Raw genomic sequence first — 72089 nt, 5'->3', positions numbered from 1 at the left:
TTTCTTCCATCTTCATGTAATCTTCCTTAGTTCCTACCTTAATTTCAAATGCATAAAAGAAGCTGCAAAACTGTTATTTTCCACAGTATCTGAGATCTTGTTCCCCAACAATGGCATCAGTTTGGCTCAGATAAACTCATTAAAATTCTCTACACGTTTGGACACTTTTAATGTTGACAGGTAGAAATTAAAGGACAATAAGCAGTAATGCAAAGCCATGTGGAAAAAATAGAAATCTCCAGTAAAAGTAACTACATGAGTAAATGTAAAAGCTAGCATTATTGTATTTTTGATTTCTAACTCCACTTTTTATATCCTACATGATTAAAAGACAACCATTATAAATCTACGTCAATGGGTGCATGCACAATGTAAAAGATGTTATTTGTGACAATAACAACTCAAAGGGGAAATGGAGTTGTATACGAGCAGAATTTAGTATGCTATTAAAATTAAATTGGATTCAATTCAAACTAGATTGCTATAAATTGAGGAAGCTAATTGTAATCCCATGGTAACCATTTAAAAAAACTAGAAATTATCACCCCTGGCCAGTTGGCTCAGTGGTAGAGCATCGGCCTGGCGTGCAGGAGTCCCGGGTTCGATTCCCGGCCAGGGCACACAGGAGAAGCGCCCATCTGCTTCTCCACCCCTCCCCCTCTCCTTCCTCTCTGTCTCTCTCTTCCCCTCCCACAGCCGAGGCTCCATTGGAGCAAAGATGGCCCGGGCGCTGGGGATGGCTCCTTGGCCTCTGCCCCAGGCGCTAGAGTGGCTCTGGTCGCGACAGAGTGATGCCCCGGAGGGGCAGAACATCGCCCCCTGGTGGGCAGAGCGTCTCCCCCTGGTGGGCGTGCCAGGTGGATCCCAGTCAGGCGCATGTGGGAGTCTGTCTGACCGTCTCTCCCGTTTCCAGCTTCAGAAAAATACAAAAATAAATAAATAAATAAATAAATAAATAAACTAGAAATTATACACAAAAGGAAATGAGAAGGGAATTAAATAGTACTTCAGAAAAATTAATTACAAAAGAAGGCAATAATAAAGAAAATGAGGGATAAAGGTATAAAGACATACAGAAAACAGCAAAGGGAAGAAGTAAGCCCTTCCTTATCAATAGTTACTTTAAATGTAAATGGATTAAACTGTCCAACAAAAGGCAGAGATCAGTAGGATGGATTTTTTCTTTTTTTGTATTTTTCTGAAGTTGGAAACGGGAAGGCAGTCAGACAGACTCCCGCATGCGCCCGACCGGGATCCACCCAGCATGCCCACCAGGGGGCGATGCTCTGCCTATCTGGGGAGTTGCTCTGTTGCAACCAGAACCATTCTAGTGCCTGAGGCAGAGGCCATAGAGCCATCCTCAGCGTCCGGGCCAACCTCGCTCCAATGGAGCCTTGGCTGCGGGAGGGGAAGAGAGAGACAGAGAGGAAGGAGATGGGGAGGGGTGGAGAAGCAGATGGGCACCTCTCCTGTGTGCCCTGGCTGGGAATCGAACTCAGGACTCCTGCAGGCCACGCTGACGCTCTACCACTGAGCCAACCGGCCAGGGCCAGTAGGATGGATTAAAAAATGATTCAACTATAGCCTGACCTGTGGTGGCACAGTGGATAAAGCGTCGACCTGGAAATGCTGAGGTCGCCGGTTCGAAACCCTGGGCTTGCCTAGCCAAGGCACATATGGGAGTTGATGCTTCCAGCTCCTCCCCGCTTCTCTCTCTCTCTGTCTCTCCTCTTTCTCTCTCTGTCTCTCCCTCTCCACTCTAAAATGAATAAATAAAAAATAAAAAAAATGATTCAACTATATGTTGTCTACAAAAGAGTAATTTTAGGTCTAAGGACATGCATGAGTTGAAAGTTAAAGAATGTAAGAAGATATTTCATGCAAATTGTAATTAAAAGAGAAGTGGGGTGACTATACTCAGATCATAAAAAAACAGACTATAAGTTAAAAACCATTAGAAGGACACAAAGAAGGACATTATATATTAGTAAAATGGTCAATTCTTCAATAATTTATAACAAGCCTGACTAATGGTGGCACAGTGGATAGAGCATCAACTTGGGATGCTGGGAGCCCAGGTTTGAAACCCCAAGGTTGCTGGCTTGAGCGTGGACTCATCTAGCTTGAGTGCAGGCTCACTAGCTTGAACTCAGGGTGGCCAGCTTGAGCATGGGATCATAGACATGATCCCATGGTTGCTGGCTTGAGCCCAAAGGCCACTGGTTTCATCCTAAGGTTCCTGGCTTGAACAAGGGGTCACTGGCTCAGCTGGATGCTCTCCCTACCCTGTCAAGGCACATGTAAGAAGCAATCAATGAACAACTAAAGTGATGCAACTACGAGTTAATGCTTCTCATCTCTGTCCCTTCCTGACTGTCTTTATCTCTGTCTCTTTCTCACTCTAAAACAGTGTTTCCCAACCTTTTTTGTGCCATGCCCCACCTTAATCTTTCTAAAATTTTTATGTCCCCCCCTATGTAACATACATAATTTTTAACATTAAAAAATTGATTTGTTCACTTAATAAACATAAATGATAGGTTCTAGGAAGAAATCACTATGAAATTGTTAACAAAACACAGTAAATAAAATTTCAAAACATATAATGAAAAACAGAAATTTAAATTCCAAATAATTTTAATACAGATTTTTCTATATTAATTTATTATTTTAATTTAGTGTGATCCTTGCGCTTGATGTTTGCTGCACAGAGATTTTATATTAGGTTCCAATTTGGTTAGCTTTAGTCTCAAGTCTCCACGTTGTGTTATATCCAGCTGATTTCTTTTTTTTTACCAGTAAATCATTTACAGCACTAAATCCACATTCAGCTAAAAATGAAGATGGAAACGGTAGCAATAGTTTTCTTGCACATTTGGTTGAATTTCGGTATTTGATTTCTGTTTCCTCACAAAGCCATGCCATCGCTCCTTTGATATTAAATAAAGCTTTAACTGACTCATCATAATGCAATTCTGCAAGTTCTTCTTGATACTGCATATTTGATATATCAGACAAATCCACTAACATTGGCTGCATCATCCATATTGGGAAATCAATTTGTTTTAAATCAGAAAATCTTTCTTTTAAATCAGCCGATAGAATATTCAAATGATTGACAATAACAAGTAAAGCGGTATCAGTTACTTCACATTTTTGGAGCCAATGAAACTGTTTAAAGTTTTTGTTGTTAATATGTTTCTGACATAACTCAATATTGGTAATGAAACCAAATACCTTTGCTTTTGCATCGACAAGAGTTTTATTTGTTCCTTGAAGTTGCTTATTTAATATATTTAGTTTTTCAAAGATATCGGCTAAATAACTCACAAATGCTTTACCATCTATTGTTAACAGATACTTCATTTCAGGTTTGTCGCTTAAAAAATCACTAAGAGTATCGAACAGTTCCATAAATCTTTTCAAACAGTTTCCTTTAGATAGCCATCTTACTTCAGTATGAAGTAAAAGTCTCACATGGTCTTCATTTTGTTCTTCACAAAATAGCTTGAAAAGACACTCACATTTGGCACTAGCTTTAATAGCATTAACACACTTTATTACTGTATGTAATACTTCATTCAGAACAGGCGAGATGTTTTTAGCTACCAAGTTTTCCCTATGAATAACACAATGCACAAGAATCATTTCTGGATTCGCATCTTTCATCAATTTTAAGCAGCCATTTTTCTTGCCCATCATATTGGGAGCACCATCTGCAGCACAAGATGTTATATTTTTCATTGGTATATCATTGACATCTAAGTAGTTTTTTAGCTTATTATATATATCTTTGGAGGTAGTGGTGCTTTCTAATCTTTTACAGAACAACATTTCTTCAGCAAAATGCCCTTTATCAATATATCTTATGTAAGTTATCAATACTGCCTCACTGTCTCTCAAAGTTGATTCATCCATTTGCAAGGAGAATTTTCTTGTTTTCAGCTTTTCAATAAGTTGTTTTTCAATATCCTCACTCATTTCGTCTATTCTTCTGCTAACAGTATTGTCACTGAGTGGCATAGCTTTTACATCTTTGTCATCTTTTTCAAGAACCGTTTTAAGAAATGCTGATATTGACGGTTTTATTAAATTCTCTCCTATAGTGTGATTTTCTCCAGTTTTAGTGATAAATAAAGAAATTTGATAACTAGCCTCAAGAACACGATTATTAGTTGAAGTATGAGCAGTAAATAGAGACTTTAATGTTGTTCTTTTTTCAAAATTTTTCTTTAAAGTTTTAAAGTAACTCAAATCTGAATTAATATGAGCACTATGTTTCGCCTTCAAATGCGCCTCAAGATGACCTTGTTTCATTGATTCATTGGTCAAGCATTGCTGGCATAAAAGACAAAAAGGAATCCGCTCATCGTGAACAGCGGGTATGAACCCAAATTTTAAATATTCCTCCGAATATTGATGAGTTTTTTTCTTGCTTGCACCACTCATTTTACTATGGGCTATAAGAAATAAAAATAAGATCAATTAAAAACTAATATTAAAATATGTGTTAAAATATATTCAATGTGACATAGAATCAACGTATTCTAAAAATTCATATTTATTTAAATGTATATAACATATTTACTACACTACCACCGCAAATCAAAAGGTATCTATATTTTTTCCACTTGACAAAATTTTCTGGAAAGTTATGCTTCTAAAATTAAAATTGTCGTGCATGCACTATTATAGCCCCAATAATATTTATAAAATATTAGTGCTTTCTAGCCCCGATGCAAGAAGTACTTAATAAAGAGTTTAATATTGATAAAAATAAAATCAAATGCTTACCAATTATATCTATACAATATATATATGTATATTTATTAAATCAACGAGCTTTTACAACAGTTTTGACTGACACATATTTCAAATTAACACCAACTGAATGATGTGAAACACTACAGAAGTTGCGATGGGCCAATTAGGTGAGAATAACTGCATTGTTTAGCGAGTTTTTAAAATGTCCGGGGTTCCCCGCGGCAGATGGCACGCTCCGCGGTGAACCCAGGATGAAGTTTACTTGACGACGCCAATCACCCAGTTGATATTTTGGTCTCGTCAAACGAAATTATACTTAATAATTATTTACCGCAATTATTTAAGAATTGCATTTTTTGTTAAATTTGGCACCGATATCTAGCATTGCATTTAAATGACCCGGGGCGAAAGAGTTAAAGTCCTGTCAAGTCCATTTTCAAATTGCCCCCTTTAACTATCGAATTGCCCCCCTGTGGGGTGTGGGCCCCACGTTGGGAAACACCGCTCTAAAATAAAATAAAAAAAGAGCGTTGGCCCGGAGTGTGGAAGTCCCGGGTTTGATTCCTGGTCAGGGCACACAGGAAAAGCACCCATCTGCTTCTCCACCCTTCCTCCTCTCCTTCCTTGCTATCTCTCTTTCCCCTCCCACAGCCAAGGCTCCATTGGAGCAAAGTTGGCCCGCGCACTAAGGACAGCTCCGTGGCCTCCGCCTCAGGCACTAGAATGGCTCCAGCCACAACAAAGCAACACCCCAGATGGGCAGAGCATCGCCCCCTGGTGGGCATATTGGGTGGATCCTGGTTGAGCACATGCAGGAATCTGTCTGACTGCCTCCCTGCTTCTAACTTTGGAAAAATACAAAAAAAAAAAAAAAGAAAAATAAATAAAAATAAAACAAAGAATTTATAATAATTATAAACACACACACACCAAATGACAGTACCTCAAAATACATGAAGCAAACAGTAACAGAATAAAAGGGAGAAATACAGTTTTACAATAATAATTGGAGACTTCAATACCTCACTATGAATAATGAGTAGAAGATCTATTTTTTAAATTATTATAATTCAGTGAGAGGAGGGGAGGCAGAGACAGATTCCTTCATATACCCTGACTAGGATCCACCAGGTAAGCCCACTAGGGGGTGATTCTCTGCTCAACAGAGTTCTTCTTAGCACCTGAGGTGGAGGCCATGGCGCCATCCTCAGCTTCTGGGGCCAACTCACTCCAATTGAGCCATGGCTGCAGGAGGGGAAGAGAGAGAAGCGAGAGACAGAAAAGATGGAGAAGCAGATGGGCACTTCTCCTGTATGCCCTGACGGGAATCAAACCTGGGACATCCACATGCCATGCTGACACTCTACCACAGAGCCAACTAGCTAAGGTCAATGAGTAGAACATCTAAACAGAATATCAATAGGAAATAGACTAATAATAATAGTAATACAAAAGCGCTATAAAACAACTGGACCTAAATACATACATAGGACATTCTGCCAACAACAGCAGAGAACACATTCTATGCAGGGGCACATGAAACATTCTCCAGGATAGACCAGATATAAGGTCACAGAAAAATCTCAGTAAATTAAAAAAGATTGAAAGTATTGGCCCTGGCTGGTTAGCTCAGTTGCTTAAGTGCATCAACCCGAAAAAACAAGATTATGGGTTCGATCCCTGGTCAGGGCACACCTGGGAAGCAACCAAAGAATGCATGACTGAGTGGAACAACAAATGGGTGCTTCCCTTCCCCTTTACCCCTCTTTCCTTTCCTAGAGAGAGAGAAAAAAAAAATCAATAAAAATTAAGCCTAAATTTCTCTCTAAAAAAAAAAAAAAAAAAAAAAATCAATAAAAATTAAGCCCTGGCATCCGGAAGCACAGAGGTTGCCAGTTTGATTCCCCAGTCAGGGCACATACAGGAGCAGCTCGATGTTCCTGTCTCTCTCTCTCTCTTGTTGCCTCTCTCTCTCAAAGAAATAAAAAAAAATCAAAAGCATTCAAAGTATACTTTCTAAATGCAATGGAAAAAACAAACAAACCAGAAATCAATAACAAAAGGAAAACTAAAAAAATTTTTAAATGTGTGGAAATTAAACAACATACTCTTAAACAATCAATGGGTCAAATCACAAGGGAAATTATGAAATATTTAGAGACAAATGAAGATGAAAATACAATATACCAAAACTTATGAGTTGCATGAAAGTGGTACTAAGGAATAATCTATGCCTACATTAAAGAAAAAGAAAAATCTCAAATCAACAACCTAAACTTACAACTTAAGAAACTAGAAAAATATAGAAAATTAAATCCAAAGCAAGAAGAATGAAGTAATAAATATTAGAACAGTGATAAGCAAAAGAAGGAACAGAATTATCTATTCTATTCCTAGAGATTATCAGTGAAATCAATAGTTGGTTCTTTAAAAAGATTAACAAAATGGACACACTTTTAGGTAGAATTCCTAAGAAAAAAAGTGAGAAGACATAAATAAAGCCAAAGGGGAAGGGAATTGGGAGACTGAGTGAAGGAGGTGAAGAGATTAGGAAGTACAAACTAGGAGTGACAATACTGTCACAGAGATGTAAAGTACAGCATAGAGTCAATAACATAGTAGTAACTATGTATGATGCCAGGTGGGTACTGGAAATATCAGGGGATCACTTTGTATAGTATATGACTGTAACCTCTATGCTGTACACCTGAAACTAATACAAATTAATGGTGAAAGTAAAAAAACAAAATAAAATCAGAAATGGAACTGGACATACTGACCTTTCATAATAGAAAAGATTATAAGAGAATACTGTGAACAACTTTATGTCAACAAATAAAATAACATAGGTGAAATGGACAAACTCTTAGAAACATACATATTACCAAAACTGATTCAATAGTAGATAGAAAATCTCAACAGATCATTAACAAATAAAAAATTTGGGGCCTGACCTGTGGTGGCGCAGTGGATAAAGCGTCGACCTGGAAATGCTGAGGTCGCCGGTTCGAAACCCTGGGCTTGCCTGGTCATGGCACATATGGGAGTTGATGCTTCCAGCTCCTCCCCACCTTCTCTCTCTGTCTCTCTCTCCTCTCTCTCTCCCTTTCTGTCTCTCTCTCTCCCTTTCTCTCTCCTCTCTAAAATGAATAAAAAAAAATTAAAAAAAATTTGATCAGTAATAAAAAGTGTTTTTAATAAAGAGAAGTCCAGGACAAAGTGGCTTCACAGATGAATTCTATGAAACACTAAAGAAGAATACCAATTCTTTTCAAACTCTTCAAGAAAATAGAAGAGGATACATTTTTTTTTTTATTCAGATGGCTGTGGGAGGGAAATAGAGAAAGAGAGAGAGAGAGAGAGAGAGAGAGAGACAGAGAAGGGGGAGGGGTGAATAATAGAGGGTGCTTCTCCTGTGTGCCTTGACTGGGAATCAAACCTTTGACGTCCAGATGCCGGGCCAATGCTCTACCACTGAGCCAACCGGCCGGGACCAGGATTGACTTTTTTCACAGCATAATTCCCTGGAGATTCATCCAAGTTGTTGGATGTATCCATAATTTATTCCTTTTGGTTGCTGAGTAGTATCCCATGGTACAGATGTATCACTGCTTGCTTAACCATTTACTCATTGAATAATAGTTGAATTGTTTCCAATTTTGTTGTTATTATAAATAAAATTGTTAATAACATTTGTGTCCAGATTTTATATAAACATGGCTTCAGTTCTCTTGGATAAGTGCACAAGATTGCAATTCTCCAGTCATACAGTTGTTACATGTTTAGTTTTATAAGAAAATGACAAATGGTCTTCCAGAATGACTACACCGTTTTACACCCCACCATCAGTGTATGAGTGATTCCGTTTCTTTGCATCCTCCACAGCATTTGGTGTCACTGTTTGTTAGTCATTCAGATATATGTGTAGTGGTATCTCATGGTCATTTTATTTTGCAATTCCCTAATGGTTAATGATGTTGAACAGCTTTACATGTGCATTATTTGTTACCTGTCTTACCTCCTGGGTGAAGTGTCTGTTTGTGTCTTCTGCCTCTTTTCTAACTGATTTTTGTCTTTCACTGTTGAGTTCTGAGAACACTTTATATATTGTAGATACTAGTCCTTTGTCAGATTTGTTGTTTGCAGATACTTCCTCTAAGACTATAGCTGTCTCTTCATTCTCTTAACAAAATCTTTCTTAGAGCAAATGTTATTAATTTTAATGGAGCCCAATTAATCAAATTATTTCTAGTATAGATCATGCTTTTGGTGTCAAGTCTAAAATTTTTTTGCTTAGTGCTAGGCACTGAAATTTTCTCCTACTTTTTTTTCTTAAAGTTTTATAGACTGATGTCTGTGATCCATTTTGAGTTAATTTTTGTGTAAGGTGTGAGGTTTAGGTTGAGTTTCCTTTTTTTTAACCAATTGCTTCAAAAATAATTCTTTAAAAGGTTACAATTTCTGCATTGAATTGCTTTTTCATTTTGTAAAAAAAAAAATCAGCTGAGCACATTGGTCTGGGTCTATTTCTAGATTTTCTACTGTTTCATTGAGCTATGTATCTATCCCTCTGCCAACACTACACAGTTTTGATTAATGGTTATTTGTTTTTAAAGCTCTGTACTAATTCTTAAGTGCTATAAAAACTGATAACCACTGCCAGAGCCAGAAAAGGGGCTTCAAGAGACTGACTAGTCCAATTATCTCTTGTAATCCAGAGAGGTTCAGTGAAAAGCATTTGTACTTAGAGTCAAAAGACCTGGGTCTTGGTCTCATGTCTCATGGCATCAGCATGTGGCTGGATGGCCTGCCTCAGCCTCAGCCTCAGCCTCAGTTTTCTTATCTATGGAAAGTGGACGCTAATATTTGTTTCACTTACCCTTCCAGTATAAAAACAAATATAAAGTCTTTTGTTTAGACTAAAACCAGGATTCAAATATAAAGGTTATTATTTGAGGGATAAAGAAAATGAGATCCTAAGAAATTAGGGTCCTTCTTACCTGAGGTCACCTTCTGTTTGATTTGGTGGCATCAACAGAAAGTTTCACACATTCTTTGACAAAACTTACAGAACCCACATTCTTTCAGACACTAGGGAAAGTCCCTGGGTCACAAACACAAAAAGATCTGGTCCCTGTCCTTATGATTCTTCCTTCATAGTGGGGACATGTTCAATTTTTTTCAAAGGTTAAGTGAATTCAAATTAAATTTATATTGAGGGATCCTTCAGAATTCCAGGATCTTCCTAGGTGGATGGATCCACAGAGCAATAAATCTGACATCTCTGTAAGTCACCAGCTACATTCCCAGATTTGCACAAGGCTGCACACTGATCTTGGTAGAGCCAAAAGGAAAGGGGGAGAGTTTTCCTGGACAGACCTAAAAACACTCCAAGATTCATATGCTTGAAACCACTTTCCAGCTATTCCCATTCCCATTCCAGCACTTATTTTCCATTCGTTTATTACAACAACAAAAAAATTATCCCATGGGGGAAAAAAAACACCCCATGGAGTTAATTCAGAGTCCTGTATAGTGAATCAAAAAATTCATTTTGTTTACATTAAGTGGGCCAAACATGTTGAAAGAGGGCAATTCCAAGGGTCAGCCTGCCTCTTCTGTGTGCTCCCAGGTCTCACTTTACAAACTGATTTCAGCCCAGGTCTTTCTGCAGTGAGCTGCATAGAGAGTAGCTTTAACAGTCAGAGAAAGACTAGATGTGCAGCATTCCCCTAGAGAGCCTGCAATGAAGAAAATCTCACTTGGAGAACACAGGCTGTTATTATCGAATCATTTAAAATACTATTATATGCTATTTGGTGCATTTACAATGCAAGGTATGAGAGTAACACAAAACACACAATAGCAAAACACTCTCCAGCCCAACAAAATCAGAATCTAGTTCCTAGACTGAGGAGATGCTCTCAAGTAATTGCCAAGTACTAGTTTGGTCATTGGTGAAGATCTGCTGCCCCCACGTGGCTGAAGCCTTTCTTTTTTTTCTTTTTTCTTTTTTTTTTTTTTGTATTTTTCTGAAGCTGGAAATGGGGAGGAAGTCTGACAGATTCCCGCATGTGCCCAACCGGGATCCACCCGGCACACCCACCAGGGGGCGATGCTCTGCCCATCCGGGGCGTCGCTCTGTTGCGACCAGAGCCATTCTAGCGCCTGAGGCAGAGGCCATAGAACCATCCTCAGCGCCCAGGCCATCCTTGCTCCAATGGAGCCTTGGCTGCGGGAGGGGAAGAGAGAGACAGAGAGGAAGGAGAGGAGGAAGGGTGGAGAAGCAGATGGGTGCTTCTCCTGTGTGCCCTGGCTGGAATCAAACCCGGGACTTCTGAACGCCAGGCCGATGCTCTACCACTGAGCCAACCGGCCAGGGCCTGAAGCCTTTCTTTAACAGAGCCACAGGTACTCAGACATTCTTACCTATTATGGTGATTTTTAGAATGATGGAGTAGATAAATAGATCAAGATGGGTGGATTCATTTATTTGTTTATGCAGTTAATAAACAGAGAATTTAAAATATTTTCCCAGGCACGTCACAAGTGCTGTTAGGAAGTGACATTTAAGATCTGAAATCTGAAAACTGCTATGGTCAAAACTACTCTGTGCATTGGTCCCAAGAAAATAGTAGAAGTGCAAACAGTGGCAAGTGACCTCTGATGATAAAGGCAGGAATTCCCAAACATGCTTATTCCCTCAGAGAGACAAATATGTCTCATAGCTTATTAATTCAAACCCACGGGGAGAAAGAATATGAAGCAGGTAAATGTGAATTTTAGATTTACAGTGAAAGAAATACAGGAAAGTTTGAGACTGAGAAAGAGAGTAGGCAGAATTCTTTGATTCACTGAAAAAAAGTGAGACAGACTAAAACAACAAGTCCCCATATTTAATATGACTTATCCTCAAAGATGACACCCAATATTAGTAAGTCCCTATACTACTGATGGGTATGTATATTGGTGCGATCCACTTTACACAGCAATTCCACAATTAGCAACTGGCTGTCCAGAACTCTGTGCAGAGGTGTAGAGAGGAAAGGAGAGATGAAGTGACCTGGGCTTAAATAACAGAGTCACAGACACTTGGAGTTGAGGACTTCATTCTTAAGACTTAAAATTGTGCTGGAAGTTGCCTCTGTAGCTATCTTATTATTCTTAGGTGTTTTTAGAATTCTGTAAGCTATGTAAAATCCCCAACCCTTTCATTTCAATTGAACTCAAACATGCATTTATTGAGCATGGTGAATGCAAGACTTTGGCTAGGTTGGGGAAAGCAGTATGTGGAGATAACTTAGATCTGGTTTCTGGATCTTAAACACCTTGGTGTACAAAAGCTTGACTTGTAAAAACATAAAATTTGGTCATTCAGTGAAATAGTGGCTATAACACAGCATTATGGAAATATGGAGTAGGGAAGATACACAATATATTCTAAGTAGAGGGATTAGGGAAGGGTGGATTCCTAGCAGATGTGGGATTAGGGCCTTGAAACACAACAGGATTTTGGTAGGCCTGGGAGATCAGGGGGCATTAGAACTCTTTTCCTTTGGGTTAGAAGATTATGAGATGTTAATTATTTAGCAAGACTTTTCTGAGCCCTGACAAGGTACTGTGTGGAACAGAGAAGCATAAGAACCGCTACAAAGTAGACAAAATACATCTCTGAGAAAAAGTTATATTGAACGATGCTGTGTGATTAGGTATCACAAACTACAGAATTCAGAAGTTAAGGGAAGTGCAGACTAAACATGTTTCTGTTTTGGGTGGTGAATTACCCACTGGGAAAATATTTCAGTAGTAGAAAGTATGAGATCTAAGGCACATATTATTTCTATTACTGCTCCCCTTTTCCAAATTTCTAGGCTTTGTAAAAAGTTATTGATTTTATTTTTAATTAAATTGTACAATGCATAATATACAAAATAATCTTGTTTGGGAAGGTTTAAGGGAGAAGGAAAATATTTACAGTATAAATGGGAATTCTCCCTTCAAAATTTCTCATTCTCCCCAATCTCACTTCTCTTCCCAGCAGCAAACCTGCTATCTGCTTGCTGTGTTTCCTCCCAGAATGTCATGTAAATATATAACTGTGTTGTGATTTTACATAAATAGATATGTGGGTTTTTTTTTAACTCAATACCATATTTTGGTGATTTTTCTATGTTAGTACATAGGTCATAGACTACATAGAGTTAAAACTCATTCTTCTGAGATAGAATTCCACAGTAAGGCTATTTCATCACTTCCATTTTGAGGGTCTAGAACATGAGAGCCACTGAGGTCTTACCTGATTTATAGAAACAAGCAGACAAGCAAAAAACCCCCACAACTTTGGGCTTAACAAACAGACATTTTATTTGAACCTCTCACTTGCAGCCCCTCAGTCAATTCCAGACTTGAGCCCAGTGACAAATCCTGAGTCTTCTAAATTAAAGGAAAACTGAAAATCTTGAGGAGTAGTTAATAATAACACCACAAGTATGTATGCGACTCTTAACTCCTAGCCTGCATGGACAAGAAGAAAATTCCAGTGCTCTGAGATTACTGAACCTTGGCTATGAATGACACTAACTCCTAGAGATCCAGTGAACCGCTGCAGTTCACTGGCTAGAGTGGGACTCTATGTAGCGGTGTGGTGATCAAAGAAACTCTAACCTGAGTCTACCTTACAGTAAGTTTAGTGGGACTCTAAACCATTCCTATGGTTATTTTCCCAAGTCTTGAGTGTATAGTCAAAAGAGATATGCTCAGGCAATATCTTCACATTGGTTTCCTGGCCTTTAGAACAAATGTAATTATCATAGAAAAGACTAAACAGGAATCCACAGAGCTTTATCCTTCCCCAAATCAAAAGAGCAAAACAGAAGTTATAGCAATCCTTTACCCAATGACTACAGTAAGTGTCACTAACAAAGATTTGAAAGATTTATTTAACCTGCCGGCTTGGTTGGGGAGTAAGAATGGATAGATCCTGAACAATGACGGGATTATAAACGCAATCAAGTAATGCATCCAACTGCCAGTGCTTGTCCAGGTGTGGTCTCTCCCAGGAACACATCAACCGAAGCCTGGCATGAAGCCATTGCCTGGGCACATGCTCCCCCATCTATTTAACAGTTAAAACATAGCAGAAGCAATTTGCTTCCACTGGAAGCACCTGTCGAACACCATCATGCCCTAGTGTTGGTGTACCTCTAAGGCTCTGGGCCACTGTTTGGTAAGCAGAGACCGTGATCATCACACCGGATATCACAGTGGTCCACCAGGCTGATGAACTACTCCATTATTAAGTGGAAGAGAGAGAAAGAAAAAGAGTGTCATTTATTCATCTGTTTGTGCTCAGCTACCTTTCTACCTTTCTATACTCTTCTTGGTTATCATAGAGGACCAAAAGCCTATCAGACACTTTCTCAGAATCTCTTGTCAGGTAGCTTCCACTTAGGTTCTGACAATGAAAGATAGAGGATGGAAAAAGGCATGTATGAGGGTTTTTTCCCTCTCTTATTTCTGGCTTACTTCTGGACAGCAGTAGCTGTGGACAAGAGCGGGCCCCTGAGTTCCTGTGTAGTTCCAGATATGACCGTAGCAGCAGACACTCTGGAAGTCACAGAACAAGTGATTCTGGACTCTGGTTGTGGAGGGGGCAACAAAAGAAGCAGGTGTCTTTAGGTCTCAGGGGTCCTGCAATGTCATGGTGGTGGTAGTGCCAATGAATGGCAGCATCATCAGAAACAGGTACGCCAGCTGGCTCATCTGTACAATAAGCATGGGCTCTGACCATTTATTCATTATTTGTTGCTGTGTAGCACATTACTCTCAAACTAAATGGCTTAAAAGAACAAGCATTTGTGATCTTACAGCTTTTGGTCAGGAATCTGAGCCTGGCTTACCTGGATATCTCTGGCTCATGGTCTCTCAGAAGGCTGCTATCAAGATGTCACCTGGGCAGTGGTCATCTCCTTGCCTTCCCGGGAGGATTCTATTCCAGGTTCACTCACACAGCTGTTGTCAAGCTTCAGATCCCCGCTGCCCTTTGACTGGAGACATTGGTTTCTCAGCAGGCGGACCCCTTGACAGGGCAGCTGGCTTCCCTCACAATGAATGAGCAAGAGATGGAGAGAGGGTGCCCAATATGGAAGCCGCAGTGCTTTGTGTTCTAATCTCTGATGTGATATTTTATCATTTTATTGTATTCTGTTCATTAGAATCAAGTTACTACATAGGTCCAGCCCACACAGACTATTTACTGAGTACTTACTATGTGCCAGGTCCACACACTCTGTTCCTTCTGTTGTAAACCACAGGCTTGTCTGAGTTCAGAGGTGCTCTCTCAGTATTTCTGAGCTCCCCTTGAGGCTGAGGAACATTAGAAGCTCCCCTGCTCTGAGCTGTTGATCTGATCTATCCACTTAACCAAGTCACCCATAGCTGCACAATTGCTACGTCCCTTATTGGATGTGCAGTGTATCTGAGAAACTTGAAGTTACCCCTGAATTCTGTTTGGAAAGTGAGACACAGAAGTTTCTGCAACACCCCCAAACCTGTCAGGGGTTCTGTATGCAAACTGCAACCCCTCTTTCTACTCCCAGAAACTTAACCTGTATCAGGGAAACAGACCTTACATCAGGGGTCCCCAAACTACGGCCCGCGGGCCACATGCGGCCCCCTGAGTCCATTTATCCGGCCTCCACCGCACTTCCAGAAGGGGCACCTCTTTCATTGGTGGTCAGTGAGAGGATGACTCCAGTACTCCAGGAGCACAGGATGCACAGCATCTGCATCCTGTGCTCCTGGAGTACTGTATATGGCGGCACCGCAAAGCGCGGCGTCGCTTATGTACAGTACTACTTCTGGTGACTACTTCTGGTGATACGGGATGTACGCGTCACAGCTCCGGAAGCGTGTCATATCACTTGTTATGGCTAGCAGTGACAAATATGGAACCGACATTGACCATCTCACTAGCCAAAAGCAGGCCCATAATTCCCATTAAAATACTAGTCAGTTTGTTGATTTAAATTTACTTGTTCTTTATTTTAAATATTGTATTTGTTCCTGTTTTGTTTTTTTACTTTAAAATAAGATATGTGCAGTGTGCATAGGGATTTGTTCATAGTTTTTTTATAGTCTGGCCCTCCAACGGTCTGAGGAACAGTGAACTGGCCCCCTGTGTAAAAAGTTTGGGGACCCCTGCCTTACATCAACCCAAATCTGTGTCTAACCTGTGGTTTATGCTCTCTGGTCCTCCAGATTCCTTGACTTTTGACAATCAAAGCCAAGCATGTCCACTAAAACACAAACAAAACAAAAAAAACTTTTCACCTAAGCAGTGCTCTTACAAAAGTAATTTAACTCTTAACTCCACTATGAATTTTTTAAAGAGAGAAAGAGAGAGAGAGAGAGAGAGAGAGAGAGAAGGCAGGAGGGAGGGAGGGAGGGAGGGAAAAAGAAAAATCCAGCTCCTTTTTTTTTTTTTTTTTACAGAGACAGAGAGAGAGAGTGAGGGATAGACAGGGACAGACAGACAGGAACGGAGAGATGAGAAGCATCAATCATTAGTTTTTCGTTGCGCATTGCGACACCTTAGTTGTTCATTGATTGCTTTCTCATATGTGCCTTGACCGTGGGCCTTCAGCAGACTGAATAACCCCTTGCTCGAGCCAGCGACCTTGGGTCCAAGCTGGCGAGCTTTTTGCTCAAGCCAGATGAGCCCGCGCTCAAACTGGCAACCTCGGGGTCTCGAACCTGGGTCTTCCGCATCCCAGTCTGAAGCTCTATCCACTGCGCCACCGCCTGGTCAGGCCAGCTCCTTTTTTAATACCTCTGCTCAAGAGTCTAGCTGTCTTCCCCTGAGGCAAGTGCATTAAGATGATCACTGATATCTCAGTGGTGGAATGAAAGGTAAGGAACAAGAAAGCTGGAGTGTAGGGCCTCAGTTAATATCTCAGATATAATCCACTACAATGTGTGTCTTAGGACATATTCCCCCTTAATTATATTATACTTATATAATTTATATCAGTATTTATAGCATGTTAAGGCTTCTGCTACATGTTGCAGGCTGCTTTCCAAATTGTTGTAACTGTTTGATTACAGAAATCTGCTATATTTGGATTAAACCCTGGTAAAGCACATTAAAGACTCCTGCACCTGCCCTGGCCAGTTGGCTCAGCGGTAGAGCGTCAGCCTGGCATGTGGGGGACCCGGGTTCGATTCCCGGCCAGGGCACATAGGAGAAGCACCCATTTGCTTCTCCACCCCCACCCCCTCCTTCCTCTCTGTCTGTCTCTCTCTTCCCCTCCCGCAGCCAAGGCTTCATTGGAGCAAAGATGGCCCGGGCGCTGGGGATGGCTCCTTGGCCTCTGCCCCAGGCGCTAGAGTGGCTCTGGTCTCGGCAGAGCAACCCCCCTGCAGGGGCAGAGCATCGCCCCCTGGTGGGCAGAGCGTCGCCCCTGGTGGGCGTGCCGGGTGGATCCCGGTCGGGCGCATGCGGGAGTCTGTCTGACTGTCTCTCCCCGTTTCCAGCTTCAGAAAAATACAAAAATAAATAAATAAATAAATAAAAATAATAAAAGGACTCCTGCACTAACCTTGAAAAGGTTGTCTATACTAACTCTCGACATTTCCTCACCTCTTAACTCATTCCTCAACCCACTGTGGTTGGGCTTCTGATGAAACCTCTCCGCTAAAACTGTCAAGGCTCCTGTTGCTAAATCTAAGTCCTTCTCTCATCTGACTTCTCAGAAGCGTTTGACAGTTTTGTACTCCTCTTCCATGAAGCTTCTGTGCTCTCCTGAGTTCCACTTCCATCTTTCAGTCTCCTTTGCAGGGCCATGCTCCGCTCTCTGGCCTACGCAGGGCTCTGTTTTAGGTCCAAGGACCTTCTCACACTAAAAACGCTGCTCAGGTAATCTCATACATCCCCACTTCTAGCTGCCGGTGCCTCCTAAACCTCCGTCTCAGCTCTTTCCAGGGTCCTATATCCATCTGCTACTGTACAGGCCACCCCAGTAGGTCACAGACCATCTTAATAAAACAATGTTGAAATGAAACTTATCCTCTTCCACCCCCATTTCACACCACATGAAAAGGTAACTAAGCCAGAACTGACACCATCTTCTCCCTCATTCCTAACATTTAACTTCCAAGTCTTCTGGATTGTAGCTCTAAGTGTCTATTAGACATGTCCCGTGCCCGCTGCCACCACAAGCCCAGACCCCTGTGAATCCGTGCCTGTGTTATTGGAACACTCTCTTCATTTGACGCCCTGCCTCGAGCCAGGCTTCCCTCCAACCCATTCTCTATGCTAGGAGAGTGAGCTTTCTGGAATGCAAATCTAATCACACAGTCCCCAGGTCATCTGCAGTATGTCCCCATGCTTCAGAGTAAAACCCAAGCCCCTTGCTTCCTGAGGCAGTAATTAGAGGTGTATGTGAATTTTAGACAATTAGTATGTAGTAAAATAGATTCTGTGTGATGCACAACTCTATGAATTTTAGGACATGTTTAGTTAGATTTCGTGGCACCCCAACTATCCATCACCCCCAAAAAACTCCTTCGTGCTCTTTCTTATAGTCAGGCCTTTTCCCATCCCTGAGAATCACCGACCTATCTACCATAGCTATAGGGTTTTCTTTAAAAATAAAAACGGGAATGTAATTTTTTGAAAAAGTAAAACAAAACCCAAGCCCCTAAAAGTGGCTTTCATGCCTCTGCCTAACTCTCCTCCCTCACTTCCAACAACTACCCCCTACCTCGCTCAATCAGAATGAACTATTTTAAGTTTTGGGGTGAACTCCACGTTTTCTTCTAACTAGGCCACCTCCTCCCAACTCTTCTGGAGAGGGGCTCACAGAGTGGGCCGCGCAGTGCCTAGTACTTCATTATAACACTTGCAGGCTGTTGTAACGGCCAGGTTGTCTCTTCTCTCAGAGAATTTCTTCTGCTCAGCGACGTGCTTTGCCCTATTACATACCCAGCTTTCCTGGAGGGGCGGAGCACGGCCACCTGCACTCCTCCAAAACTCCTGCACTCGCTGGGCGTCGGGCCTTTGGGGGACCGCGCTGGGCGCTAAGTTTCTAAGGCAGATAGAGCATGCGCACCAGGGCGGGGCCGGCTGCGGTCACCCCGCCCCACGCGCGTGCAGAGGAGGGGCGGGCCTCGGCCGCTCGCGCTCCCCTCCCCCACCCTTATCTGCACTTGCGCACTCGGGACAACCGTTGCGGGGCGCCCAGGGCCTTGAGGTAGGAGTGTCGGCAGCCGACGCCCTCCCTTTCTGGTCCTGAAGTACCCGGCCTGCTGGCCTCAGGACGTTCCCGTCGCATGGCGGAGTGCTGCGGCCGATTCCCATGAAGTCCTTAGTCTTAGTTGCGCTGTTGCTATGGAGTTCGTTTGTGCTGGCGCATCCGAGTGAGTGACCCGGCCTGATCCCGGGCCGCCGAAGTTCTGGCTCTTCTTTGTCCTGGTTCTGTACTCCTCCCATCTGTCCAGGGTCCTGGCCTCGGATGCCGGGGTGTGTCCCTCTTCTGGCGACCTCCTGCCCGCTGCAGGGCTGACCTGGCAACACGGTGATCCAGGCAGTGAGTCCCAGGCTTGACCGGGATGCGCGGACTGGGCATGTGGGGCTCGCGGGTGAAACCTGTTACCCCGCTGGAGATGGTCCTTGATGATACCCCAGCCCTTGTCCTCGGGAGAGAGAGTCACTGCACGTGTGATAAAGACGGGGAGGGCAAGCTACAGCCCGCGGGCCCACGTGGCCTGTTTTTGTACGGCTGGCTGGCCAAGAATGGTTCTTATATTTTTAAGTGTGATCTTTAGTGACTTGTGAAAAAGTATGAAATTCCAACTTCATTGTTCATAAAGGAAGTTTTATAGGAACACAGCCACACTCATTCCTTTATGTATTGCCCATGGCTGCTTTCCCTTGTTACAACAGCAGAGTTAAAGAGCTGCCACAGTGACAGTATGGCATGCGAAACCTAAAATATAAGGTCTAGCGGAAAGTTCTGTCCATTTTTGGAATAAAACAAAATACAAATTTTTCTTACTGTCAATAAACTTTATTAAATAGTATAATTGCCATTATTAATGATTTCTTGCCAGCGTGAGGGCAATTTGTACATCCCATTTTTTAAAAATGTTTTATCTGCCTGACCAGGCGGTGGCGCAGTGGATAGAGCGACGGACTGGGATGCGGAGGACCCAGGTTCGAGACCCTGAGGTCGCCACCTTGAGTGCGGGCTCATCTGGTTTGAGCAAAGCTCACCAGCTTGGACCCAAGGTTGCTGGTTCGAGCAAGGGGTTACTCGGTTTGCTGAAGGCCCCGGTCAAGGCACATATGAGAAAGCAATCAATGAACACTAAGGTGTTGCAAGAAAAACTAATGATTGATGCTTCTCGTCTCTCTCCATTCCTGTCTGTCCCTATCTATTTCTCTCTCTGACTCTCTTTGACTCTCTCTGTCTCTGTAAAAATAAATAAATAAAAATAAAAAAATAAAAATAAAATAAAATAAATAAAAATGTTTTATCTTTTGATGCGAAAAATTGAACCAGTGCTTGTTTGATATCTTCTTCATTTTTGAATTTTTTGCCCTTCAAAAAATTTTGTAAGGACTAAAACAAGTGATAGTCGGAGGGTGCTAAGTCCGGAGAATATGGTGGATGCGACAGACATGCTTCTGTAGCATTTCTTCCTTGTTGAAATTCGTAAAAATTACAGTGGCGCAAATGAACTTTATCAGTAGCCATGGGTACACTGTCACTTCACACATAAGACTAACGTGAATCAACTTTGTTTTGGTTAATTTGCTACGTCAGTATGTATACATTGTGATAAAAATAGAGAGGCATACATGCACCAAATAAACATGTGCTTACGTGTTGAAACTTGTGATAGAAACGGACAGAACTTTCCGCTAGTCTTTATATTTAGTGTCTGGCCCTTTATAGAAAAAGTTTAACCCCTGTGGTAAACATGGAGAACACGTGGATTGTGAGCCACAGAGGTCCAGGACACTCATGACCCACTGTGCACTCCCACAGGATATCCTTGGGAATACAGCTTAAAAACCTTTGTTAAGTCCAATTGTAACTTACAACCTATCCCTCCTTAATATTGAAAACTAATAAGGTCAAATTCAGGGACGCTAAGACTACAATATTAGCACCTTGAGGATTTAAATAGTTAAGTCCAGTGTCTGATACCTGATAATTCAGATATGACTTGTGGCTTATCCATCTAGTGTCTAGTCTAACTGTAGTTCATTATAGCATTTTGTAATGTTAGGGTTTGATTTAACCAAATAAATAAAATTTAATAGGTAGGTGTAAAGTACTAAAGTGCATGAGTTATTTCAGAATTGTTAAAAGGTTTTAGTTAAGAATTATATTTTGCCTGACCTGTGGCGATGCAGTGGATAAGCATAGACCTGGAACACTGAGGTCTCTGGTTCGAAACCCTGCACTTGTCTGGTTAAGGCACATATGGGAGTTGATGCTTCCTGCTCCTCCTCCTCTCTCTCTCTCCCTCCTCTCTAAAAAAATGAATAAATTTAAAAAAAAATTTTAAATTATATTTTAAAAATGAAAATATAACACGACCTAAATCAGGAATAGTAGAGGCAAAAGCTTTGGATAAAGTGTCTTAGATAACTTAAGTTAGCCCATTAAATACTAGGATTTATTATAGTTTGTTGTTTTAAACAGAAAAAGAAAAAAAATTTTAATGTTCTTTACTGCAAAAGAATGGATCATACTGAAGATGATACTATCTTTTCTTGATGTCTGGTGGTCATTATTACTAATACTAGTTATTGCATTTTTATAGTTGTAGATCAGTAGCTCACAACTGACTAACATATATGGAGAGTTTGGTTTAGGTGACATTGATAACTGTCATACAGTATACTCTGGGACTGCTGAATAGCAATCCCTGCATAGTCACTTAACTCCAAGGGGCCTTCTACCAAACTTAATAATTTCATGGCTTGTTCTTTTTCTTTGAAACCTCTTTCCTAAACTTTTTTAAGTCTTGTGGGGAATGAAAGAATACGTCTCAAAAAGGAATGATATTGTGTTGAAAAAATATATAAGACATAAGGGGCCTGGAGTATTGGCTCAGTGGTAGAGCATCAGCCGGTCATGTGGATGTCCTGGTTCAATTCCCCGTCAGCACACACAGAAGAAGCAACCATCTGCTTCTTTACACACACCCCCACTCCCTTCTCTCTCTCTGTCTCTTTCTTCTCCTCCCACAGTCATGGCTCGGTTGGAGCAAGTTAGCCCCCGGAGCCAAGGCTTGCTACATGGTCTCGCCTCAGTTGCTAAAATATGATAGGTCAGTTGGGAAGCAATGGAGCAACAGCTCCAGCTGAGCAGAGCACCTCCCTGTTGGGGGCTTACCAGGTGGATTCTGGTTTGGCGCATGTGGGAGTTTGTCTCTCTGCCTCCCTGCTTCTCACTTAAGGAAAAGGACATAAGGAAAATATGTACAGGTCATAGGCCATACAAGATATATTATAAAATGTAATTTACCTCTTTTCCATAGAAGTAGATGGAGGAATATGTAGGCAATGTTAACATGGCTAATTCATCTGTCTCTGTGTCTCTCATTCTCTTTCTCTAAGTAATTTCATTTTTTTTTTGAAATAAGTATACAAAAAGAAACCAGAATTATTGTATTTAATTTAAATGGGTTATTTTTTCTTTATTTTATATGGACACTATTCCAACCATTTTTGTGTGTGAGAAAATCATAGAAAAAAATAAAGGCTTCTCATGCCAAAGAAAAGGCATATGAGTTTTTATAATGAAAAATGCAACTTTAACAATTTTTTTTCTAGAATCTAAGAGATTTTAGGTTATTTTATACAAAAATCCTTGGTGTTAAGTAATTACATATTTTGACAATCTCAGTTGTCTTGTAACTGCTGATTCCTTTATAATAGGCCCAACCCACCTTTAGCTAGTACCTGTTGAATCTAAACTCAGTGTGACATGATTGACACTTGGGTGTAGAGCAGCCTGCATTCTTTTACATGTACACACATCCTAGTGGTGCTTGATAAATGCCTCTGTACTATATATGTAAGTTTATATATATTCAATTAATTTACTTGAATCTGTCGTTTTCATTGTTTGCTATAGTTTCTAATTTTCAAAAATCATTCCTTTTTAATGTTTGCAATGTATAACTTGCTTTTTTAAAATGAGAATTATTTTTGCTTTTTAAAAAATGTATAACTTTTAAAGTATTGTTAACATAATTGCTATATATTTAAGTACTACTAACTACTATTATAATAAATTATATAATTTGCCTTATATAGTTTGAAGTCACTAAATATTTGTGGGCCCAAAGGTATAAAATAAGAAGACTGTGAGGCTTCCAGTTAAGGAGTAGGTAATTGTGGTGCTCTCAACCTCCCATGACCACATCAAAATTACAACTAAATTACAGAACAACGTCATTGAGAATGACCTGAAATCTAGCTGAGCATAAGTCCTATAACTATGGATGTACAGAAGAAGGTACATTGAGTGGTAGGAGGGGCTGAGACACAGAAAGTTCTGGTCCCATACCCACTTGTGACAGTTAAAAATTGGGAGAAATATCTCAGTTGTGAATGTATCCCCTGAGGAGCGAGAGGTCCCAGCCGCATACTGGGCTCCCCAGCACAGGGTGCCAGGGCTGGGAGAATAAATCCCCATGACTTTTGGCTGTGAAAACCAGCAAGATTGTAGCTGAGTGAGATGGAGGGCTTCTGGAGTCCAAGGCATTGCTCTTAAAGGGCCGATATATAGACTCACTTGGACTCACTTGCTCTGGGCTCCACCAGCATTGGGGCACCAGCTCAAAAGGTGCCAGGGTCATACAGAGAGAAACTGCACTATTTGGCTTTAGTGTGGGAGCTGGAATGGCAGCTTTCTCTCAGAGGTACTGGCAGAGGCCGTTGTTCCTTCACTGAGCCCCCCCACCCCTGCAGGCTCAGGCAGGAACTACATCTGAGTCTGCATCAACCTTGCTAACACTGTTCCTCATGCCCTGGTGATTCCCTAAGACTCTACCTCCTTCCAGTGTTTTTTTCCATACAAAGGGTCTGTCTTGGCTGATGCTGCCAACTTTCCTAAAATCCCTGGAAGGTCCACATACCTCAAAAAAGCAGCATCTGGCCTTGTCATGCACTGTACTTCTTTCTAAGTGTCCCAGGCCAGGCACTAGTGACACCTAGCCTCGTTTCAGCTTGGCCTCAAGAAGAACCTCCAAGAAGAGTACAAGTAACAGTCACCTGCAGAATGCTTTGTAGCTCATGCCCAAGTAGTATTAGGGTTATGACTGGCCCTTGGGCATCCCTAGAGCCAGCACACTGGGTGGACAACTTCAGACCATGCCAGATAGAGTACCACCCAATTACCTCCACGAGGGACACAGTTAAGGGTAGATTTGTCAGGCAGTAGAGTGCCAACAAAGTGAGTCCTGTTGGCTTCTGCACAGCAGCTCCTCTGCTGTAGCTGCAGCTAGTCCTTGAAACTGTTGACCTGGGGGTAAATCCCTCTCGTTGATGTGCCAGCTACAACGAGAGTCTCAGCTACAACAGGAGGGTGCACACAGCCCACACAGGGCACACCTGGAGTGCCCAGTTCAAGCGGTCAGGAGGCTGTGAAACTGGGCCCTACAGGACATCTACTACACAAGGCCATTCTACCAAGTCTGGGAGACATAGCAGCTCTACATAATACACAGAAACAAATACAGAGAGGCATTCAAAATGGGGAGACAAAGAATCATCTCCCAAATGAAATAGGAGAAATCACAAGAAAAAGAACTAAATGAAATGGAGGCAAGCAATCTACCAGTTTCAGAGTTCAAAATAAGGATTATGAGGATGCTCAAGAAACTTAAGGAAGAAAGGATAAACTCATTGAAAACTTCAATAAAGACATTGTAAGCATTAAAAAAAGGGGCATAGAAATCATAAAAGGAACCAGTCAGAAATGAAGAATACAGTATCTGAAATGAAGAATACACTTGTAGGAATCAACAGATTAGACCCGTGGTAGTCAACCTGGTCCCTGCCGCCCATTAGTGGGCATTCCAGCTTTTATGGTGGGCAATAGCAGAGCAACCAAAGTATAAATAAAAGGATAGATTTAACTTCAGTAAGTTATTTTATAAAGATTTATTCTGCCAAACTTAGTGAAAATTCGACATAAAGTACTTGGTAAGTAATTATCATATGCTTTAACTTGCTGTAACTCTGCTTTATAAATTTTATAAAGTAAGGTTACTTCCCTACTTTATAAATTATCATTACTGTGGAACCAGTGGGTGGTTAGAAAATTTTACTACTAACAGAGATACAAAAGTGGGCAGTAGGTATAAAAAGGTTGACTACCCCTGGATTAGATGAAGCAGGGGACTGAATTAGCAATTTGGAAGACAAGATAGCAGAAAACACCCAATCAGAGCAGAAAGAAATGAATTTAGTTTAATGGACCTCTGGAACAATACCAAGTGTAACAACATCCACATTATCAGGGTACCTGAAGGAAAAGAGAGCAAGGGATTGAGAACCTATTTGAAGAAATAACATTTGAAAATTTTCTTAACCTGGTGAAGGAAAGAGGCACACAAGTCCAGAAAGCAGAGAAAGTCCCAAACAAGATGAACCCAAGGAGGTCCACACCAAGACACATCATAATTAAAATTCAAAAAGTTAAAGACAGATTCTTAAAACCAGCAAGAGAAAAAACAGTTCCCTTTAAGGGAGCTGAGACTTCACAGGCCAGAAGAGATTGGCATAAAGTATTCAAAGTGGTAAAAAGTACAGACCTACAACCAACACTACTCAACCCAGCAAGGCTATTGGTTAAAATTAAAGGAGAAACAAAGAGCTTCCCAGACCAGAAAAAGATAAAGGAGTTCATCATCAACAAATCAATATAATATGAAATGTTAAACGGACTTCTTTAAAAAGAAAGGAAAGCCTGACCAGGTGGTGGCACAGTGGATAGAGCGTTGGACTAAGATGCAGAGGACCCAGGTTCGAGACCCCGAGGTCCCAGCTTGAGTGCGGGCTCATCTGGTTTGAGCAAAAAGCCCACCAGCTTGAACCCAAGGTTGCTGGCTCCAGCAAGGGGTTACTCGGTCTGCTGAAGGCCCGCGGTCAAGGCACATATGAGAAAGCAATCAATGAACAACTAAGGTGTTGCAACGCGCAATGAAAAACTAATGATTGATGCTTCTCATCTCTCTCCGTTCCTGTCTGTCTGTCCCTGTCTATCCCTCTCTCTCTCTGAAAAAAAAAAAAAAGGGAAAAAAAGAGGTACATTGATGTAGATAATAAAATAGCAATAAATATTACCTATCAATAATCACTTTAACTATAAATGGATTAAATGTTCCAATCAAGAGAAGGTAGCTAAATGGATAAGAAAACAAGACCCATATATATGCTGTCTATAAAAGACCCACTTGAGATAAAAGACACACACAAAGTTAAAGAATGGAAAAAGATATTTCATGCAAACAGAAGTAACAAAAAAACGCTGGAATGGCAATACTTAGACAAAATAAGCTTTAAAACAAAGGCTATAACAGAAGACAAAAAATGACATTGTAATGATAAAGGCATTAATCCAACAAGAGGATATATAACCCTTTTAAACATCTGTGCACCTAACATTGTAGCACCTAAATATATAAAGCAAATATTGATGAACATAAAAGGAGAAATAGAACTACAGTCATAATAGAGGATTTTAACACCCCATTGACACCAATGGATAGATCTTCCAGCCAGCCAGAAAATCAAAAAGGAAACAGCAGTCTTAGACCAGATAGATTTACTTGGTATTTTTAGAGCATTTTACCCAAAGCAGTAGAATATATATTCTTTTCAAATGCACATGGAACATTTTTTAGGATAATCTCATATATTAGATGACAAAAGAAATCTCATTAAGAAGATTGAAATCATATCAAGCATCTTCTCTGACCACAATGGTATGAAACTAGAAATCAATAGGAAAAAACACTGAAAAACACACAAACACATGGAGGCTAAATAACATGTTACTGACAAATGAATGGGTTAACAGTGACGTTAAAGAAGAAATCAAGATACCTTGATAAAATGAAAATAAAAACACAACAATCCAAAACCTATGGGACACAGTGAAAGCAGTCCTAAGAGGGAAATTTATAGCAATACAGGATTACCTCAAGAAACAAGAAAAATATCAAATGAACAATCTAACCTTACACTTAAAGGAACAAGAAAAAGAACAAACAAATCTCAAAGTGTGTAGAAGGAAGGTGAGAGCAGAAATAAATGAAATACTGTAAAAAAATATATGAAAGATCAATGAAACCAAGAGCTGACTCTTTGAAAAGGTAGACAATAGTAACCCTTCCTATTAATAAGCTTTAACCAGAATCATAAAGAAAAAGAGAGAAATTAATAAACCTTTAACCAGACTCAAGAAAAAGAAAGAACTCAAATAAAATCAGAAATGAAAGAGAAGTAACAACTGGCATCACAGGGGAAAAAAAGGAATGAAATACTGTTACATGCTACAATACAGATAACCTTAAAACCATGTTAAGTGAAAGAAGTCAATAACAAAAGAACACATTTTGTGTGATTTCATTTATATGTAATGTGTAGAATAGGCAAATCCATAGAGAAAGTAGATTAGTGGTTGCCTAGGCTGGGGAATAGGGGCAGTTGGGAAGGGATTTATTGTGGGGTGCTGAAACAGTTTTAAACTTAGATTGTGATGACAGTTGCAAAACTGTGAATTAAAAACCATTGAACTGCCTACTTCAAATATGTATTAGGTAAATTTGAAGGTATATTAACATTGCTTAAGATGGTAATTTACTTAAAATTATGTTAATGCAATGTTAGAGATTGATAAAATCCAATAAAATAAAATTAATAGAACTTAAACAAATTCAGTAACTTATGTGATTTAAAGTAGGCCATTTAGCAAGAGCCAGTTAGAAGACATGCGAGGGCTTCCTGAAAATTGGAATTCCTTAATTACAATGTTTATGATGTTCTTTTAGATAAACTTCTGACTTAGAAATTTTGAAAAATACAGTTAAAGCTATATCTTTAATTATTATAAAAACTTCCTTCTTTGCCTAAAATAACTTGTATTTCCCAGATTTTTACCTTAATAATTATTAAACAGTGACGTCAGAGAAATGGCGCAGTGAGGAGTGCTCCCTATACCTCTACCTGAAACTTCAACAAATTCAACAACTAGAGACAGAAAAATAATCTCAGGAGCATCTGAAATACATACATCAAACAAAGGTATGATTGGGCGAAAAGGTGGCTGAATATATAATCCACTCTGAAAGAAATAAGACAGAGAACGAAGTATTCTGCTTTCCTCACTGACCTGAGGAAGGGCTGCTTTCACTTGGAACTGAGAGAAAGTGAGGGCTGGGGGCGTGGAAAAAGCTGGGGTAGGGCAGAGATGTTCAAGCTGAGAGTGCCCGTGGCTCAGCCCACGTGGAGCTAATGCCAGTGGCAGACCCCAGCAGAGGTGGGCAAGCAGTTTCCTTGTTTCTTCCCGGTATCCTGGTAAGTGAGCACAGGCAGTGTGCGAGTGGATGCACCTGGAGCTTCAGGCATGGGTGTCCGCATTCCCGGATGGAGGGGCTGGATCAGAGACTGTCAGTAGTGACCCTCTGTGTGGGCTGTGACCAGAGTTTCTGAATAATCCCGGCTTCCCATACAACAGCGTGCAGGAAGTGCATGAAAGCCGGCTTCCCTACACCCGGACCTGTTTGGGCCAGCACCTCTGACAGCCATACAGGCTAACAAAGCACACTCCTGGGGAAGAGAACTGCAGAAGTGGTGTGGGAGAAGGGCGCGCAGGTGGCTTGCAGACAGCCTCTGGAGAGCAGACTGAGGCACACTACACATGCCCGGAGGCTCATAGAAAGACACCTAAAAGGCAATCAGCTCCCAGCCTTGCCTGATTACACTGGTGGCTCTGGATGGCAAAGCCTTACCCAGAGGGGATAAAGGGGGTATTTGGCAGCTCTTAGAGCCTCTTGCTTTCCAGGCAGTGGCTGGGGCAACTTCACAGCTGGGTCCCAGTCTGCTGGTTCAGGAAGAAGAGATTCGGGGAGAGGCTCTGGGAAAACGGACTCTCCCATTGCCGGAGCCTGCAAACGCTAACAAGCCCCGCCTACTAATGGACTGAGGCCTAGTTTATGTCATCACCATAGCAATACAACAGCAAATCTCTGCCTAAGAGTGCCACAGGGGCAGAACCTGGGGTACAGCGCCACTGGCAAAAAAGAGAAGAAAAAGGAAGATAACTTCTCTAAACCCAGTCTATAACTTTTTCCATTTTTTTTCTTATATTTTTTATCCTTTTTTTTTTCCCTTCCACCTTGGTCATGTTATCCTCTTTCCATTTTATTATTTTCTTTTCATTTTGAACGTTATTACCCATAGGTGTTATCTTTTCTCTTTCACTTTTTCTCATTCAAATCCCACCCACAAATTATTTTATTCTAGATTCAGATTTTTTTCTTTGTGGCATTTTGTGTGCTTTTTACTTTGCTCTTTATCTCTTTAGCATTTCCCCTAACTCTAGCTCTCCATTCTATAGTTTTTGTGCCACTTAATACAATAGAATTTTCATTTTTCACTGTATTTTTTTTCTTTTCTTACACTATTTCTCTCACTCGAACATCATTTACAAACAAATTATTTTATTCTTGATCCAAAATTTTCCTTGTGGCATTTTGTGGGTTCTTGACTCGTTTTTTACCTTTGTCAGTCCCCCCCCCCAACCTAGGCCCTCCATTCTACGTATTTTTGTTCCACTTAGCACAATAGAATTTTAAGTATTTCAATGTATTTTCTCAAAAAAAATTTTTTTATCAACTCTTATTAGTGTTATTAACAATACCACTCAAATACCATTAAAAAAAAAGAAATCGAGTATCATGGATACAAAAGACAGGGATGTAGCTCAGATGAGGAAAAATCTATAGGAAAAAATATTCAATAGCTTAGAAACCTTGGAGTTAAATGACAGAGAATTTAAAATTGAAGTCTTAAGAATACTTAGGGATATACAAGAAAGCACAGAAAGGCTAGTTAGGGAGCTTAAAAAACAATTCAATGAACAGAAAGAATACTTCACCAAGGAAATTGAAAACGAATCAAACAGAGATGAAAAACTCAATACATGAACTGAAAAATGAGGTAACAAGCTTAGCCAATAGAACAGGCCAGATAGAAGAAAGAATTAGTGACATAGAAGATAGGCAAGTAGAGGTACTACAGAGAGGGGAGGGACTCACAAATTAAAAAAATTGAGATAGCCCTACAAGAACTGTCTGACTCCATCAGAAAGAGCAACATAAGAATGGGTATATCAGAAGAAGAGAGAGAAAATGGAATGGAGAACATATTCAAATAATAGATGAGAACTTCCCAAGCCCGTGCAAAGAACTAAAACCTCGAATTCAAGAAGCAAACAGAACTCTGAGTTATCTTAACCCTAACAACCCTACTCCAAGGCACATCATAATGAAATTGGCACAAACCAATGACAAAGGAAAAATTCTCAAGGCAGCCAGGGAAAATACAACATCTAAAGGAAGGCCCATTAGATTATCAACAGATCTCTCAGCAGAAACTCTACAAGCTATTATAGAAAGAGTGGACCCCAATATTTAAAGTTCTAAAAGAGAGAAACTTCCAGCCAAGAATACTATACCCACCAAAGCTATCCTTCAAATATGAAGGATAAATAAAACATCACAGATACAGAAAAAATGAGGGAATTTATCACCAGAAAACCCCCACTTCAGGAAATACTAAAGGGGGTTTTCTGACCAGACACAAAGAACAAAACAAAAATACAAGTAAAAGCTCCATCAAGATCGCAATAAAAACAAGATTTATCTGTGACAAACGAACAAAAAAGGGGAGAGGACAAAGATTAACAGTAGCAAAGGAGGATGGAGTGCAGAAGCACTCATGAGATAATGTACTACAATGAACATATGTATGCTTTCCATTACTTAATGGTAACCACCCCTGAAAAAACCAACACAGAAGTACATGGCTTGAAAAAAGAAGTAACAGAGAAAAGAAGTATGGATTACAACCAAACAAAAACAAATGATAGAAAAATAAAAAAGAACCAAACAAGAACAAAACTATCAGAAAGCAATATATAAAATGGCAATAGGAAACATACATATACTATGGAATACTACTCAGCCATAAGAAATGATGACATCAGATCATTTACAACAACATGGATGGACCTTGATAACATTATACTGAGTGAAGTAAATCAGAAAAAACTAATAACTATATGATTCTATACATAGGTGGGACATAAAAATGATGAGACTCAGGGACATAAAAAAGAGTGTGGTGGTTACCTGGGTGGGGAGAGGAAGGAAGTGGGTGGGGGGAGAGGAGGGCCACAAAGAAAACCAGATAAAAAGTGACGGAAGACTAACTTTGGGTGATGGGTATGCAACATAATCAAATGTCAAAATAACCTGGAGATATTTTCTCTGAACCTATGTACCCTGATTGATTAATGTCACCCCATTAAAATTAAAAAAAACAAAAACAAAACATAACCAGGTAATTTTCACAAAATTTGTAATAATAAGAATTCTGATCTCAAGCCTGTTATGTATAAGATCAGCAAGAAAAAAACTCTAGTTGACTAGTAAAATCCAATTACAAACTTTCTAAAAAACTAGTTTTAGTTTTGTAGATCTAATTGTGCCCCTATATACATAAAATATGTTCTATTTTGACAGTTTGAAAGTAAAGTATTTTTAAATAAAAAATTATTAAACGATTAATACCCCCCCCAAAAAACACAAACAAAAACAGTCTTTAGACCAGCAGATTTATTTTAAACATAACATGGAATTTTGTTTTCCTCTTCAGCACTCTTTCATACAGTTTTTTAAACCTGTTCCTTAAGATAAATGACTGGAGGCCAATTAATTTACACACTTGCCAGCTTGTGGCTCATTCATTCAATCATTCATTTAACAAGTGGTTTTTGCTTGTTTCCCAGGGCTCTAGACACTGGTTAGTTAGGCAGGGGATTCAAGGAACAAGGCAGACATTGTTACAGCTCTCCAACAGCTGACAATATGCAGCAGTTAACAATCATTAAACAAATATATGTAGTTAAAATTATCCTAAATTCTATAAAGATCAATGTGCTAGAGAGAGACTAGTGAAGAATCTCAAGATCATAAAAGAAGTAAGGAATTCTAGATTTTATTGTTTAAAAAAATTTTGCCTTCTTGACTGACAAAATAAAAATTGTTTTTAACTTGTGTTTCTCTTGCAAACAGTGAATTTTAAGCAAGTTTTCATGCTTATTGGCATTTGTTACTCAATACCCTCTTGTTCCTCCTTTAACTGGCCATTCTATGAGAAGGAAATACATTTTCTGAATGTGTTACTTGTTGATTAAAATTTTATATTTTATTGCTCATTTTAAAATAATGATTTTATTACTTTCCTAATAAACTCAAAACTAATTAATTTGCCCTGTGTAAAGTGAATTTCTTTTTTTGTAAGTCATTCACTATCAGTTCCTACCCATACTTGGGGTAAGAAAACATACTAAATTTGCATCAGTTACTATTTCCAAATATACCTTCATATATGAAAGGATGCACTTTGGTCTGGTCCAGTTGTCAGTAGAACAAATTTTTGTATATTTTAACAAATTTATTCATTATATTTTAATATTTACATATATTTTAAGGGGTTGTATTCTTCCCAATTTTATCATGATACACTTACTACTTTGTTGGCATCCTGTGTCATTTTTATGACAAATTGTGTGGTTATTATTGTGTACCTGCTTTGAAGCAAGACAACATGTATTTGAATCCCATTCTTACCACTTACAAGTTGAATATAATCTTAGGCAAATTACTTGTCCTTTCTAAGTATCCTCTTTTTCCTCTTTATAAAAGCACATTCAAAGCCCTTAGTATAGTATCTGGCACATGGTGATTGCTAAGTCAGAGGAGTTGTGGTCTTTTCAATCACTGTTTTCTAATTTCCCCTTAAGATTTCATGCCACTTTGTTCTTAGTTGTTTTACCATTTTGTTTACTTTCCTATTATCTGTCATGTGACTAATTCTCCCTGTTCTATTTCAAGAAGAGAAATGCAGACCGCCTCAAGCTCAGCTATAACTTCCATATCTATGATTCCTACTAATCAAGCCTGCTTAGCGAGTAGCCATCCTGCTGACTAGAGGCACTGGAAAACAGCATTGTGGGTTTTCAAGGCTGAATTCTCACTTCAGCAATGTTCTGAGACTTTGATATGTTTGGTTGGATCACTAACTGGTAAAAATAGAAAAGATGTTATAAAATATACCGGTGTGGACTATAAGTATTCAAAGTTTAATAACACAACTTCTAGCAGAGTAGTCTGGTCTTTGTAAGAATTTGAAGTCTATTCATCCTTCTAGAACCTCCTAAAAATTAAAGCAGGTTTTCACAGTGCGCAGGGCCATCTGTAAGGATAATTGAGGCTTGACTATCTTTTACTACCTTGCCTGCAAACATTTTTATAAAGACTGAGTTCACTTGCAGGAACAGTTCTGATTAGCAGAACTGAGAAGGCCAATATGAAACATACAGATATTTTAGGGGGACAAAAGTAGGAGGTTGAAGTGGGTGGGGGAGAGGATGGATTCAACAACAGAACAATGTGGAGACAAAGGGTACAAGAAGGAGAAAAAGCAAGGTAGAAAACAGAGTGTCTGTTGATTGGCAGTCATGAACAAGTGTTTTAGTGTTGCCTGAGTCACAGTATAAAGGGATAATGAGTATTTTGGGGTTTTTTTTAGAAATCAACTAGCAGTAAGTTTCTCCTTTTCCTGTCCTTTGACAATGTAATTCATCTAATAGTTACCTGGGAATCCTATTTACTACTATTAGAAAAGTTAAACGATTAAAAATTGAATGCTTAACAGACTATAATCTAATGGAAATGTCTTCTTAAAAGCATTGAAGCATTTGTTGCTTGTAGATTTTAGATTTGAGTATGAATAATTGCTCAGAATCAATTGTTTTCAAAATTGATTAAAAATACATTTTATTATGGAAAAATTTCAATATATATACAAGTAGAAAGAAAGGTATAATAAATCTCTGTATATCTTTAACCAGCTTCAACTATTATTAACCCATAATTAATCTTGTTTTATTGATAGCTCTACCTATATTCTTTTTCCCCTCCCCACCCAACTTTTCAGGCTTGGATTATTTAGACAGAAATTCCAGATGGCATGTAATTTTATCAGTAAATATTTCAACATGTAGAACTAAAATATAAGTACTTAAAAACACAACAATGTGGATTTTGTACCTAAAAAGATAATCACTCCTTAATATTATAAAGTATCTGGTCAGTATTCAACTTTTCCTGATTTTCTCTCTCTTCCAGTTTGATTGAATTGGGATTCAAATAAGATTCGTACATGTAATTTGTTGATATGTCTGTTAATTCTCTTTTAACTGGTAGTTTTCATTTCTATTTTCCCTTTACTTTGCAATGTAATTGTTGAAGAAATTGAATCATATGCCCTGTAGTTTCCTACAGTCTAAATTTTGCTAATTACATACCCATCATGTACTTTATATTTTCTTTGCTGTCCCATGTATTTTCTGTATATTGTTAATTAGATCTAGAGAGACCTCTTAGATTTAAATTTGACCTTTTTTTTTTTTTTCTATTTTTATTTATTTATTCATTTTAGAGAGGAGACGGAGAGACAGAGAGAGAGGGGAGAGACAGAGAGAGAGAAGGGGGAAGGAGCTGGAAGCATCAACTCCCATATGTGCCTTGACAAGGCAAGCCCAGGGTTTCGAACCGGCGACCTCAGCATTTCCAGGTCGACGCTTTATCCACTGCGCCACCACAGGTCAGGCAATTTGACCTTTTTTGAAAACTACATTGAAGGTGTTGTGTTCTTTCATGGGGATGCATGTCTAATTTTGTATCTCTCTGTGATATAATTAATCATTGATATTGATAATATCAATATTAGAAGAGGACCTCAGACCATACCCCACCTTCCTCTATCCTAAGGTCACTCTAGAGAGACAGTGGGGAATCTCATTCCCAGTGGGACTTTGGAAAAGGGGAAATATATCAGTCAGCTAGATAGTTTTTAAGGAATTACTATATAGTTAGGGGATCTCAGGGCTCCTAACACTTCTTTTAGGGGAGTCAACCAACGACACAGATTAGAGACACTGATAATCACAGCAGAAAGCCCCAGTCTTCTCCATGGCTTTGGAAACAGCCATACCCCTCAGTGGCCAGTGTGGACCTTGTAACATCTAGTCCACCCATGTCCCCTCAGCTACCAACCAACTCTGTCCTCCAGGTACTCGGCGTTGGAGTCAGGGGCCTCCTTGTTGTCCCGGTCGTAACCATCGAGATATGTAAGTTGTGGGAGGAGCGTAAACACGTTTTCTCGGTAGTCGTTCAGGTTGGTTACCTCACAATCGAAAAGGTCTAACCACTTGAGGTTTTCTAACATTTTCTGCAAGCAGAAAAATAAAGTCAATGGTGAGCCACTTCTGGGAGGTAGGCAAGGAGAGGAAGGGACAGGAGGGGAGGGAGGAAGCACGTGGGGATGAAGTGAGACAGTGTGACGCGCTCTGGCCACAGCTGGTCAAGAAACTGATCTGGTCCTCTCAGCCACTATGCCTGTCCTGGCATCACCCCCGGGGGACGGGCCTCAGTGACTTCACCTGGAAAATGAAGGGTTGGACTTTATCTTTAAAAATCTCTTCCAGGTCCTGGCTGGATGGCTCAGTGGTAGAGCGTTGGCCTGGCATGCAGGAGTCCCAGGTTTGATTCCTGGCCAGGGCACACAGGAGAAGCGTCCATCTGCTTCTCCACCCCTCCCCCTCTCCTTCCTCTCTGTCTGTCTCTTCCCCTCCCGCAGCCAAGGCTCCATTGGAGCAAAGTTGGCCCGGGCACTGAGGATGGCTCTATGGCCTCTGCATCAGGTGCTACAATGGCTCTGGTTGCAACAGAGCAATGCCCCAGATGGGCAGAGCATCGCCCCCTGGTGGGCATGCCGGGTGGATCCCGGTAAGGCGCATGCGGGAGTCTGTCTGACTGCCTCCCCGTTTCCAACTTCAGAAAAATACAAAAAAAAAAAAAAAAAAACTCTTCTAATTCCAACACTTTTATTCTGCAACTACAGCTTGAAATGAAGGTGGGACTCTCTCTTGGTGCATAAGACAAGAGCTGCCTGCCCCTGTGGCTAAGGGGCCAGAGGCAAACTAAAGAGGCAACATGAGCCAACAGACTAACTCCCTCTGTGAATAATAATGATGATGATGATGGCAGTCAACACAGCACTTTGTATTAACTCAACTTGTCTGCAGAACCCCATAAGATAGAAATAATTATTTGTTCGTATTACAGGCGAGGAAGTAGAGCGCGGAGGACTGGGGTTTGATCAGGCAGCCCAGCTTCAGACCTGTGCTTACTCCTGCAACCCTGCCTGTCACCAAGGACAAGAGAAAAACTAACGGAGCATCCAGATCTCGTCCGTGGTACTTAACACATCTGCTTTGTCACCATTTTATCTTAGACAGCTCTGGCCCATATTATTCCTGTTTGCTGTCTGAGGCCCAGGAAGTGAGGAGAAGCTGAGGCCCAGGAAGTGAAAGGGCCACACAGCTAGTAAGAAACAGAGCTGCACATGACATGTCTTCAAGGCACAGGTACAAGAACACTGTGTCCCAGGCTGAGTCCCTGTTCCAACGGGGCCAGGCCTAACTGGCAACTAAAGCCACTGTCCCTCAGGGACAATGTCAGTAACTAGGTTGTTCTCTCAAGAGCTTGTGATAGAGACCTGGTCATTCTCAGCAGAAGGTCAAGAGCAGGGAGGGAATCTGGGCTGTGGTTGGGGTGGGTGTGCTACTACCCCTAACTAAAGCAGGTCCCCAACCTTCAGAGGAGAGTTTAACACATCAGTCACACTGAGAACCAGGGAAGAGGAACCTACAAAAATGTGTGATCTGGGTGGGAGGAGCAGGGGGTGTGTATCTGTCCGCCTATATCTGGTTTCTAATGTGACCAATTCAATCTGCTCTCTGATGGGACTGACTCAGTGTTTTATGCGCTCAGCCCCTCCCCTCCCAAACATACAAACGGACTGTCACATACAGACCATTGTTTGTAACAAAGTTACAACTTTTCTTTTTTGTTGTTGTTGTATTTTTCTGAAGTTGGAAACAGGGAAGCACCCGACCAGGATCCACCTGGCACGCCCATCAGGGGGCGATGCTCTGCCCATCGGGGGCGTTGCTCCGTTGCAACGAGAGCCATTCTAGCGCCTGAGGCAGAGGCCATGGAGCCATCCTCAGCGCCTGGGCCAACTTTGCTCCAATGGAGCCTTGGCTGCAGGAGGGGAAGAGAGAGACAGAAAGAAAGGAGAGGGGGAGGGGTGGAGAAGCAGATGGGCGCTTCTCCTGTGTGCCCTGGCCAGGAATTGAACACGGGACTCCTGCACGCCAGGCCGATGCTCTACCACTGAGCCAACTAGCCAGGGCCCGAAGTTACAACTTTAAGGTCTATCAATATAGTTCTGCTTTCTCCTGAAGACTGGCGGAAGGCCTGAAAAGAAGTTCTAAGGGAGCAAGTCTAGTGGTTGCCCCCATGCCACAGACACGGAAAGAATGGCAGCTTCCTGTTCTCTCACCTGGCTCGTCCAGCAGCCCTCAGGTGTCCATGGAGGGCAAAGAATGCCTTCTGGACAACAAACCTACAAATGCAAACTGAGGAATGCCCCAACCTCTACCCTTAAACCCAAGAAAGTGGCAAACTTTGCAAAGATTCTCAGGGCCTTTCCCTGAGTCTAAGATGCGTGGCCTGTGAAGTGATTCTTAGGTGTGTTATTTACAATAAGTGTGTTTATTTCATGTGGTAGTATTTCTATCTTTCAAAAAAACTTACTAAATCAGTGAGTGATACAGATTTCAGCTATACTTCTAAAAATCAAGCGAATACAGTCAATACAGGAGAAATGGTTACTCTGCCCATGACCCGTGTGGTCTGGGGTATATTCAACTCCAGGAGGACAGCAGACCACAGTTCTCTGACATCAGGGGCTTGTGCTGGGGCCAGTCCACCTCCCACCTTCCAGAGGCATCAGCCTCAGGCCTGTGACCCAAGGAGAAAACAGGTTGGCCACCTCCAGGGTCAGCTTAATTCCTGGATGGATCCTCGCTCCACAGAGACAAGGAACCTGAACCCGGAAGAAACAAGAGTTCCAGTTTCCGGAGCGAGGCAGACCCTGCACGAGGAAAAGCACTGGGCCAGAAATTGAGACCAGAGTCCAACCCCTCTCTTCACCCTGACTGCCGGTCTGGCTGAGTGACCGTGGCCATGTTACTTCTCTAGGTCTCCGTTTCTCTGGATGAAGCAGTATCAGTTGCTCAAACTCTATCCCACAGTACACAGTGAGAGTTAAATGAAGTCAAAAAAGTAAAATAAGTGGAAAAAAATATACAAACTAAAATGTAGTATTCCCTGACATCAACCCCTCCCACCTCCCATCTCCCACCCTGTGGACCGAGGGAAGGACCCAAGTGACTCACCAGTGGCTCTATTGTGCTGAGGTCTTCAATTTTGTTGCCACTTAAATTTAGATGCGTGAGGTTCGGACACTTTTCTGCCAATACTTCCAGGCCCCCTGAGATTCTGTTATCGCTTAGTTCAAGCTAAACAAGGCAGGGAGAGAACAAGCAGAAACAGCTTTTAAACGAAGGCGCTAGGCTCAGAGAGCCTCCAGTTCTCCATAGACGGCGGGGGGCGGGAAAGTGGTCTCGGAAAATCTTCGGGCACGTTGGGGCGGGCGTCTGGTTCCACTTTTAATTACGCTCCTCCAACATGAAGTGATGACCCTTCCTCCCCCCCACCCACCCACACCCCTTCCTCCTGTGCTCTGTTCACCTTGTTTGTCTCACACACACCCCTTTCTCCTGTACTCTATTTACCTGCTTAAGTTTGTTTAACTTTGGTAAGTTTGCGACTGAGGTGAGGCCTACGCTGATTGTACTTAAGAACTCCAGTTCTTCAAATTCATCTGTGAGGCCTTCAATTTTGCCTTCATTAGACCGACAGTTGTCCAGGACAAGCTCTTTCACCTGGAAAGGGAAGGACTGTGTGAACGGAGGCAAGGAGAGGGGCTGAGGCAAGGGAAGGGTGGCCGGCCTCCCTTGGAGGACAGGGAGAGAAACCCTGGAGCGGTCCATCACACACCAAAAACAACACTTGTGCAGCATCGCACTGCACGTGCCCACCCTGGTCTTTCTGCCTGGGGTGTCAGACTGAGGGGAGCAGAGCGGCAGAACCAGGGGCCACTCCAGACAGGAGGCATGGCTGAACTGCAGACCACGAACTCAGTAAGCCCAGCTGCCACTGGCAAGGTTGGTGGTCTCATTCCAGACCTACCATGAAATGCCACAGCCTCTGGATTCTAGGATTCTAGTTCTCATGTTGTCGGGGACCTGAGCCTCACCCCACTGCCATCATGGCCCCAGCCTGACCCCATCCGGAGGCTAACCTCCCTACTTCCATCCTCAGTCCATGTGCTCCCTTCGCCTCCCCGTGTCTGTGACCTTCCTGCTGGCACACCCCCTTGCTTACTTGTACATTGCTCTTGTCACCAGTCAGACCTGCAGACACTTGAGTCTCTGCTCAAATGCCACCTCCTCAAGAGGCCTTCCTGGATCAGCCACCCCCTTTACCACAGTTTTATTTGTCTTCATGGGACCTTACCACACCAGCAGTTATACCTTTGCTTGGCTTACTGACTGTCATTCTCAATGAAATTTTAGCCCCACGTGGGCATTACAGAGGATGTGCTCATTTAGTTCAATGCTAGCTATATGTACAACGAAGAAACAGAACGAGGCACACAGCAGGCATTCAATCAATACAGGCATACCTCAGAGATACTGCACGTGCGGTTTCAGACCCCCCTCAATAAAGCAGGTATCACAATAAAGTGAGTCACACAACTTTTTTGGTTTCTCAGTCTTATAAATGTTGTATTTCCACTACGCTCTAATCTATTGATTGTGCAATACCACTATGCCTTAAAAAGAAGCATATACCTTAACTAAAATATTCTCTATTGCTAAAAAATGCTAAGAGCCTACAGGAAAAATGGTACCAATAGACTTGCTCGACATAGGGTTGCCGCAAACCTTCAATTTGTGAAGAAGGCAGTATCCGTGGAGTGCAATAAAGCGCGCTGTGCCTTATGTGAGAAGAATGGCCCCTCCACACACAGTATTTTCTAGCTGCAGAAATCACCCTGATAACTCAGATTAACATCAGACACCAGCAGGCCATGCCGCTCACCATCAGGGACACCTGTGGCTGTAATAAGCCTCCTGGGGCTGGCAAGGTACTTGCCCATACAGGTCTGGTTTCTGGCTCAGCGGGCACCTTCTAGACCAGATCTAGACCTTGTGGAGTCTAGTCTACAGCCACTGGTCAAACTTGAAGGTGCACTTTCAATCCCACATACGACCCTCCTCTGTGGTGGTGCCCAACAATGACCACACTGGCCATCTGGGCTGGAGAAAGATTTCCGAGCATCTATCTAGAGGCCAGCTGCCTGCCCTGAACCAAGTACCCTTTCGCTTTTAAGAGACCAGCATCCCATTTTACCTCCCAGGCCTGCTCCTTTACCTCCACCCCAAACAGGAGCCCTGGACACTCCCACAAACTCAGACCAAACCTAAACGCACAGACACACCAGATCTCTTAAGACACATAAGGACGTGTCTGCAACAGAACCACACACCGGATGGGCAGGGGGGAGGAGGGCGGTAAGAGAAGCAGACCCAATCATGATGGCAGCAAGCCAGTCTCTGCAGCTAGGCCTCTTGAAGCATACCAGAGACAGCTGGGGAGCTCCGCCCACTCTTCCCAGGCCACACCCAGGGTGCACCCAAAACTCCAGGAAAAAGGGGAGATGTACAGGAGTGGAAGAAATGCCCTGGGTGAATGTGACGGTCAGTTCCTAGCCCTCCATATGGAACAGGCACCTGTGCCAGAACAGACAGATCCTTTGCACAGGCAGCCAGGCTGGAGGCTGGGGAACAGATTATGTCACCACAAAGCCTTCAAATGCACCCAGCTGCAGGGGAGCTGTGCTGAGCTCCGCAAGCCCTCCCCACTGCCCTCCAGAGGGGGAATGAAGAGACACTGACCAACCCAACGGGGAGTGAAGCCACAGTGCGCACCCCAGTGAGGCGCTACCAGAATTAGCTGACAGAATGCTGCGGCATGACCTACAAGTACTAGGATCGCAACATCTTTACATCACCTGGGAAGGACCCGATTTACTCCCCTTCTTTACTTCCTGGAGGAGACCTCTCAGGGGCTGTTTGAATGAAAGACAAAAGCCCTGGGAGGGGCAGAATGAGTTCTGCAGCCAGGCAGGAGGGGCTACTGGCACACAGGGGCTGCTCCAGAAATGGCCAGCCAGGCAGAGAACCCCTACCCCTACCCCGTGATGGGCAAGGGAGACCGTGGGGCAGGGGAAGTCCACAGCTATGCTGATGTTGCTCTAGCCCCTCCAAATATGAGGGCTGGGGTCCCTCCTGCCCCCTCCTACCTGCTTTAGCAGCTCCAAGTGAGGCCTCCCTTCTGGGGCAGGTAAAGACAAGTTCTCCCAAGAACTGCTCCCACCACAAACAAGCTCAGACACCTAGTCAGGGCCTCCTTCAGACAGGTTGGCTCCCCTGTCCAAACAGCTTGTTCAAGTATGGGCTGGTTTCAATCTACTAACCTTCAGGGGCTGTCCACAATACACACCTGGCACAAACCCCGTTTCTTTCCGTCCTAACAACACCCCCTGGAAGCAGCATTAGTCAGTCACCATTTTACAGATGATGCAACTGAGGATCAAAGAGGGCACTGCCAGGTATCTCCAAGCAGTGGAGCTCTGTACACCTGGGCACAGCCCACTACACCAAACCGTTTGGCCCCGAAGTCCCCTCCTCCTTACAAAAAGCCCACCAGCCTGCCTCTTGATCCTCTGGAAATCAAGAATAGACCGAGTCCATCCAGGCTTGCTCAATAAATCCCACTCAGCACTCCAACAGCAGCCTCAAGACATACAGGTAAATGAAAAGTTCCAAGTGTGATCAGCAGGAATGTGCACATGTGTGAATTGTGTGAATGGGGGTACAAGGGGGGCAGGCCATGGACCAGATCCCTGCCCCACAGTAGGTGAAGTTCTGCACCCTTCTTTCCTATTTCCTGTTTTCCTTGCTCTATTTTCCTCTCCTTTTACCTCCACTTAGTTTGCTTCTTCCTACCTGCCTCAGTGTGGTGGCTCCCAGCTGTGCTTCAGAACCCAGTTCAGAGCCTTCTAAAAATACAGACTGGGCACCACCCATGGAGAGGATTCCTCAGTAGGGTAGAGCCTGGGAATTTCTTAAAATGCTCCCCTGGTAGTCCTGACACACAGCTGGGGTTGTAATCTGCCTCCCTAACCACACACCTTTCCTCCTGTCAGTGTGCCGAGTTCTCCAGCATCCTAACAAGCCCACCACCGAAACCCACACCACCTTTCTGTGACCCACTCCCCCCAGCCCAGGACACAGGAACTGGATTCAACAGATTCAACCTGCTACACAGATACTCAAATAGCATTCACATCACTTCCTACATCACTCTGGATGCTGGGCACACAGGCCCTGACAGTGAACGTGGGCTCCCTCAGCCCTCCCTCCAGTCACATCATCTGGGCCTGCTGATGAGGCCAGTAGCTAAGGTGAAGGTATTTACATAATGTGGATAAGTCTCTCCCTGGGATGCATGCCCCCAAGAGTAATCCATTTAATTTCACAGGATCTTGCCTCAACCCTACTAGCCCCTTTTTCTCTCTTCATCCTCCCCCCACCCCATGACAAGGCAGGAGGCAGCTGAGTCCAGCAATCCAGTCCTTGTAGACATGTGTGACTGCCGGGTCCCAGCACCACTTTGCTAAGGTGCCTCACACAAACACTGCAGGCCTCTCTCCTCCAGCATCACTCTGGCCCTCCATCCCTGCTCCTAAAGCCTGAAGCTGATCCTGCCTCTGATTTACTCCCAGCCAGGGGATAAGTAGGAGAGAGCCTCCTCCCCCCACTGACCAGCTTAATCCTTTCACCTCAGACACTTCTGGGCCTCTCCAGACACCTGCAGAAACAGCCCAGGGACTGGCCTTTGCTGGACCCTAGGGATGACCTGAGGGAGCTTCGGCAGGGGTGGGGGTGAAGCTGTCTGTGCACACGGCCTAACCACGCAGCACAGAGCTGACACGCAGAGATGGCCACTTGATTTGCTGGGGATCTCAGGCAAAACACTGGATTTCCCCCATTTATCAAAGAAGGGTTAAGAATGCACTCCACTCATACCCATCACACACCAGGGCTGGGAAGAGCTTAAAAGGAGAGTGCTTGGTAAGGCACCGGCATTTTCTGTACAGCATGAACTTTCAGGACTGAATTAAAAACTGACTAGAGCAGTGATCTCCTAAGTGGATCACCCAAGACAATCCACTGGGATGCAGAAAGAAAATACTAGAATTTACAACTTGTCCTTAATTTTAATGTTGTTTTATAATATACACACATTTATATGTAGTGTATGTAAATAGTCCATAACCAAATGGTAAACATACTGGGGCTCAGGTTCCAATTTTTTACTACTACGGATGTAAAAACTGGAAGAAGTTGAAGACCACTGGGCAGAAGCTCACACCCACGCAGGGCGAGCTGAGGGCACCAAGCCACTAGCCATTTCAGAAGCTTTGTTTCGGTGGCTCCGTGCTTGGCTTACCAGACAGAGAAGGTGATGAAAATGACAAGAACACCCAAGAACTGTGGTTTCTTCATCCAACCAGCACTTCCAGAATGCCCACCATGAGCCAAGTACAGTGCTGACCTCTGAGGATACTCTGTGCTAAGCAGAAACAGGTCCTTTAAATCAGGCAGCTTACCAGCTAAGCAGGGGGAGAAATGCTAATTAAAACACATTCAGGAATGTGTAATTACAAACTGAAGCACTTTGAAGGAGATTTCTGTAAGAGTTTTCTAACAAAAGAACCAGACCTAGAGCTGAGGAGGGGTGGAAGATGGAGTCTGGAAAGATGATTAGATGCTAAGTAGGTGATGGCAGCAGTTAAAGCAGGGAATAGATCTGAAGGACTAAAAGGCAGTGAGGCCAGCACAGTGGGAGGGGGGCAGGGGAAAAGAGGACAGGAAGAGGCCGGCAGTGGCCAGTCCATGCAGGGGCTTGCTGGTTCTACCGAGGGCTCTGGACTTTATCCCAAGAACGATGCTGTATTTTAAATATGGGGGACACAAGTTCATCTGTGTTTTGGTGAGAACATTCTGGTTGAAGTTTGAAATATAGCTTGCAGGGGGCTGTGATGCAGGGAACTTAGTTGGCAAGCAGCAGAGAATATTTTGAGTCAACAGAATTAGTGATAGATAGAAGATGTGTGCACATGTTGGGAGGGGAATGAAGGAGGCAACAGAGGTCATGGGTTCCCTTTGAACATGTTGAATGCGGGGTGCTTTGAGGATACTCAGGAGGAGACATAAGGTGGGTCCTGAGCTTAGCCAAAAGGTCAGGGCCAGAGAAGTAGGCCACAGCTGCTGATGAGGGAGGACAAAACTTCATGGGAGGGAACAAGAGGAAGGCCCAAAGCCTAGGATGAACTGAGTCCAGTGCTTTGTGGCTGCATAGAGGAGGGCAAAAGGCCACTGGAAACTGCAGAGCAGCCAGAACTACAGGAGAAAGACCACAGAAAGGGAGCGGCAAGGGGGAACAGATCTCCCGAAGGTCAGGGTGTGAATACTGCTGCTGAGTCACACAAGCGAGGACAATGGCGGCTATAGGGATTTTGGGGAGCTGTTTAGGAAGCAAACCAGACTAAAGAGGGTTGATGTAGACTGCAAGTGGCAAAAAGCCTTTGTAAATTCGAGGCTTAGCAAAAGGCCAAGTTCTCCCCCTCCACCTCCATATTGGCTATGATGCTGAGTATTTGCACCCACTTCACTTGCTTGCTTACGTTGCTATTGATAGAAGCAATTTACATGCCCTTCTTCTTGTTTGTTCAGATGTTGGTTGATTTCGCTTATGCATGATGGGGAGATTCCTGTTTATGCCTTGGGAGAGTTCTTGTTTTTGCCTCAGATGTATAACTTTCTATCAAGGCCTTCCTTGATTTGCATATGGCTATATAATAAAGCAAACTGGGGCTATGGGGCACTCGGATATTGCCATCAGCATTGAAGAGGCCTCCCGATCCCATCCTTTTATCTTAATGAGTCTGTTTTCTTAATTCTGCACCATTCTCACTCAAGACCCAGAATTACGAGCTGCGCTGGTCCGCGGCAGGGTGAGGTGTGAGAGAAGTGAGGAATGGAGACAATGGTCACAGACAATTCAATAAGCTGCATGTAAAAGGGGAAGAGACAGGCAGGCGCCACAACGAGATAGAAGAATCAGGGGAGGTTTTCTATTTGCTTTAAGATGGGAGAAACATCCCAAACTGGAGAAGCATCCCTAGGAGAAGAGTGGCTAGGTGCCCAGAAGGAAGGAGACAAGAGGGCAGGCAGGGACGAGACCCAAAGGACAGCTGAGCTGGGCACAGACTTGGGTCTAGGAATTTCTTTGGAAACCAGGAGGTTTCAATTTTCTGTGAGGGAGGAGGTTGTGTAATTTTCTCTGGCTGGGAGGGAAAAGGTCTGAGAGGGTAAGTGGGCTGTTTGAGAAGAGTCTGAAATAGTTGCTGGGGACAGTGACAAAAGGAGTTGCCCAGGAGAGGGGCAAGTCATGACATTATCCTCAGCAGAAACAACTTAGCAATCCAACGCTGCACCATGATGTTTAGATGGTACAGTAATACTCACATCTTTAAGTAACACATTCGCTATTGAACTGCTTGTGGGGAAAAATAACTTCTGGCAAGTTTGAAATTATGGCTCCTAACCTCTTTTCCCATTAAAAAAAATGGTACTTTTTTAATATATAGAGTGTGTGTCTTGATAATGTAAAGTTTATTTTTAAGTGAATGCCAACTGTGGTGTTCTAACGGAGCAAACCATAACAATGTGATGTTTACTGAGCACTTACTGTAAGGTATTTTTCCCCACCGAGAAGGAAGCAAGAGGCCAGAGCCACAAAGTGTGGAATAGCAAAAGGTTTTATTGAGTAAGAGCGCGCATCCCGCTCGGCAAGGTTCCCTGGACCCGAGGTAAGATGGAGGCCAGGGAAGTTGCACGGATTAAACCGTGTGGGAGATATTTAAAGGGGTCCCTCTAGGGAAGTCGAGCTAACATGACGTGGTGAAATCCCACTGGCTGGTAGACGGTCGCTTTTTTCCAAAGGGTTCCTGTGAAGCCTCCTTTGGTGCGCTTGGTTGTGGGCGGTCCTAGCCAAAGTTTGTGGGTCTCAGTTCCCCACGTGACCATCCCCCATTATCCACCGACCTTACACTTACTGTGTGCCAGACTGCGTGGTAGGTACTATCACATCATCATTGTACAAAGACTTTAAGGAAGGCGCTAGGAAGTGAAGGGGCTTGCCCAAATGCCACAGCTGGAAGGGGATAGGGGACAAGATGAATACCCAGGGGGTCTGATCTGAGTGGGAGCAGCAACCAAATACACTCACCTCTTTCTACAAACCTTTCTCCTTCACACTGGAAATAAATATGGGAGCCCCCAGGCAACCTGCATAGTGTGCAGGACACCCAGGAACAGAGAGCAGTGGGTGATAAGAGCAGAGAGAAAGGGTGGAGGGACATACTAGGCTTAGGGCCACTGAACACAACCACGAACCCCAGAATGCATCCACCCAGGGTAGAAATGGAGGATAATGATTTCCTAATGCAATGAAAAAGTTTGGGTTGGGAAGAACCCGAAGGAAAGAGAGCAACTTGAGAAAATGGGACTCAGAGATTAAGCTAGCTTCAAAGCACACATATCACTACTGACCCTCGGGGGACAGATTTTTACAATGCTACATGGCATCCCCTCATTCCCCCAAATCAGACCACAAAATACCTGAGTGTGAAGGAACCTTCTTAATAGTCATCTTTTAAATGTCTTTCAAACACTAACGAGTAATGAAATCCATTTATGGGGCAAAGTCAGCACGTTTTTTTTAATGAATAGAAAACTGTTTAACAGGTAACAGCTCACTATCAGTTTCTCAAATAACACATACGTATGTACATACCTACACACTGGGTAGTGGTGTGAAACATACACTGCTCACAAAAATTAGGGGATACTGGATCGCTTCTTACTCATTTTGAAATATCCCCTAATTTTTGTGAGCAGTATATTTCTTAGTGGTTGAAAGCCACTGATCTAATTCAACACTCCCATCTTAGCGTGAAGAAAACAGAGGCCCAAAGTAGCTGAACAACGTGCCCAAGTTAGTAAACAGCAAAATGAGAACAGCACTCAAGTCTCTAATAGTTCTCTGGTAATTTCTTCACCAAACTGAAACCTCCAAATGCAAATACCTCTGGGAAAGACAGCCCTGACTATAATCCACATCAGAGTAAAGGATAGTGGAAAAAGTAAGCTGATCTTTAAGATCTGCTGCCTGGAGCAGGTCTAGGTAAGGAGAAGACAGAGTGCACCAGGGCAGATGTCCAGAGCGGGGACACTGCCTTATGGATGTTTGCTGCCATGCCCCCCCCCCCATTTTGTCCTCTCCACCCCCTGCTCTGGCTAGTTCTGTAGTCTCCTAGTGAGCATCCATCAGTCCCTATCCCCACTGCCTTCCTGCCACAAGTAGAGAAACGTGGACCTGACTCTGAATCTTAATACATTGAAATACAATTTTACGACAAATGATAAATACCCAACAATGCTGTTTTCATTAAAGAGATGGAGTCTGGCAGGGATGGAGAATTGTGAAGGCATCTGTTGTTCAGAACTTCTCATTTAATAAAATTTATCAAAAGAGATGCGCAAAGCACCCGTGGCCCTGGGCCACCTGCTCAGACATGGCAGCAGCCTCCTTGTATAGAACTAGTAGTCCTGATATTTGTAAATACCAAGTCTGTAAACAAGGTAAAATGTAGGCCCTGTCCTGTGCCTCATGGTCCATACCCTGAAACCCCTATGTTTTCTTTTCACTCAAGTATATTTTGTTATAGCTCCGCCTCTTTACTAAGAATTCAGGTCAAACAACTGGGACAAGTTCATTCTACCAAGACTCATCACCACTCAGCATCAAGTTCTCAGCTTCTTTCTTAAGTGACTACACCAAAGTAGAGAGGACAGGCAGAGTGGAAAGGAGACATCTGACTGATGAGAATCTTACACACTACCCATAAAGGATCACCAACAGCCCTAAATCTTCTCTTTCAATGTGGTATGATTACTTTGGACTGAAGCTCTGGGATGACCAGCCCTCAAGCTCAATCAGGTGACTGGGTTACAAATAAGAAGGGTGTGTAAGTCTAGAGCAAGTCACCTTGAGGCTGGTGGTGCAGCAGCAGCTAAGACAGGAAACTGAATCTGTGGTTTGCTATCCTTAAAGTACAGGCCACAGTTATGTGGACTGGGACGTATTCCCTTGGACTTAGCATCTCCTCCGCCAGGCCTGACCAAGTCATATCCATTCCTTCTGTTATTAGTTCAGGCACAAGAGGCTAGAGGTAGAAAGAAGGGCTCTGATTTCAAAGCCACTTTACTGCTGGTGCATCCCCCAGGAAACACGCATGGTGGAAGAGCAGCAGGCCCAAACAAGAGATTCCAGGATTATCTGTGGTTCTCAATGATCTGTGCTCTGAGGGTCTGATGTCGGCCACTGGGTACACAGCTGCTGTACTTTACACAGGCCTCAAAGCTCAGTTGCAGTTCAAAGCTCCTTCCCTCTAGCCCTGAGAAGACATCTAAAATTTAAGAGTAACCATTTAACTACAAGATATGCAGAAATCCTTGAAAATATTCTGTGTATGCAAGAAAAAGAATTTTAGCTGGTTACACAGAGCCTCTGGCTAGAAGGGGTATTCAATTTTAAGTGGGTAACAAAGACTATTTCTCTTCTAATGCAAGTTCTTGGATTGAGACTTTTTTCCACTAGGTATCAACTAGTTAAAGGGCAGACGTAGATGGAGTTGGAAAGCTCCCTAAAGCTCCAGCCAAATGAATGGTTTGTCACATGCTTAATTTATTAAAAAACCCAGATTCCAGGGTCCTTCCCCCTAATCTACTAAACCAGAAATTACCACACTTTTTCTGTTAAGGACCAAATAGTAAACTTTACCTAGAGGCAAAACTGATAGTACTACACAGGCACTTTAGTAATGAGGAAAAACTAATTTCCACAATTCTTTTACTGTTAAATTTAAACTATATATTGAGTATAATTTCGTAATAAAGGTTGAATGTAAGTAGAATTCTTTTGGAGGGAGGAGAAAACATTTTACTTAATTGGAATTCAAAGTTAAGTGTCCCATATCATCAAACTGAGTGCAATGTTTATATGTACAATTATTCTTAGCTCATGGGTGGTATAAAACAGGTACCCCAGGTGATTGTGGTGATGGGTCATGTTTCGGACACAATGGAGTATATAATTTTCAAAGTCCTTACTGTCTAACTAAAGGGCCTCTGTTTTTACAGTGAGAGGAGAACCCAAGGTTGCTGCATAACTGCTGTCCGACTGTTCAACCCTCTCTCCCATTCTCAATCATTCACTCTCACAATCAGGGAGGACAGGATGTCACAATGCTTGGCTTACCCTGAAGGAGTTGTTGGGAGGACTGGACTGAGGCGATCTGTGAGGTGCTATTGGTACACTAGTCCTAGACACTAAAAACATGCCAATTCTGTTCAGGTTCTTTTTTGGCTAGAAATGGAGACCAGTAAAAGTGAAAAAACACATTACATACAAGATCCCGTACAAACCACTGCCTATCAGTGGCTCCTTCTTATCTTCTCATTACTCTAAACACATCCCCCAACATCTAAAAAAGACCAGATTCGTTTCAGCCTAACCAGAGGAGACATGCTAAACCAAATCAGGAAGAGTATAGCTTTCTCTTAAAATTGATAATACTCAGACCTTCTGGTCCTGACCAATATCCTCAGCATCTTCAACCAAGAGGCTCTCAATATCTTCAATGACAGGAAACACACTTGCTCATAAGGTGAATGAGTTTTACTACCAGAGAAACAAACTTTCCCTAAGGTATTTTACAAAAAAAAAAGTGCTTCAGAAAAGGCAGCTGAGTACAGGCTGAGTATGAGTACAAACTGGCTGTGACATAAGGATAAGAGCATATATCTCATTGTGCTGTTGTGAGGACTATATCAATTAATAGGCATAATCCACTAAGAACTGAGCCAGGCACATCATGGGTACAAGGTAAGCTTTAGCTCTTATTAGCTACTAGCATTATTCTAATCAGAAGAGGATCTCATAGTTGTGCCTCCTGGCAACCCAGTATCTCTCAGAGAATGACACTATCATAGACTGGGCACCTGAGGGCCAGATCAAGCCAATTTTGTCACTCATTCACTAAATAGGATTATTATTTCTGTTTTAAGGAAGGTAGGTTAGGTTGACCTGCCTGAGGTCACAGGGCAGAATCACTTACCTTTCTGTGGCAGGGGGAATTCAAACTCAGTTTTGTGTCGTTCCAGAACTGAGATTCACTGTGGATTGAGTCCGCAGACTCAAAACTACCATCAGCAGCTGTAATTCAGTAGCAAAACATAACTGACCATGACTATCCTGAGCTCACGTTCAATTTTCTGCCTGTGGATTCCTGGTTGGCTTGTATACACTGCAGCAATTAGTATCAGGCTACTTGAACGCATTTAGGCAGTCAAGTCTGATACATGAATTTACCAGGAATTCCAATTGTCCTTTTGATGTTCTGGTTTTCTGTCAGACCTCACCCTTACTCACTGGACTATCGCCCCTGAGACAGAGGAATTCCAAGAAGCTGGCAAGCCACCCCAAGGAGGAGCATTCCAGACATACCAGGACTTTTAATTCAACACCCACTTGCTCGAGACTCTTCTTTACCCTTTCAATTCATCCCCTAGCTTGTACTGGTGTTCTTCTCCCTGGAGAAGTGCCCGGCAGGGTTCCTTTCTTCCTTTCAGTAAAGCCTGTTACTCTGGTCTTTTCGGACTCCCATGGATTCCAACATAGTCAGGCTGGAAAACATCATGTGATGTATTCCAAAGGTGAAAGTTGAACCTGGCTCACTAGGCAGCCTTTGCCGGGTACTGCCATGAAAGCCAGTACCTATACAGACATTACTCTAACCAGTGAGGTGTTTAATCACCATCCCATCAGCTTTAAAATGTCCCAGATAGACGCCACCTATAGCAGTGGTCCCCAACCCCCGGGCCGCAGACCGGTACCGGTCCGTGGGCCATTTGGTACTGGTCTGCAGAGAAAGAATAAATAACTTACATTATTTCCGTTTTATTTATATTTAAGTCTGAATGATATTATATTTTTAAAAAATGACCAGATTCCCTCTGTTAAATCCATCTAACACTCAACTGAACACTTGTCTAGGTCACGTGATACATTTATCTGTCCCACCCTAAAGGCCGTCCGTGAAAATATTTTCTGACATTAAACTGGTCCGTGGCCCATAAAAGGTTGGGGACCACTGACCTACAGGACGCCTTGTCTGACTCAGCAGTCAACAGCCAGAGAAAGGCAGTCGGCAGAAAGACATCCCTTACTTTCTTGAAAGCAAACCCTAGTCCCTTTTCATTTTTGTTTACGGTTATATTTACTACTGTAGATGCCTTCCCCTAGGAAAAAAATAAAAAGAGGGCAGAAGAGCAGGGGTGGGCGGTGCTGCCCAGCAGCCTGCAGGGCACTGCAACACCCACCTGAAACACGGAACAAGACCTACCTTCCCTGGAGAGCCCAGCCCTGAGGGCGTTTCCCCAACAACTCGACAACTTGTCCCTCCCGGGTAAGCGGCTGCTGTCCTTGGCTTCAGTCAAGGCCATTAGTTACCTGCACATCCAAAAGAGAAACCTCCGGTTCTATTTCTTCCCCCCACCCTCCTATCATCAGTTCCGAGGAGGGAAAAATACACCAGGACGATCAGTTCGTCCTTAGGGCCCCATTTAACTACCTCTAAACCGCCTGCAGGAGGAAAGGCAAAGTACAGAAGGGGGGTGGAGCGCCATAGGGGGTAGGGCGGGGGCATATGAATGAATCGTGCCCTCCCAGTGCAACTGCGATCCCCACTCTCCAGCAAAAGTCTCAGGCCGGTGGCACGGGGAGAGAACACCCACCGTGGCCCAGAGCACATCTGAGGTCCCGGGGCCAGCTCCCCCAGCGGCCTTCCCGTCCAGGACCGTCCGGGTAATGGCGCAAGGCTCTGCTCCTCCTTCAGTGATGTAAAGCCAGCAGCCAGGGCCAGGGCCACCATCACAGCAGCATGGCCCATGCAGGTTCGCATTGGATTCGGACAGTCGGTAAAGAAACCACGGAGCCAAGAACTGATGGGCTGTCATCTTTAATTCTAGCTTGCACCCAGCGGGCAAGTAAAAAACACACACTGGGCTCCAAAACCCACTCACATTCAGTGCTCACAAAGCTATTGACTTATCCGAGTTTCCTAGAATCAAAGGTTTCTAGCTCACCAGACTTATTCACCTCTGTTCCTCATCTCCTTCCTTCTCCAGCGTCAAACTGCACAAACTGGCCTCTCACTCAATACTCCGCCATCTTGGCTGCTTCTCCTGGCCACATGGCCTCTTTCTGCTCTCCTCTAATGATAATCTCAGGAACCAAGAGAGCAAGCTCCCTTTCTGCCCCTATTTTATAGTGTAGATTCAAAACCTTTAATCCAATATACAAAATAGGGAAGTCTCTAATACAGTCACTTCTCTGAGGCATGATTGGATTGTACCACCCCACAACAAAAAGGGTGGGAAAGGCTTAATCCCAAAACCAAGCCCCAGGCTACAAGGATTCTCAACACACATTAATATCACCTGGGCAACGGCCTCACGTGGGCAGTGCTATTTTTAACAAAGTGAGCATAATATATTTTATCTGCCCAACAAGTGACAACAACCACGGAGACAAAATGGCAGCCTGGCGCCCAGAAGTCTTGCCACAGGCAGCAAGGCCCTGACGGTCGCCCCTGCCCCCCAATAACGTCTCGGTGCCCTTCGGGGTCGGGCTTCGCTTGGCCTCCGGTGGGCCTGTTCATTAAAATATTATAAATAAAACATCTGGAGCTGCTTTGCTGTTTGTAACTAGTCTATAGTCTTTCTTTTTTGAACTGCTGCGAAACAGATCAGACGTGGTCATATGTTCGTGTAGGCTCTCCAAGACCGAGACGTTGGTGGGGAGTTTTAGTGGTCCTGCATTGGGTTTTGTTGGGGGACATCTGATTATACTCTGGTGGGATGGTTGGAGAGGATTGGGTCCTGCTCCAGGCTCTTGGGGATATCAGTTTCTCTAAGAGAGGTATTAGTGGGACTTCGTCCTGCCCAGAACTTCCAGAGGTTTCTAGTTGTGCTCTCCGTAGAATACCAGAAGAGGGGACAGGGGACAATTGTTTCTGTCTCTGGGAGGACATAGTAGAGAATGGGTCTGTCCAGGATTAGTCAGTCTTGCATCGAACTGAATCAACTGAGCTAGCCTGGACTGATTAATCTCGGCCTGGACTTCCAGAGACTTCTCTTTCTCTGTGTTTGTCGAGATCTCAGTTTTTATTTTTAATGTGTTTGCCTAGAAACCCCTGGTTTAAAGGACTCTCTGGTGCTGCGGCCAGTGTGCACCTGAGAGGCCACGAGAGGGAGCCCTTTCCTTGTCAGTGAGGTACAGTAACTTTCAGAATCTGGGGTACAGTGTGTTCCACTGGGGGCAACTCTCTCTCGTCTACTGAGCTTTGTCTTTGTGTATTAGTGTGATAGAGGAATCTCTGATGCCATGGCCAGCGTGCAACTGAGAGGCCATGAAGGGGGGAGCCCTTCCCTCGTCAGTGAGGTACAGTACCTTTCAGAATCTGGGGTACAGTGCCCAATGGGGGAACCTCTCCCTCATCTATCAAAGTTTGTCCTTGTTTATCAGAAAATATCCAGTAGAATTTTAATTGAAAAAGCACATTCATTAATTGTTTATGTAAAGTCTTTAATGTATAATTATGTCTGTTTCTAAGGCCTGAATTGAATTTTGCCTGCAAAACTAGAAATTTCTGGGCAAAAGCAAAAAGAAATTCATAAAACAAGCCCGAAAAATATAAAATCTCTTTTCTTGGATCCAAAAACCTCTAGATTCAGGGCTCTCTGTCTGATTTCTCCCATGAAGAAATTATTCTCTTCTGTTGGTTCCTACTTCTTGTCTTGTGTACTCTACAGTCAAACGCCCTTTATTCTGGGTGCTAGTTATTGTCTGTCTTATCTTTCTTGCTGTGCTAATTCCTGTCTTCTCTCTGGACAGTTTGAAGTGTTTCCCCAGCTTTGGGGCAAAGGGCTGACAAGTAAGTAGTTTGGGTGAGAAAAGAGAAGAAAGCAGGGCTGGGATGTACTGTGTGTGGAATAGCGGGGGAAGGGCACTTGAGTAAAATATCGGGACAACTAATGGTAAAGTGACTAGAGAAAGGATAGAATAGAAACTAATTTCAGATATCCACCTACTGACCAAAAGAAGTTTTGCCCATTTGGAAAATAGAGTGCAGGAATAGTATTAAAAATTGGAACTTTGCTTTAGAAAAATCTTAGAAAAAGAAAAAAAGAACAGAGCCAGGTAAAAGGATTAAGAAATTAACAAACCACGGGTGTGGACCTTGCTGGTTATCAGTTCTTTGAAATGAATTGCAATTCCAGAATAAGTAATAGCATTATAGAAAATGGAATGATCAGAACAGTCTAGAATGAGTGATGGAATCATGAGTAATAGGATTACAGGAAATGAGATTATCAGGACAGTCCAGAAGAAGTACTGGGACCATGAGTAACAGGATGATAGGGGATAGGGATATCAGAGACAGGCCCTCCAGCTGCCTCTCCCCTTCCCCTCCCTAGGACATAGGGGTCGCGTGGGCCCTCCATGGGTTGGGATTAATGGCTTACTGCCTTCCACTGGTGTACAGGAAGTTATAGAAGAGAAAATAAGTGTAAAGTGAACAAAACTAGAACTGGGAAAAGGGTTCCGACTCTCTTATGCGGGACCGAAGCAGGTGTAGGGTCCCCTCCAAGTTTCGCCTACCCTTCCCCAGTTCCTTCGTGTGCAAGGTTATTTTCTGATGTGAAAAGCATGGGATTCACAGGGGAGACCCACTGCTTTAGCCAGAATAGTACCCCCTTGGTCACCAAGAATTCCAGGCACCACGACCCTCATATTGACTTAATAGTGTAAATTACTGAGAGTCAAAAGAAAGTTGGTTTTCTTTGCCAGCTAGGTAGTTTGTACCAAGAATCCCTTATTGTGTAAAAAGTATTTTCCATGTTAAAATGCATGTTATTTCAAAGGCTTTTTGTTATTCTTTTATTTGCTGTTTTATAGCCCTATAATGTTGGAACCTTAGTTTAAATATTAGGAATTGCTAATAATGTCATTTTATGTAATATTTAGTTTATTATCATTTTGAAACAATATTGTTCAATGCTCGGTAATATAAGAAAAGGAGTCATATCCTGGAACTCCTGCAAATCTATTTTTATCATGCTCTTTGTTTAAAATTTCTTTTGAATACTAATGTACTGAGTTATTCAGCAGGGAAGAGACTCTGGAATCCTAAGGGAGACAGCAAAACCTGTTTTTTCCTGATTTGATCCAGCTAATAACAATGTTTTTGTCTTTTTCCAAGAGTTTATATAGATAGAAAAGGGCTCTCAAGCCCCTCAGTGAGATCTTCTGAGCATGGCTTTTAAGGTCTATAATGACCAAGATGGAAACAGAAAAGGCAAATAGAGACCAAAAGAGATCAGGAAAATACCAGCTTTTGGCATATACCCGTAAAGGCTCCAGTGCCCCAAAGGGGGCTTCATAGGATTCCATCAGGGCCTTGCTTCCAAAGTGGAAAAGGTCATTGAGCAAAAGCCTGCTAGGCTTCTTGGCCCCACCAGGGGACATACCTCTGCTGTGAGAAAAAGGGACACAAGAAGGTAAACTGCCCCCTTGCTCCATGGAGGGTTCAGTCTCTTCCAGCCGTAATCCAGCTACCTGTGATCTGACCTTGCCCAGCTTGCTGGGACTTGCCGCTGATGGCTAAAAGGTGCCCCATGCCGTTGGTCTCATCTCATGACACTGTTTACAAGCCTAAGGTATTTCTTCCAAGTAGCAGGTAAAATTGATCTCATTTCTTGTAAACACGAGGGCCATTTACTATGCCTTGCCTGAATATTTGAGTTTTATTTATCCCTCGAAGATTTCTACTGGGGGTAATGACAGTCTGATTTTTGTTGCTTTATTTAATGTATAGTGTCTCCTTTATTCCTCTTGTCTCAATGCCCCATTCCTATTTTAGGCTGGGATCTGCTCCTAATTCTAGCTAGAAACATTGGTAATTAGGATTTGGACTCTAGCTGTAAAGTGTAGAATGTGACCGTGACTCTAATGCCCCAATGCCTTGTGGACTTTTCCTGAATGTGTGTAACTCCTGCTCTTGACATTTCTCAGACGGAAATAGAAAATGGGTTACATTTGCAAATAATACAAAGGAGCAATAGTGTCAACATAGATTTAGTGAAATTACGTTAATGTGTTAAGAACATTTGTGACTGTAAGAATCTTATTTTGAATCTTGTTATATTAGTTAGAACTTTGTTTAATAATCTATTAGGCTTCAGTCACTTTGTATCAAAATGCTTGTTATAGTATTTGTTAACATTAGCTATTTGAATTTTATTGTTAATTATGTTTTTCCAGTCTGCCTCAAAATCAAAGATAAGGGCTTTCCCACATAAACATTTAGAAATACACTTTAATAAAATAATTGACAATTGCTAAGAAATTGCCATATCGAATTCATTCCAGGTTTAGCTTGCCCATTCTAGTATTGTACCTGTATTTGTGTCCACAGTCTCAAAGCTAATAGGAAAGGAATCCAATATTAATTAGAAACTAATTTGAAGTTACACTGTGCCCACAGGCACCCAAAGGTCCAGGGCAAGTAAAACACATTAATCAAATAGTTAAAGAAACGTGACCACCCCTTAAGTACTTGCAGGATTTACAGGTTACTCAGCAAACTGTTCAAAAGACTATCCAAGAGGCGCTTCCAGCATTACCAGAAGATCAAGTACATCACCCAATGGCTGACTCCCACGTGGATGGGTCCACACACCATGATCCTGACCAATCCCACTGCTGCTAAGGTAGAAAAATGGCGTGCCTTACTCCAACCACAGACCGGAAGCTGGTTGGTCTACGTAAGACGAGTATATGAAGAAAATCACTAAGGACTCCCTTTTTAATCAGACTTTGGGGAAAAGGGAAACTAGGGTAAAAAGAAAGTCAACTTAATTGTCACTAAGGTTAAAAGTTTTAAAATTAAAAGTTCTGACTAAAGGTAAATTGTTATAAAAGCCAATTAGTTTTATATAAGATGCAAAAGGTTTCTGCAGTTTATAGGAAATTAATCAGTAATATTTGTTACTTTAGTGAACTGTATTGCTATTAATGCTGTCTTTTAAATATCTGTTACATGTTATAATATCCCTAGACAACAGCTTCATACTCTCCCTGTAAATTAAGTCAAGGATTTGACTTAGGAAATAGAACCAGTGGGGAATGTTGTAAGGTACCAAAAAGCTGCAAATTAATATTGATATTCTAGGAAGAAAGGGGCAGGCTTTCAGTCCTTTCTTCGGAAAAATGGTGGAAAAGGAATGTAGAAGTCTCCTAACTTACAAGGACCACTAGGGTCATTTGGTTCCTGAAAGGATTAAGGTTATCTGAAGAACTTCCTTCAGCTTTCAATAAGAGACAAAATTAACGTACCACCCTACACTGACCCTAGCTCTCCCTCCCTTCTTGGAATCTGAGATTAACGTGTACCTCTAGGCAAAGGAGGAGAGCTAGATACTAAAGGGATTTGTGAATGACTTTGATTGTATTACCTTGAAAGTTTTAATGTTTCTTGTAAATCCCCTAGACAAATGTTAATCTTGTTAATGTAACATGAATCTTGTCAAAATTATAATCTTGTTAATGATTGTGTCATGCCTCCCCCCAACCTTTTTGTGGTCAAAGGGTATATAACCAGACCCTGAAATATACTCAGGGCTCATGATTTGGGCCTGCTATGCCCTGTGTCAGCCATATTGCGGCCAGAATATTTAATAAATTTCCTCTTTCAATAAAACTCTTCAAAATTCATCTGGACTGGATGTTCCTACGTGGACTCAATGAAGTGAGGTACAGTGCCTTTCAGAACCTGGGGTACTGTACTTTATAACATTGGCAGAGGGTCCAAAAGTGGGGGGGGCAAGGGCACAGGGGGCGCTCTCGGAAAGCTATTTGTCTTAAGAAGGTTCAAAAAAAAAATAGTTCCTCCTCTCCCACCTCTTTTGTCCCTCATTAGCTAGCTTCCTCCACAAACATGCAGAAAGTGACCCTTACACTCCCCAGCCCTAGGCCCCGGACAGGAGCGTGGGCGGAAAGCCGAGGCAGAGAGGGGGTGAAGCCTGAGAAATCACTCCCAGCTCGGCGCGCTCCCCTCCCCCAGCACACACTCGGGGAAGTTTAAAGAGCCCCTTCAACCCGCTTTCCAGCTCGCTTCCAGTTAGCCAGCAGCCTGGATGGGGTTAGTTGGGAAATCCCCGTCCCCATATGCAAATATCCACCGAGACCCAGAAACCCTTCCTTGGTGCCCTTTCGCTGACATGCAGGGGGCTTCCGGAAAGTACGCGGGAAGATCTCGGATCGGCCCCCTCTCTCATTATCACCCCCTCCCCACCCTGCACGCCATCAGGCACTGCACGTCTACAGTCCACAGCTGCGTTATGATGGGGGGAGGGGAGCACAAAAAGGATCTTGTTTTCAAAAGTCTCACTGAGGTTTGGGGGAGGAACTAAAGAAAAGAGGAACCAAGGCCTGTCTTCGACAGGGATTCGGGTTTTAACCAGCTGGAGGGGCGATAGGTCAGCACATAGTGCTCCCCAACTCTGGAATCCTGGCCACGGAGCCTGGAGCTATGGCCCTTGCGACCGCGCTCTTCCGATCTCTCAAGGGGCCACTATAGGAGTCGGCTAGTGTCTCCGCCTCAGACCCGGAGTCTTCTCCTCGGCCAAGCCGCCAACTCGCAAAAAACACTGAAAGCGAAAGGGAGCCAAAGGGGTGGGGGGAATAAACCGAGCGTTGGAGTAACCCACCCTGGCATTTTCCCTCCTCAGGGGTGGGCTTTCGCCGAGTCTCCCGGTTACCAGCGGTGTAAGTTTCCTTCGGCCCTACTCCCGCCGCTGCCCAATCAATAACGACGACGGGAAGGCAAACTCCCATGCCGGAGATGCGTGTTCGCTTTGCCTGTATCAATCTGGTCCCAGCCAATACCCACCACGGGCACCAGCTCCGGGCAGTTTGCGTCCTGCCAAACTTTCCCGTGCCCATTTATTAGCCAGGAACCGAATGGCTGCCGAGGAGCCTACCCTAGAGAAAGATCGGCCGGGGGACGCCAAGGCAAGAAGTCTGGCATCCGGAAAGAGCAGGGGCGAGGGGGGACCGGGACGTAGCCTTTGGGTAACTTGCAATAGAGACCGCTCGAGGTGGGGAGGCGCGGAGATTATTTGTGCCGTTCCACATTCAAAAATCCCTCCCCGTCTCCTTCCCATTTATCCTCCCTTCCGAAGGAAAGGAAGAAATATCAGCATCTGGCCCGAAGGTGGGGTGGAAAGAGTGAGGGAGAAAGAGGAGAGGAAGGGAGGCAGAGAAAGGGAGGGAGGGAGAGAAAGGGCGCGTTCACGAACACTACAAAAGTTACAAATATGGCTCCCCCGTCTCTCGCCTCATCACTGCAAAGAAATGAAGACGCACTTTAAACTCGAGCCATTCCCAACTCCACTGCAACCCACTCCCCACGCGCTCTCCTCGGGGGCCTCGGCCCACATTTATCAGAAACTAAACCGGACTCACGAAGACGAAAATTTATTGTGCGTGCGCGAGCGAGAGAGAAAGGGAGGGGGAAGGCGCGGGAGGGGGAGGTGGTGGAAGGGGTATTCATTTATAAAATATAAAGCCCCCTTTTTGTTGTTGTTGTTGTTAAATCCAGGAGGCAGCCCCTCTCCTCCTCCCTCGTTAATCTTTTTCCCCAGACAGAATCAGGGGAGCAGCGAGCTCAGAGGATAATTTTGCCTCATTCCTCTTCGGCCCAAACGCATGTGCCCGCTAGCCCCCGATGGGTGCACACTCGCACGCACACTCTCGCACCCACACTCGCACACGCGGGAGCACACGCAAAGGTAGTCACACACCAAGAGTCAGCGACGGCGGCGACAGTCGGAACATGCTCGGATGGCATTGTAAACCCCCAACCTTGCAATTCATTTGCAGTTCGACCCCCAAAGCCACATCTCCCCGGCTCCCCACCTCAAAAAAAGTGCCTCACCCAACTCACACATACACACACACACAAAGTAGGAGAATGGACCGACAGAGATATTTTTGCAAATGCTCACATCAGAGGGCGTCCTGTTCCGCAGCTCTAACTGGATCCGTTTGTACACGTCCATCTCTCGCGCTCTCTCTCTCTGCAGAGGCTCCCGCGCCGGCGGAATTCAATCAGTAAACCCCAAACCCACTGCCGAGAGATTTAGGACTTTGAAGGCTCAACCAGCTCCGCTTGGTTCTCGATCCCCCAGCACACAAAGTTGATGCAGGTTCAGCCAATCGCCGCCGAAGATCTCCGGGCAACAGCCAGTGGCAGCAGCGGCGGGGGGGAAGGGACCAATGGGCGGGCTGCGCAGCCGGCCAGGGAGGCTCAGCTATTTGCTTGTGGGACCAGAGACTGACCCCTTTAGATTTCTGGGCGGCTCAGGAGCGCGGCCGTTGCTCCGTGGGGGGCGGTGGAAGAGACGGTGACTGCCTAGAGAGCGGAACCGCCGGGCCTCGCCAGCCCGCTGCTTCCTCAGCGTTTGGCCGGGGACGGGGCCGAAGGGGTCGGGTCGGGGTCCTTGCTGCGCCGAGGGCTTCGCGGAGCCGCCCTGGGCTTGCGCGCGTCGCGCCACTGGGTTGCGGAAGGAAGCGGGCGGTGCGAGTTCTGGGAGCCGCGGGCTGCCTGGCGAACGGGCGGATAAAAGGCCTGGGAAGAGGGGAAGGGATCTAGGGTGCAGTGGGAGGGAGGGGCAGGTCATTTTTGGGTCCGGCGGGCCGAGTGGTCGAGCTTGGCTGCTGCCCCCCACCGGCTGTGACTCGCAACCCGCGCGCCCCTTGGCCTCCTGCCTCGTCCTAGTCCAGCCACGGCCATCGCCTACCCTCGAATAAACAAGTAAATAGAAGCAAGTTGCGTTCCTCGCGGTCTCGACCTCTCCACGGAGGGGCATTTCAAATTGCTGTCATGTAAGGTCAGCTTGAAAGGATTGATCACCAAGAGGCACTTAGGATCTTGTCTGGTCAATAAATGAATGAAGACCATGGAATAAGAATTGTTGCTGAATGTATAGAATATTAAAAAGTGGCAAATAAGGTGCAAATAACTCCTGGTTTTCTGGACCAAACAATTTATGGGCTTTATAGACCGAGTGAAAGAAAACTGCCCACACTTTAGTCTAATTGTCCACCTGAGTCATGGTTCGATATGTGTTGCCAGAGAGGCTCTATTTAGAGCACTTTCTCAGGTTTTTCGGTTTGCTTGTTTGGAGTTTTTCGAATCACATTAGCTGTAAGAGACCTTAAACTCTTAATTCCTGTTATCAACTTCTGTGGGTAGGCTTAGGATCTTGTCCTGTACTAAATTGGCAGTTTATGGCTGTTAATGAATCTTGGGAATCAAGGACAGGTACATCTTTACCCTTCCACGCAACTGTTTTTCAATGCTTTTATTTCTACACATTTACCCTCTTTGCCCATATACTCTAAGGTAGTTTTTTCTGTTTGGATACATGTGTTTTTCCAGGAACGTGGGTTCAAGGGAGAGAGAAACCAATATGTATGTTGAAAATTTGAAATGTTACATAACACCAATACAGTTTTATTCTTGGGCATATAAAGTCGAAGAAGAAATAGTAAGTGATAAAATATACATTCAGAGTGCTTACACTGGGGAAGAAACTTGTACTAACTTGAATATTGTAACTGGATGGATTACTAAAGTAAAACCTGCGACCAAAATTAAGCATTTTACTCAGTAAATTCAGATAGAATAAGTGGAATTTGAAAAGTAATAATGTTTATTCTTTGAGTAGCTTGGAAATGGGTAATAAAAATGGAAAGTCATTATTTTGTATGGGTATAAATAGTATAGTTTGACTTAGTTGACATATGTCTTTCTCAATTTTATTAATCTTATTGAAGTCAATTTGTGTAGTTGGAATTTATTTTTTAAGTTGTACTGGGTTTGTTATAAAATGTACTGGGACCCCTAATTAACTCAGTTTGCCAGAGTCAGTTCTGGGTGTGGTAATTAAGGTTGTTTCAAAACAGCTCTTCATCATAAGCACAGTAAGTCAATATGATGTGTGGACTCTGTGTAACATCGGAACCTTGATGTTTATGTTCAATGGTGGTAAATGCTTACAATTTAAATATTTAACCCCAATTAAGTCCACACACCTTTAGCTGTGTGATACTGGACAGTGCCTTTCCAGAGGAGTGATCCTTTAAAAGCTAATTAATCAAATGCAGGGATCTTCCTCATCCAGCTCTGCTAAACAGAAGCAAATAGTTCCCTTTATCATACAAAGACTGAAGAGGACTTGGAAGTCCAAAGCCTCATTACAAGTGAGTGGACAGATACAAATTAGGATTGAAAAAATTATGGCTTGATCAATAAGTCAAAATATTCAATTTAAGTTATTTTTCGAAGTACCTTACCTTTACATTTTTTGGGGGGGGGAGAGTACTTTTTTTTTTTTTAAATAGTTTTATTTTTTTAATGGGGCGACATCAATAAATCAGGATACATATATTCAAAGATAACAAGTCCAGGTTATCTTGTCCTTCAATTATGTTGCATACCCATCACCCAAAGTCAGATTGCCCTCTGTCACTTTCTATCTAGTTTTCTTTGTGCCCCTCCCCCTCCCCCTTTCCCTCTCCCTTTCCCCCTCCCTTTCCCCCTTTCCCCCTCCCTTTCCCCCTCCCCCACTAACCACAACACTCTTATCAATGTCTCTTAGTTTCACTTTTATGTCTCACCTACGTATGGAATAATGCAGTTCCTGGTTTTTTCTGATTTACTTATTTCGCTTCGTATCATGTTATCAAGATCCCACCATTTTGCTGTAAATGATCCGATGTCATCATTTCTTATGGCTGAGTAGTATTCCATAGTGTATATGTGCCACATCTTCTTTATCCAGTCATCTATTGACGGGCTTTTTGGTTGTTTCAATGTCCTGGCCACTGTGAACAATGCTGCAATAAACATGGGGCTGCATGTGTCTTTACGTATCAATGTTTCTGAGTTTTGGGGGTATATACCCAGTAGAGGGATTGCTGGGTCATAAGGTAGTTCTATTTTCAGTTTTTTGAGGAACCACCATACTTTCTTCCATAATGGTTGTACTACTTTACATTCCCACCAACAGTGTATGAGGGTTCCTTTTTCTCCACAGCCTCTCCAACATTTGCTATTACCTGTCTTGTTGATAATAGCTAATCTAACAGGTGTGAGGTGGTATCTCATTGAAGTTTTGATTTGCATTTCTCTAATAGCTAAAGAAGATGAGCATCTTTTCATATATCTGTTGGCCATTTGTATTTCTTCCTGGGAGAAGTGTCTGTTCATGTCCTCTTCCCATTTTTTTATTGGATTGTTTGTTTGTTGTTGAGTTTTATGAGTTCTTTGTATATTTTGGATATTAGGCCCTTATCTGAGTTGTTGTTTGAAAATATCATTTCCCATTTAGTTGGCTGTCTGTTTATTTTGTTATCAGTTTCTCTTGCTGAGCAAAAACTTCTTAGTCTGATGTAGTCCCACTCATTAATTTTTGCCTCACTTCTCTTGCCTGTGGAGTCAAATTCATAAAATGCTCTTTAAAACCCAGGTCCATGAGTTGAGTACCTATGTCTTCTTCTATGTACTTAATGGTTTCAGGTCTTATGTTTGATCTTTGATCCATTTTGAGTTAATTTTAGTACAGGGGGACAAACTGTAGTCCAGTTTCATTCTTTTGCATGTGGCTTTCCAGTTTTCTCAGCACCATTTATTGAAGAGGCTTTCTTTTCTCCATTGTATGTTCTTGGCCCCTTTATCAAAAATTATTTGATTATATATATGTGGTTTTATTTCTGGACTTTCTATTCAGTTCCATTGGTCTGAGTGTCTATTTTTCTGCCAATACCATGCTGTTTTGATTGTCATGGCCCTATAATATAGTTTGAAGTCAGGTATTGTAATGCCCCCAGCTTCATTCTTTTTCTTTAGGATTGCTTTGGCTATTCGGGGTTTTTTATAGTTCCATATAAATCTGATAATTTTTTGCTCTATTTCTTTAAAAAATGTCATTGGAATTTTGATGGGAATTGCATTAAATTTGTATATTGCTTTGGGTAATATGGCCATCTTGATTATATTTATTCTTCCTAACCAAGAACAAGGTATATTCTTCCATCTCATTATATCTTTTTCAATTTCCCTTAACAATGGTTTATAGTTTTCATTATATAAGTCCTTTACATTCTTTGTTATGTTTATTCCTAAGTATTTTATTTTTTTTGTTGCAATCGTGAAGGGGATTATTCTTTTGAGTTCGTTCTCAATTGTTTCATTGTTGGCATATAGAAAGGCTATTGACTTCTGTATGTTAATTTTGTATCCTGCGACCTTACTGTATTGGCTTATTGTTTCTAGTAGTCTTTTTGTGGATTCTTTGGGGTTTTCGATGTATAGGATCATATCATCTGCAAAAAGTGATACCTTTACTTCTTCTTTTCCAATATGGATTCCTTTTATTTCTTTGTCTTGTCTGATTGCTCTGGCTAGAACCTCTAGTACCACATTAAATAAGAGTGGAGAGAATGGACAACCCTGTCTTGTTCCTCATTTAAGGGGTAAAGCCTTCAGTTTAGTGCCATTTAATATGATGTTAGCTGATGGTTTATCATATATGGCCTTTATCATGTTGAGATATTTTCCTTCTATACCCATTTTGTTGAGAGTCTTAAACATAAAATTGTGTTGTATTTTATCGAACGCCTTTTCTGCATCTATTGATAAGATCATGTGGTTTTTGTTCTTTGTTTTGTTGATATGGTGTATTACGTTAACCGTTTTACGTATGTTGAATCATCCTTGAGATTCTGGGATGAATCCCACTTGATCATGATGTATTATTTTTTTAATATGTTGTATTCGATTTGCTAGTATTTTGTTTAGTATTTTAGCATCTGTATTCATTAGAGATATTGGTCTGTAGTTTTCTTTTTTTGTGCCATCCTTGCCTGGTTTTGGTATGAGGGTTATGTTGGCCTCATAAAATGTGTTTGGAAGTATTGCTTCTTCTTCAATTTTTTGGAAGACTTTGAGTAGAATAGGAACCAAGTCTTCTTTGAATGTTTGATAAAATTCGCTGGTATAGCCATCAGGGCCTGGACTTTTATTTTTGGGGAGGTTTTTAATGTTTTTTTCTATTTCTTCTCTACTAATAAGTCTGTTTAGGCTTTCTGCTTCTTCATGACTCAGTCTAGGAAGGTTGTATTGTTCTAGGAATTTATCCATTTCTTCTAGGTTGTTGAGTTTAGTGGCATAAAGTTTTTCATAGTATTCTACAATAATTCTTTGTATATCTACGGTGTCCATGGTGATTTCTCCTCTTTCATTTTGGATTTTGTTTATATGAGTTCTTTCTCTTTTTTCCTTGGTAAGTCTTGCCAAGGGTTTGTCAATTTTGTTGACCTTTTCAAAGAACCAGCTCCTTGTTCTATTAATTTTTTCTATAGTTTTTCTGTTCTCTATTTCATTTATTTCTGCTCTGATTTTTATTATCTCCTTTCTTCGGCTGGTTTTGGGTTGTCTTTGTTCTTCTTTTTCCAGTTCCTTAAGGTGTGAAGTTAAGTGGTTCACTTGGGCTCTCTCTTCTTTGTTCATATATGCCTAAAGTGATATGAACTTCCCTCTTATCACTGCTTTTGCTGCATCCCATAGATTCTGATATGTCGTATTGTCATTTTCATTAGTCTGTATATATCTTTTGATCTCTGCACTTATTTCTTCTTTGACCCATTCATTTTTTAAGAGTATGTTGTTTAGTTTCCACATTTTTGTGGGATTTTTTTCCTCTTTTTTGCAGTTGAATTCTAGTTTCAAGGCTTTATGATCAGAAAATATGCTTGGTACAACTTCGATTTTTCTGAATTTGCTGATGTTGTTTTTGTGGCCCAACATATGGTCAATTCTTGAGAATGATCCATGTACACTGGAGAAAAAAGTATACTCAGTCACTTTGGGATGAAATGTCCTGTAGATGTCTATCATATCCAGGTGCTCTAGTGTTTTGTTTAAGGCCACTATGTCTTTGTTGATTCTCTGTTTGGATGACCGATCTAGAGCCGTCAGCGGTGTATTGAGGTCTCCAAGTGTGATTGTATTTTTGTCAGTTTTTGTTTTAAGGTCAATAAGTAGCTGTCTTATATATTTTGGTGCTCCTTGGTTTGGTGCATATATATTAAGAATTGTTATGTCTTCTTGATTCAGTGTCCCCTTAGCCATTATGAAATGGCCATTTTTGTCTCTGAGTACTTTTGCTGTCTTGTAGTCAGCATTATCAGATATGAGTATTGCTACGTCTGCTTTTTTTTTTGGATGTTATTTGCTTGGAGTATTGCTTTCCAGCCTTTCACTTTGAATTTGTTTTTATCCTTGTTGCTTAGATGAGTTTCCTGTAGGCAGCATACAGTTGGATTTTCTTTTTTAATCCATTCTGCTACTCTGTGCCTTTTTATTGGTGAGTTTAATCCGTTTACATTTAGTGTAATTATTGACACTTGTGAGTTCCCTATTGCCATTTTATATATTTCTTTCTGTTAGTTTTGTGTCTTGTTTGATCCTTCTCTTTCGTTTTTCTATCTTTTGTTTTTATTTGGTTGTATTCCATACATCTTTCCTCTGTTGCTATCTTTTTTATCTCATGTGCTTCTGTGGTGGTTTTTTCAATGGTGGTTACCTTTAAGTAATGAAAAGGGTTCCTACCCTTTGCACTCCATCGTCCTTTGGTACTGTTAATCTCCATCCTGTCCCCCCCCCCCATCTTTTTGTTGTTGTCACAGTTTAAATTTGGTTTTATTGTGTTCTTCTTGGAGGTTTTACTTGTGGCTTTGTTTTTTTTTTTTTTTGTTCTTTGTATCTGATTGGAGAACCCCCTTTAGTAATTCCTGGAGTGGGGGTTTTCTGATGATAAATTCCCTCATCTTTTCTGTATCTGTGAATGTTTTTATTTCTCCTTCATATTTGAAGGATAGCTTTGATGGGTATAGTATTCATGGCTGAAAGTTCCTCTCTTTCAGGACTTTAAATATTGGGGTCCACTCTCTTCTAACTTGTAGAGTTTCTGCTGAGAAATCTGATGATAATCTAATGGGCCTTCCTTTATTTGTTGTATTCTTCTTTTCCCTGGCTGCCTTGAGAATTTTTTCTTTGCCGTTGGTTTGTGCTGATTTCATTATGATATGCCTTGGAGTAGGTTTGTTGGGGGTAAGAAAACTCGGAGTTCTGTTTGCTTCTTGAATTTGAGGCTTTAGTTCTTTCCACAGGCTTGGGAAGTTCTCATCTATTATTTGTTTGAGTATGTTCTCCATTCCATTTTCTCTCTCTTCTCCCTTTGATATACCTATTATTGTTATGTTATTCTTTTTGATGGAGTCAGATAATTCTTGTAGGGCTATCTCATTTTTTTTAAATTTTTGAGTCTCTTTCTTCTTCTCTCTGTTGTGCCTCAAGTTGCTTGTCTTCTATTTCACTAATCCTCTCTTCTATCTGACCTGTTCTATTAGCTAAGCTTGTTACTTTGTTTTTCAGCTCATGAATTGAGTTTTTCATCTCTGTTTGATTGGTTTTTATAGTTTCAGTGTCCTTGGAAATATATTCTTTGTGTTCATTGAGTTGTTTTCTGATCTCCCTAAATTGCCTTTCTGTGTTTTCTTGTATATCTCGGAGGATTTTTAGGATTTCTATCTTGAATTCTCTGTCATTTAGCTCCAAGGTTTCCAATATATTAAATTTTTTCTCCATAGATTTTTCCTCATCTAGCTTGTTACCTCTCTTTCTTTTGTATCCATGATATTCGATTTTCTCTTCCTTAATGGCATCTGAGGGTGGTTTTGTTGATAGTATTAATGAGATTTAATAAAGAATAAAAAGTTAAAAAAATTAAAAATTGAAAAGAGTTGTTTTTTTTTAAAAAAAATTAATAATGAAATAAAGAAAAATAAAATAAAATAAAAATTTTAAAAAAAGGAAATTATTCCCCCCCTCCTTTTTTTCTCTCCTCTCCTCTCCCCTCTTTCTTGAGAAAATCTTGTGGTGAACTGTGAATTATAATAAACAATGCCTGTAATGGAGGGCCTGAATTGGGAAAAAGTAATAAAGGGGCAAAAAAAAAAAAAAAAAGAAAGAAAGAAAAAAGAAGGGGGTATGGACCCACAAAAAGCAAATAAGGAAAAAATTTGGGTCAAGAATAAAATGATTTGCTTTTAGGTGTTGGTTGACTAAGAGTTATGATGAGAGGAATAAGAGGGAAATAGGAAAATGGGGGGACAAATTAAAAAATTACTATTGTATTTAGTGGAACAAGAACTAGATAAAATGGAGAGCCAGGGATGGGAGCACTGCTAGTGAGTTAAAAAGGTGAAGTAAAAACCCCCCAAAATGCCACAAACATAAGTTTGAGTCCCAGATAAGATAATTTGTTTGTTATTAAGGTTTGAATGAGAGGAGATGTAAAGGAGAAAGGAAGAAACTAATATAGAGGGAGAAAAGAAAGAGAGTGAGAGAAAAAAAGAGGGAACCACTAAAAGAAGAAAAAAGAGGAGAGAGAGAGAGAGTTAAGGGTTTTGGAGTGCAACCCTCATAAAGAGAAAGGAAGAGGAAAGAAAAGATAATGGGAGATGTAACACTTATGGGTAGTGTAGTTCAAGGAGAGGAGAGAGTAAGACCGGCAGAGAGTTAATCGGCCAAATTGGAGGAGGAAAAAAAAAAAATCAAGAATGAAGATAAGAGAAACAAACGAACAAATATAATAAAATGGGATAGGTTATAAAGTCTGCGGATTATTGTTGATTTTGAGAGGTTATCTTCTTGGTTTTTCTTTTCTCTCCCTCTTCCTGGTCGGTGACTCTGTACCCCAGGTTCTGCCCCTTTGGCATGCTCAGGTAGAGGTTTGCAGTTGATAAGTCTCTATGGCAATGTCATGTATAGTGCTTTAGTCTCGTTGGCAGTAGAGGCTCATTAGCATTTATAGGCTCCGACAGTGAGAGAGTCCGTGTTCCTGGAGCCTTTCTCCTAGTCTTTCCTTCCTCAATTAGTAGCCTGATAATCCAGCTATGGGGTTGCTGCTGCCTCTGCCTGGATAGTAAGAGGCTCAAAGACCTGGCAACTCCCCACTCTATTTCCACTCAGCACAGGGCTCTGGGTAAGGCTCAGTCAGTCAGAGCTGCTAGCATAATCAGGTGGGGCTTCCACCCACTCAAAGACCTCTGGCTCTGCCACTCTATCCGGTAACACGGGCGGGCGCCCACTCCTGGGGTGCTTGGAGGAAACTCTCACTCACTATCTGCGCGCGCAGACCAGGATATCAGGCCAGCAGTCTCACACTCTGAGTGAAATCCCCAACCGCATGGAAAAGTTCCAGCATTGGAATTGGCTCTCGCTCTGTCCCCGTGCGCGGCTTTTGCAAGGCGCTGGGGCGGCCTGAGATTCCGCTTTTGGCCCACACAAAGGCCCCTGACTCTGCCCCTCTGTGCGATAACACGGGTGCACACTGCTGAGGCACTCGGAGGAATCTCTCGCTCACTATCTGCGTGCGCAGACCAGGATATCAGGCCAGCCGCGTCTCCCTCTGAGTGAAACCCCCACCAGCACGGAAAAGTTCCACCGTTGGAATTAGTTCTCGCTCCCTCCCATGCGCGGCTTTCCCAGGGTGCTGGGACGGCCCGGAGATTCTGCTTTCGGCCCACACAAAGGCCTCTGACTCTGCCTCTCTGTGGGACAACACAGGCGCCCACTCCCAGGGCTTTGGAAGGAATCTCTCGCCCACTATTTGCACGTGCAGACCCGGAGATCGGGGAAAATGGCTGCCCCGCTAGTCTTTCTTTGTTTGGGTTTGGTGCGAGTGTTAGCTTGTATTGCCCAAGTTGCCACAGGAACAGTTTTTCCTTGGCTTGGATCTCCGTGCCACAGCCTGGTTCGGGCGTTTGTGCTGCGGCCTGGATCTATTCACCCCCTTTGCCCGCCTCAGTTTCTATATTCACAGTTCCCAGTGAAAGCCGCCTGTTTAGGTTAGTGAGGAAGGCGGAGCATTTCTTACTCCCTATTTCCTTCGGGGTTTGGTTATATATTTAGCCAATTTTTCGCTTGACCATACCTTCGGGTGTATTGCGAAACATCTGGAGGCTCCAAGGATAGGTTTTTCTGATTCTGGTTGAAGATCTTGTTGAGTTTTGGGGGAGATTTATCGGTATCGCTTCCTACCCCGCCATTACTCTACCTTTACATATTTTTATAACAGCTTTTGGTATTAGAAAATTGAAAGAAGGCTTCACCAGATGTCAGTCATTACAGATGAAATGTCCAAAAAGTGTATATAACCAGCTGAATACTTAACATTCCATGTTTTCAGCATACGTGGAAAGAAAATATTTCCTCTCCTTTTTACAAATAGATTTATTTGTAGTTTATTTAAAGGAAATTGTAATGATTTTGATTAAACACTCAGGTAACACTCATTTGCCCATAGTACTTGACCAAACATCAAACAAACAAACCAAAAAACCCTCTTATATTCTTGATATAACATAGTTTCTTCTTAAATTACATTTCATTTTATATTGTAGTAGTAAATCAGTGCTCTGGATGGCTCTGCATATCAGACATCAGAAAATCTATTACGAAAAAAGCTCTCTATCAAGGAACACTGGCAAATTTTGATGGAGAGTGGGAAGGATGAGTTCCTAACTTTTGAGTAATGATTCTACAATGGGAGTTAGGTTATGAAAGATGGAGAGCCTGTAACATCTGGAACTTGATTTGATTCATACTGAGAAGAATAAATGAGTCTCAGTTCAAAGTTTTGAGCCCCTAAGGAGGAAGACTTCAAGTATGAGAAGATATTTCTCCTGGCTTGCAGAATATTTTCCATCAAGAACCATCCCAAACAAATTAGCAGCCTATCTTGTTCTCTAGGAGTTATAAGCAATCCAAATATTTTACCTCTTTATATGTGTTGGAAAGTACTGTTCTATAAATAACTCACATTGATCTGCTGTTTTAGCTCATTTGCCCTTTTATGTCTCTAATAATGTAGACCCTGTAGTGTAGCATTCTTTTATGAGGGAGCTAATGTAGTCATAGTTCAACTTTTTATTTTTCAGTTTGAGTCATAGACAGTGGAACCTGGCCATATTTTTTCACCTATATCATGGTTTTGCCTGCACCCCAAAAGGCAATGACATGGAAAGACTTCAGCTTAATTATGTTCTCTTTGTCTTTATATAGAAATAGGTTTTAGAAATGTAGATTATTCTTTTGAAATCCATGGAAACAAATGTGAGACTACAAGTGCATTTTGATTTAAATAGCAAAGGAATGTTGAGGCCCAGGATCTGTAAAGTTACTTGTCTTTTGCTTAATAAAGCATTAGATGGCCTTATTTTTAAATTTTGAATAGTTACCTTATCAGTGGGCAGGTCATTCCTAAAAAGCATTGTTAAGTAAAAATAGTCATATATGAATATATAAGTTTTAAAATTGATAGTAAAAATCTTAAAAGCAGCTTAAAGATGATTTATTATGAGAAGAAAAACTATCACCTGTACACTTGTTTGGAAATCACTAGAAATTCTGTGATTTTTTTTTAAAGATCTTATTTATTCATTTTTAGAGA

General features: G+C 42.4%; 1 protein-coding gene and 1 long non-coding RNA gene across 2 annotated transcripts; both read right to left on the bottom strand.

The window, feature by feature from the left end:
- Positions 1 to 31677: 31677 nt before the first annotated feature.
- LOC136375758 (uncharacterized) lies at positions 31678 to 35210 on the bottom strand. Its single transcript, XR_010746106.1, has 2 exons — positions 34766 to 35210; positions 31678 to 34543 (listed from the first exon to the last, which is right to left on the bottom strand). It is a non-coding gene; the product is annotated as an uncharacterized lncRNA (long non-coding RNA).
- A 2-nt stretch (positions 35211 to 35212) lies between these two features.
- Positions 35213 to 60909, bottom strand: LOC136377064 (acidic leucine-rich nuclear phosphoprotein 32 family member A-like; the record flags this gene model as incomplete). The annotated part of the gene is made up of 4 exons (XM_066343620.1): positions 60513 to 60909; positions 38853 to 39002; positions 38454 to 38576; positions 35213 to 35377 (listed from the first exon to the last, which is right to left on the bottom strand). Coding segments are annotated over exons 1-4 (492 nt in total), but the record flags the coding sequence as incomplete, so codon positions are not given.
- Between the last annotated feature and the right edge of the window lie 11180 nt (positions 60910 to 72089).

Source organism: Saccopteryx leptura, chromosome 6 (assembly GCF_036850995.1).
Source record: "Saccopteryx leptura isolate mSacLep1 chromosome 6, mSacLep1_pri_phased_curated, whole genome shotgun sequence".
NCBI lineage: Eukaryota > Metazoa > Chordata > Mammalia > Chiroptera > Emballonuridae > Saccopteryx > Saccopteryx leptura.
Note: the sequence above shows the minus strand (reverse complement) of the source record. Positions and strands in the feature narration are given on the sequence as shown.